Genomic DNA, 72,089 nt, shown 5'->3' with positions numbered 1-72,089 from the left:
TTGCCATTGGCCTATGTGCGGGGGAAAATCAACATGCAAGACAATGCGGGGGTGTTGTCAATGGCAACAAACTGTTGCTACGGCAAGTGAGACGGACTACACTTGTATTCGAGGGCTAAGGTGTGACGGACTACACCAAAGCAAAAGTGGGCTGCGTACAAGCAAGGCCAAGACCTTGACGGAACTAGGCGGGCTGAATGGGAGCTTGACAAGGCTAAACGGGAAAGACCTCGGCGCTAAAGTGAGGCAGCTTAGTGCCAAGGCAGTGGCATTGGCAATGTGGTGTTGTCATGACTTAGGTGAGCGGGCTGGCACCTAAGTTAATTGTGGGCAAACGACTTGGCAAAAGGGAAGGGCATCAAGGCTTGGTGACTTGATGTTAAAATCAACATGGGCAACGGGCAGACTTGATCAAGTAGGGGCGACTTGACAAGGACAAGCAACTGTGACAACAGGCAGTGTGCGGCAAACAAGTTCGTGGAAATGTTAAGGAAATTTATAGCACAACGCAGCTGGATATAATGGCGTTGGGCCGGTCCAAGACTAGACACGAAATTGGGCAGCAGCTGGCCAAGGAAATGTGCACATGGGGTACACATGATGCAGTTGGGCGATTACAACCCATGTCCAGGAGTTGCTGATTAAATAGCTGAGTCTTTGCACGTTTTTGGGGGCATGTTAGAGACATGTTCCCCACGTTTTGATCAGGGGGATCATTTCCTATCAGTTGGGGGATGTCAACTGAACATAGGAGACTTTTGGGCTGACTACATTATATATATGTGTGTTAGCAGCCTTAAAAACGGGCTAAGTACCTAGGGAGGGAAATGTCTGAAAGATAGGCATAGGGTTGTCTATTTTGTGGCTTGAGCATGGAAAAATATGTGTCATTGCCTTGCCAAACGAGTGGCAGCACGAGTAGCCTTAGGCAGGGGCTTTTATAGGGCGGATTCGTGCAAGAGTAGGCCATTTTTGTGAGTTGGTGCCTGCCAAGGGTGGCAGCCTTGCCTAACTCGAGATTTTCCTTTGTAATCGATTTATTATAAAAGGTTGGGAAAGGGTTCCCGTAAATCTGTGTTGCCTTTGTTCATTCTTGTTGCCTTTAAATTATTCTAAGTGTTGAACCTCGGAACCGAACGAAAATTGGGTAAGGCTGAGGTCAAGTGGGGACTTGACTGCCGCACATCGGGCAGCATTTTCGGCGGACAGAAAACGCCCGTGTGACACTAAGCATCTTGTAAGCAAAGGAAAAAAAAAGTTTTGACGCTAAATTTTTCAATTACCAAATCTCGAGTTTTGTTGTACTTTAGTAGCCAGAAACTACCAATCAAACCAATGCAGCATGCATTATTAGTCAGTAGCTTAAAAGCATTAGCACTAAAATTAAACTGTAGAAACTAATTAAACTATCATAAAGCACAGTTTTAATCTATTTAAAATATGCCAAGCAAACAAGTACAATATAAAAGGCATTGCGTAATAAAAATGGCATCACTAAGCAAATAGAAACATCGAGTCCAAAACTGTAAAACATAAGTTTTCCATACTTGAAGAGCAAGGAAATGAAGAAACGAGCAACCAGGGTATTCAGGCAGTGGTAGCTGATTGAGCAGCAAGCCTCTTCCGTGCCTCCTCAATGATGGACAACTTGATACCTTTTCCTTTAGGTAGAGACACCCATGGCTTTGTACCTTTGCCAAGGGTGAAAACATTTCCCAAGCGAGTAGCAAATTCATGGCCTAGGGCATCCTGAATGTGAACGGTCTCAAAGCTACCCTTGTGCTTCTCCCTGTTCTTAATAACACCAACACGTCCCCTGTTTCTACCACCAGTTACCATCACAACATTTCCAACATCAAACTTGATGAAGTCAACAATCTTATTGGATTCCAAGTCCAGCTTGATGGTATCATTGGCCTTGATGAGAGGATCAGGGTAGCGAATTGTTCTACCATCATAAGTATTAAGATAAGGAATCCCCTTACTACCAAACTGAATGGATCGGACCTTGCAAAGCTTAAACTGTCCAAATAAAGATCCTCAAGATAAGTCCAGAGTATGTCACTCAAAAGTAATTACAAAACAGAATGAGACACACACTTACACTATTAATGTCAAACAACAAGATCTTGTATTTCATAGCATAATAGCAGATAACAATATATGGAAACCCACCTTGGCTTCCTCATCCCTGATAGAGTGAAGACGGAATCGCCCCTTTGTGTCATAAAGGAGACGAAAGTTCTCATTAGTCTTTGGAATTGAGACAACATCTGTATTTCAAAACATTATCATTATTACTATGCCAATGATGAAGGGTTTTTAAGTGAAAGCAGTCTTTAACAAGCGACTAACATTTCCGGAATAATACGTAAAAAGACTTAAGAGGAAGTGCACATACCCATGAAACCAGCTGGGTAAGTCTTATCTGTCCTCACTTTTGCATCAACCATAACCTGTCGTTGCATCAGAATTGCAATTACCTCACGGTATGTGAGAGCATACTTCAACCTGTTTCGCAAGATAATGATCAGCGGCAAACACTCCCTTGATTTGTGTGGACCAGAGGAAGGCTTGGGAGCCTGTAGAACAAAAACAGAGAAGTTTCTAAGTCAAAGCAGCAAGAAACTATCAATAATTACATAAATGACTATGAACAAGGACAATTTACTTACAAAGGCTCCACCAAGTTTGTCGAGCATCCAATGTTTAGGCGCATTGAGCCTCTTCAAATGTTTCTTCAACCCTCTAGCCTGTACATAAATATAAAAACCCAGATGTCAGTATAGAATGATTGCCAGCCTCATGTCTCCAACAAGTGAAGGCAATTGACACATAATAAAGTGACGAATGACACAGCGGGCAGGTACTACAACGACATTCTCCAAACTAAAAGAAAGGGCGGCCAAATTTCCAGCAAACAAGTTCAGTAAGCATATAGCAGGTAGAAAATGCAATCTAGGTTGTAAACAAGAAAATGAAATAACATTACATAAAACCGACATTTTTAGCTGTTGCAAAACACATGATTACCTGCTTCAGATCATATATCAGGCTCCAAAGACTAGATGAAAATAAAAAGGTTTTATCTCATTATCTTCTTCTCAGTGAAGCATCAAACAAACAAAACCATATATGTTTAGATCTAGAACGGAATCCTCATCTAACAGAGCTACAACGAAGCAATTAACTAATAAAAGAATCAACCAAATATTCTTAGTCAATTAGAGAAAGACGAACCATTTTGGTCTCTTAGAGTTTGAACCACCTCCCTGAGAGCTCTCGGCCAGCGCCGGCTTAAGTATCTTACCTGATGAAAACGCGAGAAACTTAAACCCTAGTTGGCTGTCTTAAATACTTACGTCAAGCCTACCGCCTCCATTTAACTAAGTTGGGCTGCATTTCCATTTGGGCTCTCAAGCCGTGGGCCATTTTATTTCTATCGAGTATTTTGTAAAAATTGCAAGGGGCGCACTATTTGGTCGCCCCCATTTAACCTATACCTATTTTTTTTAAAACTTTTAACTTGTACTTACTTCTTAAATAATTTTAGGTCCCTTTCTCCTCCTCCTTCTCCGTCACCATCACAACCTCACCCCCAATATAATGAACGTAAAGAGTACAAGGTTTTCACTGGCCCATAAGCCATAGCTACTCAGTAGCATGGATGGAATTATAAAGCCACAAGAAAACTCTAATCTATTCTAGAAGAGATTTGCAGGCACTCCTCATTGCAACAGTCATCTTTTATGATTATGTGTTCCCAACCCTCTATTAATGCCATGCCAACCAACTGTCATCTTTTAGTCTGTTCTGTAGTTCTTAAATTCTCGATCTCAAAGGTAGCTAATATCCAAGTATTTACTGTATGTAATACATATTGCTTAAATGACGTCCATATGATTCTCCAAAGTATGATATTTGATGATCCTAGCACCTCGAATAACTGAAGTCTCCCATTTACAACACAAAAACTTTAGCTCTAGAGCTGAAGTTTTTGTGTTGTAACTGGAAACTTCAGCTCTAGAGCTAAATATTAATATGTGGTAAAAAACTTCAGCTCTAGTATGTAATATTAATAGGTGGTAAAAAAACTTCAGCTCTAGAGTTGAAGTTTCCCATTTACAATACAAAAACTTCAGGCCCGGCTACTAGAATACTGAAGTTTTGCGTGATTGTCTTTGCTACTTCAGCCCTGTATGCTGAAGTTATGCGAAAAAAACGGGTACGCTTGCAATTGTTTTTGCAAAGCGGACACAGGTTAAAATGTGGCACAAAAAACGGGTATAGATGCAAATGCCCCGAGTATTTTCGGTGAAAAATTACCAGTTATGTCCATTTATAAGTAGTTCATTATAAAAAGGAATTTTTACATTCCTATTCCATATATGAAACTATATTACCCTCAATGTTTAACGTTTGATTTAATTACATTTAGTATACCTAATTATCAATTATATACCATAATGTGTTTTAACTGTACAATTAATGTACCGTATATCACTCCTTAATTAACGCTACTGTATATTCCTCTAACCCCCCCCCCCCCCCACGTTTCTCTCTCCCAAACCCACACCCTCACTCACGTATCTCCCTACACCCACGTTTCAAACTCATTATTCCCTCTGCTAAAACCAGAGAAACATATGTAACACTCTTCCATTCACGTCTAATTTCAAGTTTTTTTCTTCTAAAATCAGTCAAAATTGAAGTCAAGTCTTCAAAGTTCATACACACATTTACCTTCAGCTTCAAATTTTCTCAATGAAGAAGAACAAACTTTCAAGGAGACAAGAGAGCAGCAATTCCACCATTGACAACCATTAAAAAGCTTTGAATTTTTGAATTCAAATTTGGGTTTTCAAAAATCATTATTTGTTTTAATTGGGTGTTGTTGTAAATAATTAAGAATATGTTTTGGAGTTTATATCTCAATTTTGAGGGGTTTTGGCGAAGATTTAGACTTGATTTTGGCTGAATTTCAGATTGAAACTCGAAAAAAAAAAGACATGACATACATTATATTGCAGCAATTGTAGATAAATTGTAGAAAAAAATGTAGATAAATTGTAGACTGTTTTTTACAGAAGATTTGTAGAAGTTTTAGTCATTTTTATTTGTGTAAACAGAAAACAAAGCATCTACAATTAGAATACAAATAATCTACAATTTATCTACAAAATATTTACAAACTGGGTACATTGAATTTTAATATCCCAATTCTCATTCGATTGTAGTTTAATTGGGATTTTTGACATAATTGCGTTTTTTCAAAAGATTTGTAGAAGTTTTAGCCGTTTTTATTTGTGAAAACAGAAAATAAAGCATCTACAATCAGAATACAAATAATCTACAATTTATCTACAAAATATCTACAAACTGGGTACATATTTGGAATCGACATGCTTCCCCTGAAATATATGTTTCCCATTTTTTATACATATTTTTGTCCAAAACAATACTAAATCATCCACTTTAATACAATTTTTATACATTGTTGTTCAACTTTTATACAATAGGTAAATGAATAAAAGATAAATAAATAAATAACAGTATACAATTTATCTATAATTTATCTACAATTTTTGCAATATGTCTTCTTCTTCTTCGAGTTTCAATCTGAAATTCAGTCAAAACCAAGTCTAATCTTCACCAAACCCCCTCAAAATTGAGATATAAACTCCAAACCATATTCCCAATTATTTTCAACAACACTTAATCCAAACAAATAATGATTCTTGAAAATTTGAATTTGAATTCAAAGCTTTCAAGCTTTTTAATGGCTGTCAATGGTGGAATTGCTGCTCTCTTCTCATTTGCTTTGTATTACTGAAATTTGCGATTGAGAAATAGAGAGAGATGTAGAGAAAATTTCTGGAAATGGAGTGTATCGCAAAAACAGAGTATGAAAAATCTTGTTCTGCGTTGTGGAAGATCAGAGTGAAGACGGCGATAATTATGGAATGTGCGTGATTTGCGTTGGGGAAGATCTAGAAAATATTTAATTCCCCCTTTTTAGCGCGTAAAATAAGGAATCATAAAGCTGCAGTGATTCCTTATTTAATGTATTGCATATATTAGGTAGAAATACTATTAGCATGAATGGTAATAAGCAAACTATGAACATATTTGGTAATATAGTTTCATATATGGTATATATACGAAAAATCCTCTTATAAAAATTGTCTAATTGATAAAATATTACTAATATTAGCCAAATTAGCCAATTAGCTATTTTTAGCAAAACAAATATCAAATTTTTGCTTTGTTTTGGGTGGGTATTATTAGAATAGATTGGGCACAACTTATGGAGCTTGAATCTCAGTTTTAGGATGATTTGGTGAAGTTTTGAGGTTGTTTGAATTAAAAATTCAAAGTAAAAGCTGAACATGAAAAACAATAATATGTGTATCACACTGTGTATCACGTATGTATCATATTTGCATCAATTATGTATCACATGTATACTTGTGTGTGAGATACATGCGTGATACATGTTTGATACATGTGTTGCAGAAGTTTTTTTTGAACTCGATTTAATTACGAATTTTGATACAAAACCAGTCCAAATCACCTCCAATCTTCCTCAAATTTTGTATATTAACTTATCTATATATTTTTAATGAATTTCAACTATACCCATTGAAAAAATTTCTTTTTTGTTTAGATTTTTGGAATATAGTATAGATTTTTGTATTTTATCATCTTATTTGCTACCCCATCCATGAAATTTCCTTTCCGTCTTGTATCTAATATTGCTAATCATATGGAAGGTGATTTTTGCATGTGATTCTTTGAGAGAAAGAACCCTATTATTTGGTTTTTCAATTTTTGTTGGTTAGTTTTGATAAGTCTATGACTAATGGCTAGAGGTTGGTAAGTTGAGATTTATTTGGGACATTTGTATAAGTTTCCCTATTTTCAGTTATCACCTCAAAGTAAACTCAATCTTTATTGAGGAATTGGCATCGTATAACAATGCTTAATTATAATTGGCATTTTATTGGCTTAAATTTAATTTGACGGTAGTAGCTCAAAAAATTTGGCATTAAATAGCCTAATACCCAACAGTCACGATTTTATAACCCCTCGATATATAGAGGGGAAATTCAAAAATAGCCAGATTTACAAGTGGTTGTTCAAAAATAACACAGTTTCAAAAGTAATCGAAATTTAGCTACTTTTTATGTAAAGATAAATCTGAACGAAAATACTGCTCAAAAGTCAGAAAAATACTCTAGCATAATATACTGGAGTTCTAGTATAATATACCGATCCGGCATAATATACTGGAGTTTTAAGCACCGATGCTCCAGTCTACAATATATTATACTGGAGCCAGCAAAGTATACTGGTCCAGTATAATATGCTGGAAGTTCATACATCGGTGCACCGAACTCCAATATATTATACTGGACCGGTCTTTGTTGCAGCAAAATAATGGCTATTTTTCATTGACTTGGTAAAACGCTGACTATTTTTTATTGACCAATCCAAAAACTGGCTAGACCATGCTATTTATCTGATTTTTAAGATTTTGTCCATGCTTCACGCTTACACGATGTATCCCTTCAGAATCGTAACTACCTAGTCGACCCAAATAAAAAAAATGCAAAAATTATATTTACTTCACAAATCAAAAAGGGTGCGAAGATTTTTCAACAATCATGGCAGTTGAATATCAATTTTCAGAATTCAGATTCAATAATTAGTGCTTTCTTCAATAGCAAGTTTCTGCATTTTTAGTTCAAAGAAATCAGTAGGAGAAGGTTTTCAATCTCTCTGTATAGAAGAACAGATTCAATGACTACTTTGCTGATTTTGATACAGCATGGTGGACACTGGGATAGCAACAATCGATTTGTAGATTACTCAATTGAAGGCGCGGTGATTAGTACAAATATAGAATTTGGTGATTTTGTTTCTACAATTTCAAAACAATTGATGGTTGACACCACAATTAATTTGATTGAAATCAAGTACAAATGCAATGATGATTCACCAACAATGATGATACACAATGATATGGGATTGCGTGTATATATCGAGTTGAAGAAGAAAAATTATGCATTTAATGTATATCCATTGTTTTTAATAGTGAAAGAGGGAGATATGCACGCTTTTAATCGAAACGAGAAAAATTCATCTAGTTGCCTACAAATTGTCGGTACATATGATATACATAACGGTGATACATTGCAGCTGATTGGGTTTGATAAGGTAGATGATCCTGAAGTTGTATATTTTGATGAAACTCCAATAATAGGTGATACTCTAAATAATACTGTTGTGGAAGGCCAACTTTACAAGGACAAAGAGACACTGATGATTTTGTTGAAAAACTACGCTATTCGAAAAAAAATCAGTTTAAGGTTGATCGATCAAGTCCATCAAGGTATGAATGTATATGTAACTTTAATAATTGTATACAATCGTGATGTTTTTATATTAATGATGCACGATAGTTTTTCTAAATTTACTTACTATAGTGTAAATTTGGACGTTATTAGATACTGCCTGGTATGTGCCAATAACCGTTGCGCGTGATTTTTCAAGTCTTCATCTCTAAACAAGTCAAACAATTTTAGGATTAGAAAATTCAGTAAAGACCACACATGTTCGACGATGGATAGATTGTTTTCACAATATGCAACTATTGCTCCTATAATTGGAAGAATTATCTGTAATAAATATGTTGGTCTTAAAATAGTATACACTGTAAAGGACACAATGAAAGATATGAAAAAACATTATGGTATTGACTTAATCTACTGGAAGGCAAATAAATCAAAACAAAAGTCACTTCAGGCTTTTAGAGGAGACCCAAACGGGTTGTATGCAAAGTTGTCGAGCTACTTATATATATTGATGCATTCCAATCCCGTGTCAGTTGTGAGTTTGAGAAAATCGGATGAAGGACACTACGTGTATGCTTTTGTCACATTATATGCATCAATTAAGGGATGAGAGTTTTGCGAACCTATTGTTATGGTTGATGGAAGTTTCCTTAAAGCAACATACAGAGGGACGTTACTCAAAGCTTGCTCGCAAGATGCTGGAGGTTTGTTGTAGAAAAACTCTATTGTATTTTATTATTCATATTCATATGTCCCATTGTATACTAGAGTATCCTTATATGTGTTCATCTTATATGTATATCCATTTATACTTATATCCTTTTTTTATATTTGTGCATAACGATTACGCATCCATATGTATTTCATCTTCCCCCCAATCCATTGCATGTATGTTATTGTAAATATTGTATATTGATGTGTACATATTTAATAAATAGTATATGTTTATAATAAGGACTTTGTTGAATACATATAATTAATATTTTGTAAACAAGCAAGATTCTTCCACTTGCATATGTAATTGTTGATTCGGAGAATGATGCCTCATGGGGGTGGTTCTTCGAAAGGTTCAAAAAAACGTTCAGTGACACAGAGATGTCATGTGCATTGTATTGGACAGGAACGAGAGCATAGCGAAGGCAGCTTCAGTAGTGTATCCACGAGTTTCTCATTGTGTTTGTATATGGCATATACTGAATAACATAAAAGACATATACAAGAGGAAACAAGAAGATCTAAGAGACATATTTTTCTCTATTCAAGAGTCTAATCACCATATGACAGAGGTGGAACAAATAGAAGGAAAAGTGAAGGATTAGTTATTTGATACTAGGTATCACGGGTGGTGTAGAGCGCATGCAAGAGTCAACAGAATAATGACAATGACTTATAATATTGTAGAGTCATTAAATTCAATAACTAAGGATGCGAGAGATCTTCCTGTACAGCAATTACCGGAAGAAATTCGAATATTGATCGAGAGGTGGAGCTACACAAATCGAAACACTGCACAAGCGACATTTACAAAGCTTACCATAAAATACAATGCTATACTAGATGAAAATCTTGATGCATCACAACATATAATAGTATGTTTATATTATATAATATGTTCCTTATTTCATATTCATATTTGTATACAGAAGCACTTAAATAAAATCTATTGGGTTAATCTTTTGTATTAGTTACATAAAGTCTTGAATAATATTACGTTTCTAAAAAATATAGGTGAGGCCATCAAATGAAAACTTACATTCAGTTATTAACAAGGGGGTTGTTCATCGTTTGACTTAGGGAAATGACATGTAGTTGTAAAAGGTTTCATTTAGATTAAATACCAGCGTTGAGGTCAAAAAGCTTGGAGGGTGAAGATTACTGCTCTATGTACTACAATAATAAATACATGTTGAAAGCATACAACATTTCAATTTATCCTCTTCCATATGAAAGTACATGGATAATACCTGCAGAGGTATTAGAACAAGTTGTATTGCCACCAGTCGGGAATAAGGTGTCTGAAAGACCTAAGAAGGTGAGATACAAGAAGGTTTCAGAATCACAAGCTAAGAGGCCAAAGAGCTCATGCGGACAATGTGGATGCGAAGGTCATAATAGGAGAACATGTAGAAATATATCTAATCACCATTGCATGGTATTGTTCCCAATAGATTATAACAATTACTAGTTTAAATAAAGGCGAGCCATAAATATAAATAATTGATGTATATATCAAGTTTTTTAATGATGATATATTGTTTAGTTCAAATGCAACTCAAGTTATTTAAATTTTGCAAGTGTATATTAAATTTTTAATTTATTAGAGGTTGCATTTTCACATGTATATCAAAATGTATCATAGAATTTTGTTGGTCGAGATCAATACTTTGAGTTGTATAGGATATGTATATTATTGCATAGACATGTATAAATTTTTCTACCATATGATTGGAACTATTTAATCATTTTATAAGAAGTTGCTTTACTATATTGTCATATTGAATACTAAATTTTATTGACACAAAAAGATACAACATTACGTAAGGATGTACAAGGTAGGAAATACACCTTCGTTATTGTTATACATACAACAATAAAATATATTTATAAACTACACTGGTGTAGTTAGTTCACGGATATAAATATCAGTATATACAAGTTAGCACACTTAAATATTTACCTGTAGTTGTACAATTAAGTACTGATATACATGTGGATAGCGATATACACAATGCTGGGTTATTAATTTACGGATATACATAACCTATTTTATGATATACATGTTATTGATAGCATGACACAAAATAGTCCAACTTTTAATTATAATAAGTATTAAAAAAAAGATAGTTAATGTATTAGCTATTTGTCAAAATTATACATGGATGTATAAATATTGTATACAGCAACCAAAGTATTTCGTAACTAATGAATGACCTCATTTGTTGATCACTATACTGGACAATAAAAGAATCATTCAAATCAAATTAAAAGGGCGGAGGAGGGGGGTTGCAAAATGGCCAACCTCCATATCTATTAGTTATCAAAATCAGCAAAAGGAAAAAGAAGATAAGCAATCCACACAGTTATGATTATATTTACTCGATATGTACATTCTTATTCTATAGCCTTCCTTTCAAATTCCTAATTTTGGTATCTGCTCGTGCTGTGAAATCGATGTTTGTCTTATGTCTTGCTTAATTTATACACAATCGAGCGTTGACTCGCATGTTAGAAAGACATGAGCATTTTGATTTAGTAAATAGATCTAAATTTTAAAAAAAATAAAATAAACAATAAACAAAAATACAAAAATTGCATAAATATCGAAATACTCGTACTACATACTAGTAATTTCTTAATTTGGCAAAAAAAAGTAAACGATATTTTTATCTAGCAAAAGATAAATAATATATTAAAAATATTGCACCATAGTAAACCACAAATAAAACACAAATGTGTTCACATATCCCAAAATAATCGATAACTAAACTAAAGAATAATACAAATTGTTCTTCAATATTACATGAGCATTTTTCCTGAAACTTCTTTTAAAAAACTTTGGCTCACTTTCAACTTCATTCTCTTGTTTGGTTTTGCCATAATCCCACAACAATATACCAAGTCGTTTGTGATGTTGCTCTGCATTCAACTGGAATTGGTCTTTGATGGATAAAATAATCGGCAAAAGATGCCACATATACACCACAATCACTAAAAAAGTTAAGAAAAGTTAAAAGGATTCAACACCTATAATATTATATTATTATTGTAAGAAATAAAATAGATTGAAACGTAACATACACGTGTTCTTGTTGTTGCAAATCAACCATGTGAATAGCTAACGAATCAACAAGTGATCTGTATATGTAGAGTTCATTGGTTAAATCAATATCATGCCTTTTGCTGTAAAACCCTATACTAGACAAGAAATGAGCAATCAACACTGCATATGGTTCAACAACCTCACGAATTTTAGCATCATATCCCGCTCATCTGATGGAATCATACACGTGTATACACTTATCCTTAAAAGAACACATCCAAAATCCAAGGCCATTCATCATTCAAGCCTATATGAATTAGTACATGATCGATGGTGTGCCACGGAACATTGCAAGGCATGTATGAGACTCACATATGCTCAACTATTTCCTGATCTTTAGGGATGACATCATAGTGTAACGACCCGACCGGACGTTTTGAGAATTTACGTTCAACGGCTTAAGGTCTCGAGCAGCTTCGTATTATGTGTTATGACTCGTGTGTGTTGTTGAGTTCAGTTTCCGGATGGTTCAAGGTCAATTTGGAGAAAGGATTCTTATTTTAGAAGCTTAAGCGGTAAGAGTTGACCCGAGTTTGACTTTTGTATAGACCACTCAGAAATAGCGTTTTGATGATTCCAATAACTTCGTATGGTGATTTTTGAAGTTAGGTGTGCGTCCAAATTTGAATTTGGAGATTCGTAGAGTAATTTGAAGCATTTCGGCAATAAACAAATCGGAAAGTTGAAGTTTTGGAATGTTGATAGGTTTGACCGAGAGTTGACTTTGATGATATCGGGGACGGAATACGATTCCGATAGTTAGATTAGCTCTGTTATGTCATTTGGAACATGCATACAAAATTTGACGTCATTTCGGATTAATTTGATATGTCTCGGCACGAGTCCAAACATACTAATATCACTCAAATGCGACTCTGAATCGATGTTCAAAATCCAATTATTCACTTTGAAAAAGTTTAGACAAAAACCCCCAATTTCTTTTTTAGATTCATCAATCAAATACCAAAATCGAAGATAGAATCATGAAATATAGTCAAATCAGAGTAAAAAGTACTTACCATAATCCATATGATGAAATTCCTCTCCATAATCGCCCAAATCCGAGCTTCATAACTAAAAAATTGATAAAATGACTATAACCTTCAAAATAGAGTACTTTAAAATCACTAAACACGGGTGCCCTTCGCGAACACGGAAGAAATATCGCGTTCGCGATGCACTAACAACATTGCCGCAATTAACGCTACGCGTTTGTGGAATGGACCTCATGAATGCGAGAACACGACTAACAGACCATCGTGAACGCGGAGACGCTAGCGCGAATGCGAACGCGAAGAGGAATCTATCATCACCTGCTCAACCCAGCTCCCACTACGCAAATGCAAAGTCAGAGATGCAAACGTGATGAAGATCACTACTAACACTTCGCGAACACAAAGACAAGGATGAGAACGCAAAGAAGAAAAGAAGCACCAGAAACCAACATAACTAACATGGCCCAAAATGTTCTGAAACCCGTCCGAAACTCATCCGAGCCCCTTGGGACCCCGTACAAACATACCAACAAGTCCCAAAATATAAATCGGCCTACTCAAGTCCTCAAATCACACATAACAATATCAAAATCAGGAATCACACCTCAAATCAAACTTAATGAACTTTTGACTTCCAAACTCATGTCGAACCTCATCAAATCAACTCAGAATGACCATAAAATTTGCACATAAGTTCAAATGATATAATGGACCTATTTCAACTCCCGAAACAATAATCCAAGCCTTATATTATGAAAATCAACTCCCGATCAAACTTATGACTTTCCAAACTTTCAAATTGCCAATCTTTGCCAATTAGAGCCAAAACCTTTTAGGAACATCCAAATGCAAATTCAGACATACGCCCAAGTCCAAAATTACCAGTCGGACCTACCGGAATCATAAAAACTCTTATGCAAGGTCAAATTTGCCAAAAGTCAAACTTGGTCAACTCTTGCAACTTCAAGCTTCTCAAATGAGAATCATCCTTGCTTCTCAAGTGAGAATCATCCTTCCAAATTAATCCCGCACCACTCGAAAAGCAAAGCCATCAGTACACGCAAGTTATAATATACCATATGAAGCTACTCATGATCTCAAACTGTCGAGCCGAATGCAAATTCTCAAAATGACCAGTCGAATCGTTACAACTTTGGTGATGAGCATTTTTATTTGGCACCCGTACATTATTGAGTGATTGTGTGTGTGATGGTGAGGGGAATTTGATCCAGGCACCTTGAGCATGCTGAGAGTTAGTGTACTTGATTATTTCACTGTGATGATATTGAATTGACATGTATATTTGACATATAGGCATAGAGATGTACTTTTCTCATGCTAGCTGATAAATAAATGGTTTTATCTGTGTTGGAATTTCACTGTTATAATTGGAAAGCATGTCTAAATTCCTGTAATGTGAACGAGTTGAACATGATATCATCGAGTTATTTACTTATATTGTTTCCTTTATCTCTTGAGGTGTTACTGACTATTGGTATTGGTTACTAACTTTTTCTTTTGAGCTCATTACTGCTTTCAGCCTAAGGTTAAGTTTGTTACTTATTGAGTAAATGAGATCGGTTGTACTCATACTACACTCTGTACTTCGTGTGCAAATCCATGTACTTTCAAACGTGGTGATTGCTAGAGTTATATTGGTGTTAGCATTTTGAGAGACTACGAGGTAGTTGCTATGTCGTCCCTAGATCTTGAAGTTTTATTTCATTTATTTCTATTTTTATTGTTCTATTGTTCATATAGTTGTATATGAGGATTTGACGTTGTACTTTGATATTCAATGGTGCTCATGTACTTGTTGTCACCAGATCTTTGGTATAGTCGTAGCAATATTGTTGTTGTTTACTTAGTTATTTCATGACATTTCGCTGTTGAGTTTATTAAATTCTGTTTTATTGAATTCGCTGTCATTGTGAAACTATTGGCTTGCCTAGCAAGTAGTGTTAGGCGCTTGTTGATACCCAATTTTTTCCTATATATTTTTAATATGTACAAATATTTTCAAAATAGCATATATATGCATGTATAAGCATGCAAAAGGTTTTTATAATTTTTCTATAATTTTAAAGATTTTAAATTGATTTATTTCCATCCCTTTTTACTCATAAAATCCCCAACAATTATTCCTCAAATTATTGTTGTGGTAATTTAGTCATCTAAATCTTATATTTATGTCAAAATACGGTTAAAATATTTTTGTGCATTTTTATAATTGCATTTTTGTATTTTTAAAGTTAATTTGCATATAATTGCAATATTAGCCTTATTAGGGAACAATTACGTTTTATATGTACAAAACGACCTTCTATATTTTTAAAATATTGAATATCTATTTTAAATCATTTTATTACATGAAATTATTTTGTAGAAATTATTTACCATTTATTATAAATTATATAGTGATAAATTGGCTATTTAAAACATAACCAGATTGCATTTCAATTTTAGCCCCATTTTTAACCCAACCCAACCCAATTTTTAATCAAATTACCCGACCCAAACCCTAAACACGCCTAACTGACTCAGAACTAATTAAATCATGGCCATTGATCTGAGAGATCTACGGCCCGTATTAATTCTTTCCTTTTTTTAACTCCAAACGACCCCTAACCCTAACTCATTCTCCCAAACCCCCCGTCTCTGTATCCTCTCATCTCCTCTCCTCACCCTCAAACCCTAGCCCTTCAACCGTCGATCTCTCTTCTCATGTCTTCTCCGGTGATCTCTCATCGACTCTCAAGCCTCCAATGGCTTCTCTCATGCCATGCTTGCCTTCTCTAAGGTCTTCAACGGCCCAGGGCCACGCCGATTTACATCTAGGGTTCGTCATGTCTGTTCTTGGCTACTCCAGTGTGATTTCGAGCAAAATCATGCTATATTTGTTACGATCCTTGGGATTCTAGACAGATTCTTTCATCTTTATATGGATTTCTTCTAAAACCCTAATTTCTGCCTATATTTCCTAGATCTGTACAGATTTAGAATGATTTGAGTGTGTTTCTTTGATGTTTTACACTATCCTTGGAACTCTTTTACAATAATCATTGATTCCAAGTGCTTTTCACCTTATTCTAAAATTAGGGTTTCGAAACTTCTTTTAAAACTCTGTTTAAACTGATTCTTTATGTTTAAACTTCTATTTCATGCATATTTCGACTGATTCTGTGATTTTACTACCTCTTTATCTCGTCTATGTTGAAAGCCCTAATTTTTCTAGGCTTCTTCATTTGCTTTTGTGACTGGCCTGTTCTTGTTTGAGTTTCTGTGACTATCTTGCCTCGAATATGTTTCTACTGAGTTTTATGCCTAACTTACATCAATTCTATGTGCTGGGGTTCATCTTGACTGGTCAATACTTGCCTCTTTGCTTGCTATATTTGGTTACTCCTATCTTGCTCTATTTATATGCTAAAACATTGACTCATGACTCTCTTTTTCATTGACTCTGAGCTCCCTGTTTCTCGGCTTGATTTGAAAACTTCCATTTAGACCTTCAATCCTCCTATTTAAACTTGGTTTATTTGCTTATTCATGGGAACCCATGTTACTCTCCTTAAATCAGTAATTTTGAGTCCTTGATTCATTAATTTACTATATGTTGATTTTCGATTATTTTCATATTCTGCAACTTTATTTTGTTTTCTTACCTTATTTGGTTAACCGAGTATTTTACTGATTCTTCACTAGTTGTTTTCTTAATTGAACCCTTATGTACTTACCCCTAATTGTCTATTTTGTACCTGATGCCCTACTTGATTTCTTTCTTTAAACATTTTCTGCCTATTACTGTTGGTTGATTACCCCTTAATTAAAGAATTACTTGCATTGGTTTGATTCTGATTAGTACTTGGTTCCATAATTACTATACTACTGTGATTCTTGCCTTATTTTACCTAATTTCGAACTACTATATATACAAACTCTTCATTGACACAAGCACACGAACATTGGTTCAAAAACTCTCTCTTTCACACTAAAAAGCTTTTTGCTCTCTTTTGTGTCACTTACTACTGTCTAAAGTCAATCGGCTGCAAGCCAAGGCTGACTACTGGGTTCTTTTTCACTTTGTGTTTACTATCCCCTTACTGGTATGTTCCAAGTTTAATTCAAGTCCCAAAAATAATATGTTTCTCCTATTACTTCAATTTGCCATGTTTCTAATATGCTTTTATCTATGGTTTTGTTGTTCAAACTGTAATTAGCATGTCTACTTCACTGTCTTCTTTACTGCATGCTATAGACCCACTTAGAATCCTCTTCTAGTATATCCCAATGTGGTTATGTTTCTCTAATCCCTGGCATGCACCTTCTTATATGAAGTAATTGACTATCCTAAGCCTATTGGTTCTATATTAACTCTACAGTTCATGCTATACTTTAAAAGCCTTAACCTTTTTTTAGGCTCCTCTGATTCTTACTATGTGCCCTATGCTTACCCCAAATCCCCATTTACCCCTAAGTGGAGCCTGTTTGATTCTATGTATTGAAGTGCCGATGAACTTCTTCTGGTTCTGTACTTGGTTTGATTGATTGTTAGTCACCTTAATCTTTCTTTTAAATTATCTTATGTGTTTATACAAAACCATCTCAAACAAATCTTTTTTTAATACTATTTTCCTACTGAAACCTTTCAAACTATGTCAAGCACTCTCACTCTACTCCTAAGTCACTAGGTTCTACCCCCTCCTGTGTGTGCACTGCCTTGGGATCCTCTTGAGAATCCTATGAACTCTGGCACACTGAGGCTGGCCCTTCCACACTGCACTTACTCAATTTGGTTACCAAGTCTAGGTGTGAGCACTGCTCGGGATCCTTGAGATCCTCAGGGAACTCTGACGTACCTAGACAATGATATTGTCTATGAAACTGACATTTGAGGCTATTGGAGGTTCTGGGAAATCACTTCGGCCTGCTTCAGGCTCCCTATAGTGTAACTTCTTCTTTTTATTTTATTTATTTATGTAATTCATTCACATGGTCTATAATAATTTGTAAACGAATATTGGGGTAACTAGTGAAAAGGGTGGGTAGTTACATATTTGTGGAGTAATACGGGCAGAAATCATGCCTAGAGGACTTTATATTTTGCTATGTTTGCCTTGCCATGTTAGAAATCATGCCTATAGGTCTCAAGCGGTTCCAATAGAAATTATGTTTATAGGTCTTAAAAACAACTTCACAAATAGAAACCATACCTATATGACTTTATATTTTGCTATGTTAGAAATCATGCCTATATGTCTCATGTGGTTTCAATAATAGAAGTCATGTTTATAGGTCTTAAAATCAACCTCACAAGTAGATACCATGCCTATAGAATATGATCCAATCCAACTTTTGTTATAACAAATATTTATATGTGCTTTCATTTGTTGTCATGCCTACCAGTTTCTAACATCAGTTTTTCTTTAAAAAATTAGATATCATGCCTATAGGGAACAACACTAGAAATTCTGCCTATAGATTTAAACCAGTTTAGTTTAAATAAATCAATCCAGTTCACGATTAGTTCACTTCGAAACTAGTTTAATTAGTGGTTTGTTTTCCCTGAAAGGAATTCTTTCAAAAACTGCCTTAATTGATCATTAGACAGCATGCCTATGGGGATTCAGGAGTCAATTTTAAAATATGCCCTGTTTTTACTATATAAATTATAGTTATCACTATTCCGCGTGTAGGCAAGCATATAAGGCGTTTTCAAAACCCTGCAACTCTGAAACTGTTTCTGTTACTTAATGTTCTGATTTAACATGCTTAAAAAATCAGTAGGCAAACTGATAGGACCATTACTTCTGAGTTTATAAAATGAATAAACCGTTTATCTTCTGTATTCATTTAGACATCATGCCTTTATGATACTATTTTAAAAAATGCCCTTATTTGTGTTTGAGTCGTGCTGCTTATGTGCATTGTTTGTGGAGGTAAACTTGAGCCTCTAATTGCTTATTTCCTGTCTTATGTGCTAAGGTCCTATTTGTTCTTGCGTGCCGCCTTAGTATTTTCTCCTTTAAACCTTAGGGGTCTGTCTAGAACTACCTATAGGTAGAGGGCCTAAATTTCCTCCAAGACCATTAAGAAGGGACGGGTAACAACACACAATAGAGATCACTGACCAACACTCGCTTGAATGACCACTAAGGGGGTGAGAAAGGTAGATATGAGATATGATGACTCCGCGCTAATGTCACGCGTAACCCCTTATTGAGGAGTGTTTACCGGATATTGTGTGGGGTGATCCTATAGGCTAACCAACCTAGGACTCCTCCTTTTCCCAAAATTCCTTTTGTTTAAAACTTTGTTTTATATGCATACAACTTGTTCAAAATCTTTGTCTTATTATTTGAGTTATACAACGTGCTCTATTTGCAAACTATTTGATTAAACTATTTATTTATTAATGAACTAATTCGTAAATATAAGTTCGGTCGGGACCCACAGTTGTGGACCACGAGGGGTGCTTAACACCTTCCCATCGAGGTCATTTCGAGCCCTCACCCTAATCTCTGGTAACGCAAACCAATCCAAGAGTTAATTGCTCTAGATGCCCTAATGCACCATAACCCGTTAGGTGGTGACTCTTCAAATACTCAATTCCCAAAAAGGAAACGAGTTATTACACCTCATGAATGTCGAAACCCGGGCTTTTCTCTGCGGAAGGAAAAAAGGTGGCGCGACAGCGCTGTCGTGGGAGTTGGATCGTGACAAAATGTAGAAGGATAAGACTTACTCAAATTTGAGGTAAAATATGAAGTGGTAGTAAGAATTTTGTTAAAACAATATAATCTAATGTTCTTTGTATTCTTTAATATTGACTAGGGAATAAAATGCAAGTACTAAAATTAGGGGGTTGGATTATTATAGATATAAAAAATGATAGATGTTATTCACTACGAGATATGAGAAATAATTTTATGTCATACTTCTTAATTGATATCTAATGATTATATGTAAATTCTATTTGAAAGGTTTAAATTTTAAGGTAATTTGTATATATAATTCAAATAATCCAAAGCATATTTTGATATTTGTATTCGTGCCGCGCAACTACTAATAGCATCTTTTATGTTGGAAGAAAGCTGCAATAATCAATAAGATATCTTTTCCCTTATTTTCTCAATTTTGCTTTCTATTATTTTTAATTCTTTTATATACGAAAAAGTAAAGTAAAATTTCATCATCTCACTTTCCCTTCCCTGAATCCAAACAATGCAGTGCGTGTATTGCCAGGTGTCCAAGTTATAGCCATACCTAGGCACAAAACTCAAAATGAATGTCTTCTCATTGGATAATGAATCCATATGCTTATTTCGCATTTTCTTTTCGTCTTGTAACTGATAAGTAATTCAAGTTGTGGCATTTTCCGCATTAGAAATTGTGAATTCATGAAATGGCAAACAGAGCAGGTGAAGTAGTGTGTGTTACTGGAGGCAGCGGCTATATTGGTTCATGGCTGGTCCGTTTCCTTCTCGAGCGTGGCTACACTGTTCACGCCACCGTCAAAGATCTCAGTCAGTCAACTCCCACCCTTTGTCTTCCTTTTTTTTTCTGGTTCAAGTAATTCGTAATTTCTCGACTTTTTGTAATCTTATCTTTTAGATGATGAGAAAGAGACGAAGCATTTACTTGCCTTAGAAGGGGCTGAATCTCGTCTCCTTCTTTTCCAAATTGATCTAATTAATTACGACTCAATTGTCCCCGCCATTACTGGTGCTGTCGGCGTTTTCCACCTTGCTTCCCCCTGCATTGTGGATGAAGTTAAAGATCCCGAGGTAAGGTCTTGAGTCCCTCTAATTTTGCTGTATCTCCAATGTTAACCTGTGTAATTCGGCCACCATAGGCTTAGACAGATTGGAAGAAATGAATTTAGTACCCCTGTATGTATTGCCTACTGTTACTGTTCATTTACTTGTTGTTGATATTGATTTAAATGAGTTTTGGTACTAATTTGCTACTCTGTTCTCTACTTGGGGTTGTGTGGTGTTACAGAATCAACTTCTGTCGCCAGCAATCAAAGGCACTATGAATGTACTTACAGCGTCAAAGGAGCTGGGGGTTAAGCGTGTGGTGGTGACCTCATCTATATCGGCCATCATTCCAAGTCCTAATTGGCCGGCTGATCGCGTGAAAAATGAGGATTGCTGGACGGATATTGAATACTGCAAACAGAAAGGGGTACGCTCCTTTCTCTATCTTCTTTATCAAAATTATACCTTTCCCGTATCATACTTCCATTTTTTCTTTTCTGCTTGGGTTGTCTTTGCCTTTCCTTTGCTTCTTAACATTGCTTATGCGGTATATGTGTTTTGGTTTCTTTGGCATTTGGATTAGAAAACAGTATGATTTTGAGATTGATTTGGTTTCCTTTTGGTTCTCGGGAAACAGGATGTGATTTTGAAAGATTATGTTTTGTAATTGTTCTACAACACAAATCTAACCACAATGAAAACTAAAGTTCAGCTGCCTCATGTACTTTACCTTTATCGCAAATTTTCCAACGCAACCAACAGTTGGTCATTAGTTGGAAACGTCAAATTTTTTGTGATACGTCCCTTAATCCCTTAATCATACTGTAGTTGAGAATTTTTGGCTTGAAAAGAGCAATACAAGTTTAAGTGACAAGAGTATCCCCGGTAAATTACAAATGCATATTACAAGAGCATCTTTACTTATAGGCATAGCTACAGGTCATATTACACTAATATTATAAATAAACATATACATAGCATATGCCTGGTCACAAGTGAATACCCTTTGGAAGAGTCCTAAAGCATGACATGAATGGTACTTGGTGAGAATATCAGCAAATTGACACTCCGTCAGAAAATAATGGACAAGAATAGACCCCTAAGCCACATGTTTTGTAAATTCAACTACAAGATGCTTTCTATATAATTGATATATAAGTTTCTATATAAGATACATGTTCTTACATTATCACAAAAGACAAGAAGTGGGCCGAAGAGGACTCCCCCCGCGTTTCCCCTTTCCTTCCCCCCTCTCTTTCTGCCCTCTTCTTAACCCTAGCAGGGACTAGGCCGGCGAGCAACGCTACACCGGCGCCGCTCTTGTTTCCGGCGTCAACACCAACCCCTTCTCTGTGCTTACCCTTCTCCTTTATACTTTATTTTTGTCGCCCTTCTTCTTTTCCCGGCGTCGCTCCACTGTTACAGGTTGCACTTTGTTGGACGTCGGGGTTCGTGTGTTTTACAGGGTCCGCCATTGTTTTTCGGCGAGTCGGGCCAGCAACAGATCTGGTGTACGAGCAAACCAGCAGATCGGTTACGTTGGGAGGTGTACGAACAAACGCAACAGAGCAGGCAGGTTGGTTCGTAGTCCCAAGGGCTGGACGTCGGGTCCCACAGCATCAGGAGTATAGCAAGTCGAAAGTTCAGGTTCTATCCGCGGGAATTGGTACCTCCCTCACCTATTTGTTTAAGTTAATTTGTTGCTGTAGTAGTTTAGGATATTTGTCACATTCTAGTTTATAGCTTTGCTTGTTTGTAGTTGCATTTTTGTCTAGACCAACGTAGGAATAACGGTTGTGGTTCGTAATGGCAGAGTAGGGTCATGTCCTCGAGGTGGCCGGGTGGTGGGGCAGGGGGTAGGGCACGCGTCATGGGGTGGGACGGGGCCCAAAGGGGGTAAAGGCAACAAGGGAGCCTGTAGGTTGAGGATTGGATCATGGAATATAGGGACGTTAACAGGTAAGTCCATAGAGTTAGCGAAGATTCTCCGGAAGAGAAAGGTCAATATAGCTTGTGTTCAGGAGACCATGTGGGTAGGATCAAAGGCGAGAAATGTGGACGGGTTTAAATTGTGGTACTCCAGACGCGTGAAGGGCAAGAACGGAGTGGGTATTTTGGTGGACAGGGAGCTTAGGGAGTCAGTGGTTGAGGTTAGGCGGGTGAATGACAGATTGATGGCGATTAAGTTAGTAGTTGGAGGGAGCACTCTGAATGTCGTTAGCGCGTACGCGTTGGCGGAGGAGGTTAAGAGGCGCTTCTGGGAGGGGTTTGATGAGGTGGTGCGGGGTATTCCATCAACGGAGAAGTTATTTATAAGAGGGGATTTCAATGGTCATATTGGGTCGTCGGCTGGGGGCTATGGCGACGTGCACAGTGGCTTCGGCTTGGGGATAGGAATGTAGGTGGTGCTTCTCTATTGGATTTCGCTAGGGCTTTTGAGTTGGTGATTGCGAACTCTAGTTTCCCGAAGAGGGAGGAGCTTTTGGTTACCTTCCGGAGTATGGTGACTAAGACCCAGATTGATTATATCCTCCTCAGGAGGTGTGATAGGGGGGTATGCCAGGATTGCAAGGTGATCCCGAGTGAGACCCTCGCGACTCAACATAGGCTCCTGGTGATGGATGTTGGTATCGTGATAAAGAAGAAGAAGAGGTTTGTACGGGGTCAACCGAAGATCAGGTGGGGTGCTTTGGGTAAGGATAATGCGCATGAGTTGGAGGGGCGGCTGTTGGCTATGGGTGCCTGGAAGAGTAGTAGGGATGCTAGCGCTATGTGGACGGCGACGACGAACTGTATTAGGGAGGCAGCAAGAGAGGTGTTAGGGGTATCGAAGGGCTACTATGGCGGGCACCGAGGCGACTGGTGGTGGAATGGTGTGGTCCAAGGTAAAGTGGAAGCAAAGAAACTGGCGTACCTTGCGTTAGTGGAGAGTACCGATGAGGAGCAGAGGAGAACAAACAGAGTGAGGTACAAGGAAGCCAGGAAAGAGGCAAAATTAGCGGTCACAGATGCTAAGACTGTTGCGTTTGATCGTTTGTATGAGGAACTGGGGGGCAAAAGTAGGGACAAAAAGCTATTTCGGTTGGCTAAAGCGAGAGAGAGAATGACTCGTGACCTGGATCAAGTGAGGTGTATCAAAGACGATGAAGGCAGAGTATTGACGAAAGACTCCCAGATTAAGCATAGATGGCAGACGTACTTTCATGAACTTTTGAATGAAGAGGGGAGCAGTAGCATCGTGCTAGGGGAGTTGGGACACTCCGAGAGTCATCGTGACTTTGGGTACTGTAGGCGTATCAAGGTTGAGGAGGTAGTGAAAGCTGTGGGTAAGATGAGTCGGGGCAAAGCGACAGGACCAGACGAGATTCCAGTAGAATTTTGGAGGTACGTAGGTAGAGCGGGCTTAGAATGGCTGACTGGGTTGTTTAATGTTATTTTCAAGACGAAGAGGATGCCAGATGAGTGGAGGTGTAGCTTGTTGATTCCACTGTTTAAGAACAAAGGCAATATCCAGAATTGTAACAATTATAGGGGCATTAAGTTGTTAAGCCATACCATGAAAGTTTGGGAGAGGGTGGTGGAAGGGAAGGTGAGGAGGGCGGTATCTATTTCTGAAAATCAGTTCGGATTCATGCCGGGACGTTCTACTACGGAAGCTATCCACCTGATAAGGAGGTTGGTGGAAAAATACAGGGAGAGAAAGAGGGATTTGCACATGGTGTTTATTGACCTAGAAAAGGCGTATGACAGGTCCCTAGGGACGTTCTTTGGCGGTGCCTGGAAGTGAAAGGGGTGCCGGTAGCATACATTGAATCGATAAAGGATATGTATGATGGAGCTAAGACTCAGGTCAGGACTGCGGGAGGTGACACCGAGCTTTTTTTGGTGATTATGGGGTTACACCAAGGATCTGCGCTTAGCCCTTTCTTATTTGCTCTGACGATGGATGCCTTGACACACCATATTCAAGGGTAGGTGCCATGGTGAATGTTGTTCGCTGATGATATAGTTTTGATCGATGAGTCGCGTAGCGGTGTTAATGAGAGATTGGAGGTGTGGAGGCAGGCTCTGGAGTCCAAAGGTTTCAAGTTGAGTAGGACCAAGACGGAATATCTGGAGTGTAAGTTCAGCGGTGTGTCGGGGGAAGCGGACGGGGCAGTGAGGCTCGACTCACAAGTCATCCCAAGAGAGAAAGTTTTAAGTACCAAGGGTCTATTATCAAGGGTGATGGGGAGATCGACGGGGATGTCATGCACCGCATTAGGGTGGGGTGGATGAAATGGCGGTTAGCATCTGGAGTCCTGTGTGACAAGAGGGTACCATTGAAACTCAAAGGTAAGTTCTACAGAGCGGTGGTTAGGCCGACTATGTTATATGGGGCTGAGTGTTGGCCAGTTAAGAATTCACATATCCAGAAGATGAATGTAGCCGAAATGAGGATGTTGAGATGGATGTGCGGGCATACTAAACTGGATAAGATAAGGAATGAAGTTATTAGGGAGAAGGTGGGCGTTGCTCCTGTGGACGACAAGATGCGGGAAGCGAGGCTTAGGTGGTTTGGACACGTGCGGAGAACCATAGATTCCCCGGTTAGGAGGTGCGAGCGGTTGGCTTTGGCAGGTACGAGAAGAGGTAGAGGGCGTCCTAAGAAGAATTGGGGAGAGGTGATCAAGCAAGACATGACGCGACTCGAGATTTCCGAGGACATGGCGATTAATTTGAAAGCGTGGAGGTCGAGCATTAGGGTTGTAGGCTAGGGGTAGTTCATAGTTTTTTCCTCTTTGTACAGGGTAGTCTGATAGAGTTATGCCTAGGTCTGCTAGCGGTATATGTTATGTTCACACTATTTTGTTATTTTGCATATGATTTTATTATTGCACTCCCTTTCACCTATTTGGTCTATTTTAAGATATTATTATCATTTCTCTTGCTTTTTTGTTGTTACCTATCTCTCCTTTCGTGTCTTTTTGAAATTATTATACTCCTGTTGAGCCGAGGGTCTCCCGGAAACAGCCTCTCTACCCTTCCGGGGTAGGGGTAAGGTTTGCGTACATCCTACGATGCTTTCTATATAATTGATATATAAGTTTCTATATAAGATACATGTTCTTACATTATCACAAAAGACAAGAAGTGGGCCGAAGAGGACTGTATACAAGCAAAGAAGCAACTTTCCCCTTGGTGTGGTGCGAGACACAGTATTTTGCTCCTTAGAAGAGGAAGAAATAAGATTCTTATCAAAGAGAGCCACTCCAGTTATAGACCTACAAGTATCAGGAAAGCCATACGAAGTAGCGTCTAAATAAGCAGTGAGGAAAAACTAGAGAACTACTTCAAATCTAGTCCAAAGTTAAGATTTCTTGCAATATAAAGCAAGATGTTCATTTATAGCAATAAAATGAGAAGAATTAGGAGTGTGCACGAGTTGACTAGTTGTATTCACTGCAACAGTAGTGGCTGGCAAAGAAGGGTCAACTATTGTAAGGCACCCACTATACTACAGTATAAATTGCAATCGTCCAAATTCACATCCTCAATAGTGAACAAAATGGAAAGAACGCTGACTTGGACTAGAGCATACCAATGATTATTTGAAGGTTTTACTATGAGATTAGTCAAGTCCGTGATATATTCAAGTTGTTTATAGTTGATTTTATGATCTTTGGCAAGCAAAGGAACAATTAGAGCCTTCATAATGAGTTGAAGATATATGAAAATATTTGAAATATGGACGCCCACATCGCAGTGTTGTGGCCAATGCAACAATGAAGCAAAGAAGATGAACATCGTGAAACACAAGTGTAGTGCCATGTCATCATATTTATGCACCATGGCATTAGTCCAAAGTGTATTCTTCGTCTCCTTTGTGGACATTGCAGCGCCAGATAGTAATTCTAAAGTTGCTAGCGTGTATGAGCGCTATTGCACCGACTTTTGAAATCATAAACCCTCTCCAATTCAAAAATGGTTTTGGATCGTAAATTTTTAGAAGGAGAAGGACAGTTCAACATGAAGGGATAAAGAAGAAAAGATAGAAGATGAACTCGATTAGCCACCTATCTTCAATGCAAGTTCTTCTTTCTCTTATTCTTTTTAAGTTTGTGTTGACATGAAATGTCTGAAATACCTTTCTAGGTTGCGATGAGGTGTAGTTGATTGATTAATTGATTTGTCATGAAGAAAGTAGTTTTCCTTGGTTTTCTTCACTTGTGTTATGGAGTAAATTATGTAGTTGGAGTGAAATTGAGCCCATGCTTCATCGATCGTACTTGAGATTTGAACACTTCTCGGTTTGGTTCAGTAGTAAGGATGCGCAACTGAGTATCTGTGGTGGGACACATGTCACTAGCTCAAATCTTGCCGATCACAAGAAGCCTGATAATTAAGCGAGGTGGAGAAGAGCGATAGGGCCATACCTTATGGAGTTTCAACTTGTGGGTCAACTAGGGTTGCCGGCTAACTCACAGGAAATTTCTCGGTTATAAATATGTAAAATTTGTACCTTGAGATGTGAGTTTCATATTTGCTTCGTTGAATGGCCACATTATCATACTTAGTTTCTTCATCCATGTATTGTGAAATTGCACAAAATTTAACCAGGTTATGTTTAGTTATACTTGAGTGAATAAAATCTAACGTGAGGTCAAATTAGAGGAGTTAGGTTGATTCAAGAATACTCAAGTTATTATTGTTAAAGTATGCAATAATTTTGATTAAGCTACCCGATAGGAACAATACGAAGATTTGTGTGCTAAAAATAGGAGAACTTCTTAAACCTTACAACATCTTGGAGTAACTAAATGAAAGTCTACTCTTGAGAATAATCATGGTTAGGTATCTCAGAGGTGGTTACTTCTATGTTAAATGATGATTAGAAAATAAGGGATTTTACCAATTCTCGAAAAATAGTTCCACAGTCGTCATGCGTCCCGAGTGAAATTAACCAAGAGTCTACCCGGGAGCAACATAAAAGGACCTTCGAAACAGGAAGTCTCACCTGAAAATGATAATTTTATACTTCAGAATGGTATTGTTTAAAACTTGTGTTAAAAAAAAAACTGGAACAAACATGTAGGTAAAGTTAAATCCTAACTATTAGCAACTCTGGTATTTCTTTTGAAACTTTTTTCTCATGTATTTCATGTATCTTTTGACCATTTGTTTTGTTAGATATTGGAAGGAATTAATTGAATCTCAACATTTGACTTCTCAAGCCACGAGAATAAGAATCACGTGTTGTCGACTATATACTAGTCTTTTTGGGATCGACAATCTTTTTCACCTCTGTACTATTCACTTGATAGTGATGAGTAGACTGCTTTAATCTACACGATCAAGATTGCTAGCGTACTTCTTTGAGAAAGATGCAAGCAGTTGGCCAGGCGAGTGATGCAGACACTCGGAAAATAAGTGAGAGCATCCAAATCCTTGGTAGAAAACTCAGTCCCTGATGAGAGTCTATAAAACAACTTCTTATGTATAATAACAAAAAGAGAGATAATGATTACCAAAAGAATCATGAAACCAATTAGACAATAACTCATGGCAAAAGCAATTGAGAAAAGTTTTTTGACATCAAACTGAATAGACCAACCACGAGAGAGAAAGAGATAGTCAAATGACAAACATCTCACTGTAATGCCTGAGCATGGCCCTATGAGGGGGTTCTCAGATGTCATTCAAGATCTTTGCTTATTAGACTTACCTTTACAGGGAGCTCAATTCACCTGGTCCAGAGGAGAGGAGAATATCCAAGTATCAAGAATAGATAGATTCCTTGTGTCATCAAAATGGAATGATACTTTTCAAAAAATTAGTCAAGTTGCGCTTCCCAAAGTCATCTCAGATCATTCTCCTATCATGTTGGAAAGTGGGGATTGGGATTCAAATCCATCCTGCTTTAAATTTGAAAATATGTGGTTAAACACGGAAGGCTTTCAAGATAGGATCAAGTCATGGTGGCAGAGTTATGAAGTCAATGGCACTCCTGACTTTGTATTGGTGAATAAATTGAAGCTACTAAAAAAAGATCTCACAACTTTGAACAGAGAGGAATATGGCATAACTGCAGCTAGGAGGGGAAGAGCCCTACAAGAGCTTTTCTTTTTGCAACAACAAACTAAAGGCAGAACTCTTTCTCAAGAAGAAAAATCCAGCATGATGAGACTTCAAATGGAAATTGAGCAGCTGGCCAAAGCAGAAGTAGTTTCCTGGAGGCAAAAATCAAGATGTTCGTGGTTCAAAGAAGGGGATAAAAACACCAAGTTCTTCCAGAAAGTTGTGCCAATTCCAACCGGAGAAATAATCGCATTGACAAACTCAAAATTGAAGATGATTTCATTGAGGACAAGGCTTTAGTCAGAGGGGAGATTTTAGACTTCTATTAGAAGTTGTACACTGAAAATGAAAGATGGAGACCTTCAGCAAGGCTAGAAGATGTAGCAACTTTATCTTCAGAAGAGAAAGAGTTGCTGTAAAGACCATTTGAAGAGGCAGAAGTTCTGGACATTATCAAAGCTTGTGCACCTGATAAAGCTCCACGTCCAGATGGTTACACCATGGCATTTTACTAGAAATCATGGGCGGTATTAAAGAATGATATCATGGGTGCACTTCATTATTTTCACCAGAATGGCAACTTAGTCAGGTCTTGTAATGCCTCGTTTATAGTCTAATCCCTAAGAAGAAAGGAGCCACTGAATTGAGGGACTACAGGCGAATCAGCTTGATTAGCATTGTTTATAAAATAGCCTCCAAGATCATAGCAGAGAGGTTGAAATGGGTGATAGGGAAGCTAGTTTCAGGACATCAAAATGCATTCATCAAATCAAGGCAGATAACTGATGCAGCTTTAATAGCCAATGAAATATTAGATTGGAAGATGAAGTCTGGGCAACCTGGTCTGCTTTTCAAACTTGACATTGAAAAGGCATTTGACCAACTCAATTGGGCGTACTTGATTAATATACTCAGGAAGATGGGATTTGGAGAACACTAGATTAGATGGATTAAATTTTGTATTACCACAGTGAAGTACTCAATTTTAATCAATGGTGGACATGTTGGGTTTTCTCTCCCCAAAAGGCCTCAGGGAGATCCCCTCTCACCTTTTTTGTTCATCCTTGCTATGGAAGGCCTAAGCAAAATGTTAGACAACGCTAACCAGCTCCATTGGCTAGAGGGTTTTAAGGTGTGCAATGAAGAGGGCAATTCTGTGATAGTGTCGCATCTGCTATATGCAGACGACACTCAGATTTTTTGCGGAGCTGAAAAATCGCAAGTTCTATATCTTAATCTCACGCTGATGATCTTTGAAGCTATTTCAGGCCTACACATGAACATGCTGAAAAGCATCATCTATCCGGTTAACACAGTCCCAAATCTGGATGAGCTTGCAGAGGTTATGTGCTGTAAAGTGGGATCTTTCCCTACATCATATTTGGGGCTCCCATTGGGAGCTAGATACAAGTCTCAAGGCATCTGGAATGGAGTGATTGAAAAATTTGAAAGGAAACTGGCTTCCTGGAAAATGCAATACCTATCCTTTGGAGGCAGACTTACACTCATCAATAGTGTGCTAGATAGCATACCAACATATTTCATGACCTTATTCCCAATCCCAGCTAAGGTACAAAGGAGACTTGATCAATTAAGAAGAGATTTTTTATGGGAAGGCAACAGTGACACTCGCAAGTTCCATCTGGTTAAATGGCCAAGAGTTATTCTTCCTAAGAACCATGGAGGGCTAGGGATAAAAGATCTTGCCTTGCATAACAAGAGTTTATTGATGAAATGGTACTGGAGGTAGAACCTGGAAAGTTCAGGGCTATGGAAAACAGTAATTCAAGCAAAGTATGGGGTGGCAAACACCTGGTGCACTAGGCAGAGGAGAGCTCTACATGGTTCAGTCCCCTGAAAACACATTTCAAAGCTTTGGGGAGAATTCAAGCTCAAGTCATCACTCAAGCTAGGGTACAGGGCTCATATATCTTTCTGGAAAGATAAATGGCTAGGAACAGAGACCCTGAAAGATGAATTTCCAGCTTTATTTTTACTTGCTAGTAATAAAGATGCAACTATCTCACATGTTTGGCAAAATCGTGCTTGGGCTCCACATTTCAGAAGGGACATCCAAGATTGGGAGTTGAGTGATTTGTTGGGTTTGTTCAATAAATTATCAGGTGCTAATGTCAATTCCCAGGTGCAGGATAGGTTGGAATGGGGTGAATCAAAAGAGAGAACCTATACTGTAAAAAGAGGATATGATAATCTATGCTCCAACAAGGAATTGATCGACAAATGGCCTTGGAAGCTTATTTGGAAAATCAAACAACGTATAAAAGTAGCTGGCTTTATGTGGACAACATTGTATGAAGCTTGTCTTACTCAAGACAATCTTAGCAGAAGGAGTATACCGACTGTGAATAGATGTTATACGTGCTAGATGGAATTTGAGAGTGTGAAGCATCTTTTTTTGCACTGTTCAGTAGCAACTGATATTTGGAGTATGTTTTTATCAGTTTTTGGATTTGTCTGGGTTATGCCAAACAGTATCAAAGAAGCTTATGAGAGTTGGTGTTCTTGGAGAGTTGGGAAATCCATCAAAAAGACTTGGTCAATGGTACCTGGTGCTATTTTTTGGAGTATTTGGAATGAAAGGAACCGTAGATGTTTTGATGGGATTTCAACTCCCAAACACTCTTAAAGCCACTTGTTTAATTAACTTATTTAGTTGGTTCAATCAGGCCCCTGTAACTAGTGTTGAACTATTTCTGGATTTTGTCTGCTCTTTAGTTGTCCTGTAAGTTTTTGTGTATGAGCAGACAATACCTTTATGTTGTAATTTTTGCTATGCATCTTCTTGATGCCATTTAATGAAATTCCCTTACTTCATAAAAAAAAAAATGCCTGAGCTTGGCCCTCGAAAATCATCAATGTGTTATAATAATCTAGAGTGACAATACTTTTGATTTACAAGTAGACACGCCTACAACTATCAATGGCCATATATGACGTACATGTAACAAAAGATCTCATACCATTTGCAACTAGTATAGTAGACTCCTCTACAAAAACACTTCATCACCACTTAACTACACATTTGAAAGAAATAGGTTCTATAGGCAAATTAGTCAACAACAACATCAACTACGCCTCAGTCCCAAACAAAGTTGGGGTCGGCGATATGAATCCTCACTTCTTTCTTTAAGCTCAGCTTCTATCATCATTATGCCATTATATATATCTATATTATTATAAAAGCATGAATAAAATGTTGGATTACAAAAATAACCTTTTAATATTAAACATAATAACTCATAATAAAAAGACATAATCGGAATTCTAGACATTAACCTTGTAATCCTATTACTTTTAGGATATACTTCTTAAAAAATTCATATATATATATAAAATACCATCTATATAGAAGTATTCGATAAGATACCACCAAATTAGATATCTTTAAACTACAATACATAATTATCTACATAATATGACTAAAATTGATCATTTATGTAAGTTATCCTTTAATTTTGAATTAATAATATTTTTCGGCATTTAGATGATTGTTGTAGTATTATATATAAAATTTCTCTCATTAATTAAATTTATTATTCCTTCATATAAATAAATATTTTAACCATCATGTGTCATTATTAACGTGCAACACATGTTTATAGATACTAGTATATATGTATGTATGTGTGTGTGTGTGTGAGGCTTCAATGTATGTATATATATATATATATCTTAGTAGAATGTATGTTTTACATTTTACTTGTTAGTTTGATAATTAAATAGTAGTAAATAACCCTAATCCCATATGTATTAGGAGTAGGACATGTATTATATATATAGGGCTTATTGTATCATTGTTAATATTAATCAATAATAGATTTTTCTCCCGTGCATTCTCACATGGTATTAGAGCATCGGTGAGAAGAGATCGTTGTGCATCATTCCAACGACATCCGGGAAGAAAGAACTCAGTCACCGTGCAATTTTCCGGTGACCTAAGTGACTGATTGCGTCAAAGTCACTAATTATCAGTGTTGTGCAAAATCCAACACCACCACAAGGTTCCTAAGAGAGATCCGGCCAAACCCCAGAAAAATTCACCGAAAAATACCCATCCACGCGCTGTCACGCGCCTGTCGGAGTTCTGCTTCCGCCGGCGCGTCTGTCACACACGCCGACGCGTGTGACCTCTTCCGGTCAGATTTTGAAAACAATTCTTCAGGAAAACTTGCTCTCCTCATTTTTCCGAGCCTACCCATCAAGTTTACATCAGATCCCGACAACTTTTTTTATTTTCCGGCGAGCTATAGTATTTCCGGTGAACAGTAACAGTGAAACAGTGATTTCCAAACAATTTTCTGACCTTTTCCGGCGTGAATATTATAATGTCATTCTTAGACTCACAATTCGTTGGATCGAATGCATTAAATCCAATCCAGATGGTTTCTTTACCGGATTATATTGAGTTCTTTCAGTATAAGGCACGTAAACAGACATGTTTAGGATTAGCCTCCGTTGTTCCAACAAATAGTAGCATGAATTGCGTCTCCCAATCTTCACCTTTTGAGTCTTGGGTCATTGATTCAGGTGCATCTAATCATATTTCTGGTAACAAATCTCTTTTCACTAGTATCTCGTATTCTCAATCGCTTCCAACAGTCACAATGGCCAATGGGTCTCAAGCCATGGCAACTGCAATAGGTCAAGCAAGTCCACTTCCTTCCTTACCTTTAGACTCAGTTCTTTATGTTCCTGGTAGTCCTTTTAATCTCATAGCCGTTAGTCGCTTAGTCAAATCACTTAAATCTGCTGTTTTATTTCTTGATGACCTTGTTTTTGTACAGGAACGCAGTACATGACGGATCATTGGTACCGGACGTGAATCAGATGAACTTTATTACCTTATCCTTGCAAAATCACATGGACTCGCATCTTATCTTCCTCCAAGAACTTCTCTCGTTACTGATTCACCAGATTTATTACATAAACGGTTAGGACATCCCAGTTTGTCAAAACTTCAGAAAATGGTACCTGGCTTATCTCACTTGTCCACTCTAGAGTGTGAGTCGTGTCAGCTCGATAAGCATACCCGCTCCCATTTCCCGCGGCGTTTTGATAATCGAGCAGAGTCACCTTTTACTTTAGGCCATTCAGATGTTTGAGGTCCTAGTCGGGTTAGTTCTACCTTAGGATTCCGCTACTTTGTCAGTTTCATTGATGATTATTCCAGGTGCACTTGGATATTTTTGATGAAAAATCGATCTGAGTTGTTTTCTATTTTCCAGACCTTCCACGCTGAAATTCAAAATCAATTTGGGGTTTCTATCCGTACTTTTCGTAGTGATAATGCCCTAGAGTATTTGTTTTCCCTATTTCAGCACTTTATGAACTACCATGGGATTATTCATCAAACATCTTATCCGTACACATCCCAACAAAATGGGGTAGCTGAAAGAAAGAATAGACATCTTATTGAAACTGCTCGTACCCTACTCATACAATCTCATGTTCCGCTGCGTTTTTGGGAGATGCAGTTCTTACATCTTGTTATCTTATTAATCGTATGCCATCTTCAGCTATCCAAAATCAAGTTCCATTCTCTGTCCTGTTTTCCCACTTACCTTTGTTCTCTCTTCCATCCCGTGTCTTTGGGAGTACGTGCTTTGTTCATGACCTTACTTCAGGAAAAGATAAGTTAGCTCCTCGTGCTCTTAAGTGCATATTTCTGGGTTACTCACGAATGCAAAAAGGATATCGATGTTATTCTCCTGACCTTCAGCGATTTCTTATGTCTGTTGATGTTACCTTCTTTGAAACCCAATCATACTTCACAGGTCCAGTTAATCACTTAGATATTTCTGAGGTGCTACCTGTTCCTTCTTTTGGAGATTCAGTCCCTATCTCCCATTCATCTTCCTCCATAGCTCCACCGCCTACCGTTCTAGTTGCAGCTCCACCACCTATAGCTCCAGTGTCACCACCGAGCCCAGTGCCACCACCTAGTCCAGTTCCACCAACTATAGCTCTAGTGCCATCACCTAGTCCAGTTTAACCTTCTACAGCTCCACCACTCCTGACTTATCATCGTCATCCGCCCCCACCATCAGGCCCAGCTGATTCACGTCCTGCACCTGACCCTGCTAATACTGCGGACTAGTCTCCTCTTAATCAACCGATTGCACTACGAAAGGGTATACAGTCCACACTTAATCCTAATCCTCATTATGTCAGTTTAAGTTACCATCGTCTCTCATCATCCCATTATGCATTTGTGTCATCTTTGTCCTCTGTTTCCATTCCTAAGTCTACAGGTGAAGCATTGTCTCATCCCGGATGGCGACAGGCTATGATTGACGAGATGTCTGCTTTACATACGAGTGGTACTTGGGAGCTTGTTCCTCTTCCTTCGGGTAAATCGACTGTTGGTTGTCGTTGGGTGTATGCAGTCAAAGTTGGTCCAGATGGCCAGGTTGATCGACTTAAGGCTCGTCTTGTTGCCAAAGGATATACTCAGATATTTGGACTCGATTACAGTGATACTTTCTCTCCCGTGGCTAAAATTGCATCAGTCCGCCTTTTTTCTATCCATGGCTGCTGTTCGCCATTGGCCTTTCTGATAGTTGGACATTAAGAATGATTTTCTTCACGGTGACCTTGAAGATGAGGTTTATATGGAGCAACCACTTGGTTTTGTTGCTTAGGAGGAGTCTAGTGGCCTTGTATGTCGGTTGCGCCGGTCCCTCTATGGTTTAAAGCAGTCTCCTCGAGCCTGGTTTGGTATGTTCAGCATAGTTATTCAGGAGTTTGGCATGACTCGTAGTGAAGCTGATCACTCTGTATTTTATCGACATTCTGCTTCAAATCTCTACATTTATCTGGTCGTTTATGTTGACGATATTGTTATTACCGGCAATGATCTGGATGGTATTAGTAAGTTAAAGCAACATCTCTTTCAACACTTTCAGACTAAGGATCTGGGCAGATTAAAGTATTTTCTGGGTATTGAGGTCGCTCAGTCTAGCTCAGGTATTGTGATCTCACAACGGAAGTATGCCTTAGATATTCTTGAGGAGACAGGAATGACAGGTTGTAGACCTGTTGATACTCCGATGGATCCGAATTCTAAACTTCTGCCAGAACAGGGGGAACCTCTTAGCGATCCTGCAAGATATAGGTAGTTGGTTGGTAAATTAAATTACCTCACAGTGACTAGACCTGACATTTCCTTTCCTGTGAGTGTTGTGAGTCAGTTTATGGATTCTCCCTGTGATAGTCATTGGGATGCAGTTATCCGCATTCTTCGGAATATAAAATCAGCTTCAAGAAAAGGCTTATTGTTTGAGGATCGAGGCCATGAGCAGAACGTTGGATACTCGGATGCTGATTGGGCAGGATCACCTTCTGATAGACGTTCTACGTTTGGATATTGTGTCTTAGTAGGAGGAAATTTGGTGTCTTGGAAGAGCAAGAAACAGAATGTGGTTGCCCGGTCTAGTGCAGAAGCAGAATATCGAGCAATGGCTATGGCCACATGTGAGCTAATTTGGATAAAACAGTTGCTCAAGGAGTTGAAATTTGGTGAGATTAGTCAGATGAGACTTGTGTGTGATAATCAAGCTGCTCTTCATATTGCGTCAAAATCCAGTGTTCCATTAGAGAACTAAACACATCGAGATTGACTGTCACTTTGTTAGAGAAAAGATACTCTCGGGAGATATTGCTACAAAATTTGTGAAGTCGAATGATCAGCTTGCTGATATTTTCACCATGTCCCTCATTGATCCTCGTATTAGTTATATATGTAACAAGTTCGGTACATATGATTTATATGCACCAACTTGAGGGGGAGTATTAGTTTGATAATTAAATAGTAGTAAATAACCCTAATCCCATATGTATTAGGAGTAGGACATGTATTATATATATAGGGTTCATTGTATCATTGTTAATATTAATCAATAATAGATTTTTCTCCCGTGCATTCTCACACTACTGATACATGCTTTTATACGAAAGTCCTACTATTCTAGGAAAGAAAATAAACGAAAATAATGAGAGAATTACAATACAATCTTCCTACAATCAAGCTATTAATTAAATATTTGATTTTCTGATTCTTCTCCTATGATTAAGCTGGTCAACACTCCCCCTCAAGTTGGTGCAAAGATGTCACACATGCCCAACTTGCAACCTAGTGTATGGAAAGTCCATTTGTTGAGACCTTTGCTAAACATATACCACTTGTAACTTTTTCTTTGATGAAGTGTTGATCAATTTCAACATGCTTTGTCGGTCATGTTGGACTGGATTATGAGCTATATTAATGGCAGCCTTGTTATCACAATACAAAGACACTTTTTTTTTATCGAAAATCTCAATTCCTCTAGTAGCTTTTGTAACCACAAAAGTTCACAGACACACTGGGCCATAGATCTGTATTCTCCCTCTGCACTTGGTCTAGCAACTACACTTTGCTTCTTGCTTCTCCAAGTAACTAAGTTTCCTCTTACGAGTGTACAATAAGTGGATGTGGATCTTCTGTCATCTAGAGATCCAGCCTAATCCGCATCTGTAAAGACTTCTATATCTGGAGGTGACCATGTTTGGAGAACAATAGACCTTTTCCGGGAGCATATTCAAATACCGCAAAATGTGAAAGACAACTTGCATATGAGGATCTAGGGGATCATGCATGAACTGACTCACCAGGCTGACTGAATAGGCTATGAGGGTGTTTGGATTGGCTTATTTTAAGTGCTTATTGGCTTTTAAGCACTTTTTTCGTTTTGTTGGTGTTTGACAATGATAAAAAATGCTTAAAACTACTTCTTAAAATTCAATCCAAACACCAATGTCTGGTCTAGTGTGGGAGAGATAAATGGGTCTTCCAACCAATCTTTGATATCTTTCCTTATCAACTGATTTTGCAGTTCCGCTTTGTAACTTGTGATTACTTTCAATGGGCGATTCTGTCGGTTTGCAACCTGCCAAATTATACTTCCTTTGAGAAATAAAGATTCCTCTTTTTGATGTAGCAACCTCAATTCCCAAAAGTACCGCAACTTCCCTAGATCATTGATTTCAAATTCTTGTGCCAACAACTTCTTCAATCGAGTAATCTCTGGTCATTACTATGTCATCAACATAAACTATGAGAAGAGTGCGTTTACCCTTTTGATGTCTTATGAAGAGGGTGTGATCAACATTGCTTTCTTGGTAGCCGAAGGAGATCATTGCTTTGCATAATCTGTCAAACGAAGCTTTAGGGGATTGCTTCAGTCTATTCAAGGCCTTCTTGAATCTGCACACTTTCCTTGACTTTATTCAGTATCAAATCCAGGAGGAATCTCCATATACACCTCTTCTTCTATGTCTCCATGAAGAAATGCATTCTTTACATCAAACTGTTGCAAGTCCTAATCAAGATTAGTTGCACAAGACAAAATTATTGTGATAGTGTACTTTTTAGCAACAGGGGCAAATGTCTCTTGATAATCTACTCCATAAGTCTGAGTGAATACCTTAGACACCAATTTTGCTTTGAATCTTTCAATTGAGCCATCGGCTTTGTGCTTCACAGTGAAGACCCATTTGCAGCCAACCAACTTTTTGTCGGGTGGTGAAGTGACAAGTTCCCAAGTTTCATTTTTTGACAAGACCTTCAGTTCTTCAATCATAGCTTGCTTTCATTTAGGATCTGCAAAAGCTTCTCTCCAATTCTAGGGAATAGACACAAAAGAAATAGACAAGGCAAATGCTCTATAGGAGGGAGAAAGAATTATAAGAGACAAAATTAGATAAAGGATGTGTGGTGGTGCAAAATCTGACTCCTTTTCTGTGAGCAATAGGTACATCACATCTAACTCATTAGGAAAGGTAGGTAACTTACCTAAAGGTGGGGGTTCAGTCAGTTCACTTCAGTTTGAAGAAATTCGGTTCGGTTATTTGGTTTTCGGTTTTGTAAAAGTAGTAACAGAAACCGAACTGAAATAAGTTCGGTTCAGTTCAGTTTTCTAATTTCGGTTCGGTTTATTTCGAATCGATTTTCGGTTTGAACATTATCTTATTGGGATCCTCTATGTAATATGGGACTTGCGAATTTGTTGTATTTTTTCCAAAACTTCGGACTTCTTGGAAATACTGTGTTTATAAAAAAAAACCAGACTAAGCTTTGCACACTATTATGGATCATAGAATTCAAACAGAGGCAAATTACATCTCTGTGCGAAATCCTCCAGGTATACTACTCTCATATATGCTATGGATGTTTTAGTAGAGTGAAATTCTTTAAGAGTGGGAGGCTGCTGGACTTACTTATTTGGGTTGGGTCTTTGATGGATTTGTGCCTAATAGTATTAATTTATTACCTATGGGCTTAGCCTATATATAACTTAAAGAATCTATATGCTAATAATTCGGTATTTCGGTTAACAGAACCAAATAAGTTAATAACTGAAAATCGAACCAAAAAACTGAAATTCTAAAATTTTAAATTAAAACCGACCAAAAAAACCGAATAACCGAAACCGAAATAAAAATATTTTCTGTTCGGTCGGTTTCTTCGATTCTGACCGAAATATGCCCACCCCTAAACTAACCAGTAGAAGAAGACTCAGCTTTGGCGGATTGCATGATGATTTCTTCTGCTCTATTTCTCCTCGAGTAAGTTTTCAAATCAGGTTTATCCAAACGCCCAATAGTCTTCCCCTGTTTTCTGTCTTCAATTTTACTTTCCCTTGTAGTACTGGCAATGGTTTCAACAATAGAACTCGGGAGAATCATCTCTTCTCTTTTATAGTTCTCCGCATGAAGAGGTGATGATGTAATACTGAAATAGGGCTCAGATTCTCGAAAGGTAACATCCATGCTGACAAAGATTCTCCTAGAGGAAGGATGATAGCATTTGTACCGTTTATGTGTTGGAGAATACCCAATAGAGACACTTAAAGTCTCTATGATCAAGTTTCCCAAAGTTCATAGTGTGAACAAAGCAAACACACCCAAATATCTTCGGAGGAATAGTATAATCATTCTTACCCTTTAATGCTTCCAGAGGAGTCCGAAAATTGAGGGATTTTAGTGGTATTCTATTGATGAGATATGCAACTACTAAAATGGCATCCCCCGTAAGGTTTTGGTAGATTCGTTCTTGCCACTTCTGACAAATGCCTATTTTTCCTTTCTGCAACCCATTTTGTGCACTAGTATAAAGACAACTAGTTTGATGGAATATCCCATAAGACTCCAAATAAGCACCAAAATTTGTGTCCATGTATTTTGTGCCATTGTCAGTATGCACGAGTTTTATCTTAGCCTCAAACTGAGTGCAAGTCATCTTATGAAATGACTGAAAGCAGGAGAAAACTTCACTTTTGACCTTTAGCAAATACACCCAAATCGTTCTATTGCAAAAATCAATAAAAGTAACAAACCATCTATTACCAGATAAAGACACAGTTTGAGTAGGACTCCACACATCAGAATGAATAGTCGAAAAAAGAGTTGTACTTTTATTATCACTAAGAGGATAAGAGTTTCAAGTATACTTGACAAATTCACAAGCATTACAAAATAAAGATTCAAACTCAATTCTTGAAAACAAACTAGGACATAACTTCTTTTAGGCAAAAAATGATGGGTGGTCTATGCCACTATATTATTTCTTGGTTGACATCCTTATTTACTCCAAAACATGGCCTGACCAGAGTCTCGAGTTTCATCAATCCAATATAAGTCATCATGCAACCCACCACTGCCAATCCTCTTCCTTATTTGAAGATTCTGAAAAATACAATGATAAGGAAAGAACTCGACACTACAGTTTATTTTTTTGGTGATGACACTAACAGATAACGGCTTAACAGGAAACTCAAGTACATGGAGAACAAATGATAATGTAATATCAGGTGTATAAACAACTGACAACAGAACATGTTCCAGAGATGAAGGACAAGAGTTAGGGAGCCATTGACTATTTTGACATAATCCCCTGTGAAACTGGGAGAGTAGTTTTGAAAGCCTTTAGAGGAGCCTGTCATGTGTTTATTCACACCAAAATCAATACTCCAAGTTTAAAGGCAATACCTAACTGCATGTAATTGGAAGTTGCAATATTAGAAGAGTCAAGTTTATTGAGGAGATAGCGAAGATGTTGAACTTAATCCGAAGACAATGCTTCTCCAGAAGCAGTTTCTATGGTTGTCTCTATATTTTCTGCAATATTAGCTTGAACCCTTGATGGACCTACACGTTTTCCTTCACAACCTCTCGTTGGTCTACCATGTAGTTTCCAACATGTCTTCTTTGTATGCCTGGGCTTTCCACAATAATCACAGTGCATGTAATCTTGATCAGAAGTGAACGCTTTTGGTTGTTCATGAGACACAGCTAACACGTACTTCTCCATTGGTGCTAAATGAAGCATGACCCCTCGTCGGCTCTCTTCCTCTTGAACATAAGAGTATGCATCCTCAAGAGAAGGAAAAGGAACTTTACCGAGAACTTGAACCCTGATCTGATCATATTCTTGATTCAAATCGGCTAGAAAATCATAGACCTTTCCTTTTCAATCGATCATTGAAAGAGAACTGCATTATCAATGCACTTTGCTTGGAGATCATGATAGTAGTCAATCTTCTGCCATAACCTACTTAACTCGGAATAATAATCAGTGATAGTCAATTCACCTTGCTTAGTCGTATGAATTTTGTTTCGAATTTCAAAAATCTTGGCATCATTTCCCTTGCGAGAATAAGTGCTTGGTTGAATTCCAGATTTTTTCGGTAGTGTCAAGCAACAAATATTGTTTAGAAATTCGAGGGTGCATGGTATTCAAAAGCCAAGTTATAAGGGAGTTATCAGATAGTATCAGTCACAACAGGTTGTTTCTTTTCTCCCATAATATAACCAATCATTTTCCTGGATTTAATAAACCACAAACAAGCCCTTGACCAGGCAAGATACGAACCATCACCATCCAATTTTACCATACTAATACCATGTGAAACAGAATTATTGTTATCTATTGTTTTTGAGTCCCCCATATTTTTCAACAATCCGAAGCACCAGAAAATTTGCAGAATATAAATGCTAAACAGAAGAACCTGGTTACTCAAAACAACCTTCAGAATCTGAAAAAAGGCTATTGTAGCTAACGGGTTACGCCAAACTTGTCTTCTGTGTTCGAAAAAATCTGAAACTAGTTTGGATAGGTTGTATAGTAGATATAATCCTTCCAGTGGTACCAATTTTTGTACAGAACTGGCAGAAGGTGAGAAAAAAGCTTCGGACAGAATTGTTAGCAAGAAAACTATAACAAAGAGAGAGAAAACTCAACCTATTGAACTCTAGTATTGCAGAGAGAGAAAACTCGCCTCAAAAGGGCATCAATGGTTCTGATACCATGATAAAATTGAAAAGAATAGAAGACTCATTGTATTTCAATATATGTTTTACATCCTACTGATACATGCTTTTATACAAAAGTCCTACAACTATTCTAGGAAAGAAAATAAATGAAAATAATGAGAGAATATTCAGTTACAATACAATCTTTCCTATAATCAAGCTATTAATTAAAGATTTTATTCTCTTATTCTTCTCCTATAATTAAGCTGGTCAACAATATATATATACACATACACTCACACACGCACGCACACACACACACATATATATATATATATAGTATATTCATATAATAGTAAATAATAATAAGAAAAATAGTAATAATATTAAAAATTCTCTAACAAATTTAAAGCCTATTCCTAATTAGTAAGTATTACCTATATAGATCTTTTTCTTTCATTGTGCCCTATTTTTAAGTCTGTATTTATTCCAAGAATTTATAGGTCGTTCGAGGTAACTTTTTCCGTGTGATTTTCGGTCTATCTCGTCTCAAGGGGCCTGCTCTCATTTTATCCCTAATGCGTACTACTTGCACCTTCTAACGAATGTTGTCAATTTTAATCTTATCTAATCTTGTATGACCATGCATTCGTCTTAGCATTCACATCTATACAACATTCATCTTGTGGATATGTTGGAGTTTAGCAACCCAATATTCACTACGATATAACATTGTTGGTCTTGTACCCGTTCTATAGAACTTACCTTTCACTTTGGTAGGCATCCTTCTATCACATAACACTCCATTAGCACTTATCTATTTTAACCATCTAGTTTTAATCTTATGAGTAACATTGTAACGACTTGATCAGTCATTTTGAGCATTCGCATTTTCATTCTGTATTTGAGGTCGTGAGTAGCTTCATATGATGTATTATGACTTGCGTGTATTGTCAGTTTTGGTTTTCGAGTGGTTCAGGATTGATTTGAAAGAATGATCTTTAATTTGGATGCTTTGAGTTAGAAGAGGACCAAGTTTTACTTTTTGTGTATTTGACCTCGAATCGGAGTTGATGATCTCGTTAGGTCCGGATGGTGATATTTGACTTTGGCGTATGCCCGAATTCGTATTTGGATGTTTCTAGAATGTTTTGGCTTGAATTGGCGAAAGTTGACAATTTGAAAGTTTGGAAAATTCATAGGTTTGACCGGGAGTTGATTTAGATGTCGTCGGGTTCAGATTATTGTTTCCGGAGTAGGAATCGGTTTGTATGTCATTTGGAACTTGTGTGCAAAATTTGAGATGATTTTGAGTTGTTTAGACGTGTTCGACCTTAGTTTGGAATTTGGAAATTTGAAATAGTTCATTATGCTTGATTTGAGGTGCGATTCGTGGTATTGATGTTATTTCGCGTGATTTGGCCTAGAGTAGATTCGTGTTGTATTTTGGGACTTATTGGTATATTCGAACGGGGCCTTGAAGGGCTCGGGTGAGTTTCAGACGGGGTTTTGAGGGGCTCGGGTGAGTATCGAACGGGTTTCGGACCATTTTGGGGCATGTTGGTTATTGCTGGTTGGCAGTGATCTGGTGTGGTCGCACCTGCGGAACTATGGGTGTAGGTGCGGCGTCTGTAGATGCGGACAAGAGGCGCAAAAACGAGCTGGGTGTTGCACATCTGCGATGTGTTTTCCGCGGCTGCGGCTTCGTAAGCGCGAGGTGGGCTCCGCAGGTGCGGGTGGTAGGGCAGAGAGTGGAACTCGCAGATGTGACACTGCAAATGCGGCAGTTTTGTCCGCCGATGCGGAGATGCTTGGCAGATCTCATATATTCGAGGGTTGAGTTACTTTATCGCATTTTGAGATTGGGAGCTCGGTTTTGAGCGATTTTTGAGGTGATTTTCTCCACTTGGATTGGGGTAAGTATTCTTGACTCGGTTTTGATTATTATTGATGATTCCATCTTTGATTTTGGCATTTGAGTGATGAATCTAAAAGAGAAATTGGGGATTTTTGTCAAAACTTTTCTAATGCTAATAATTGGGTTTTGAACATCGATTTGGAGTCGGATTTGGATGAAACTAGTATGGTTGGACTCGTATTCGAATGGGTTGCCGGAATTTATGGGTTTTGTCGGGTTTCAAGGTGCGGGTCCGGGTTGACCTTTTGGTTAACTTTGAGTATTTGATTAAAGATTCGCCCTTAATCGTTTGGGTTTGATTACTATGACATTATTTGATGTTTTTGAGTTGCTTTGGGCTGTTTCGAGCCGTTCGGAGCTCGATTCGTGCGGGATGGCGCTTCTAGAGTATTGATTTGGCTTGCTTGAGCTTAGTATCTTACCTAAACTTGGTTCAGGCAACTAGAGTTATTTGTGATAGCTACATGCTATGGGTTGCGCACGTGTGTGGGGTGAGTCGTGTGCGTGCTAGGTATTATTCATGTCGGGGCAGTGCTTAGGCTACGATAGGCCTTGAATGGATTGCTAAGCTTCATGCTGTGATATTTCTTATATTTGTACCTCTTTTGTGAGATATTTGAACCATGTTTGAGGTTAAATAGAGGTTAATCTCCTGATTGAACTTGATAATTGCTAGTTTCGTGATGCAATTACCTAATTGAGTTGTGGTAGCACACTACGCAAATGCATACACCTTAGCATGTCACTTATACCAGTCCATGAGTATGCAATTTGATATTCATTGTTCATGTACATGTAATCTTGTATATTTGCCTTCTGTGTGATATGAATTCGACTGGTAGCACGTGAACACGCCGTGCGGATTGTGATTATTGGCACGTGAATACATCGTGCAGTTTATGATTATTGGGATGTGAACACGCCGTGCGAATTGTGATTATTGGCACGTGAACACGCCGTACGAGTTGTGATTATTAGCACGTGAATACATTGTGCGGCTGATATTATGGCACGTGACTACGTCGTGCAGCGTGTGGATAAGGATTCACCCTCCTAGGGTCACTCATATTTTTCTCTTGATAGTGTACACGCGGTATGAGGAAAACTGATCAGTGGTTTGGTTCGGTTATTGTGTTTCTAAGGAAAACTAGCCAGTGTTGATTTGGTTATTGCAGTTTTCTCTACTTGCAATTTCCTTGGATGTATACATGGTTTTTGCTGCATCTCTTCTCTATTTGCTAGCTCCGGAATATATACGTGTCTTTATGGGATGATTTGAACATAAGGGGAGAGTGACATGCGAGAAGAACGGAAGGAAAAAACCACGATGTATGTCTTGCTAAAGGCAAGGAAAAGGAATTCAGGAACCAAGAAGAAGAGGAAACTTGGGAGACGGAGAAGAAAAGGACAAAGTTCAGAGGATGCTTTGAGCATATGACAGGACAATGCTGCAGGTACATAAAAGATGGCATAATAAGAATCTTTATCACCAATATCACTTTGTGTGATCTGCTGTGGATCTCCATTGCCACTCTCTATGACATTTTTTGTGCCACTTACTACATCTCTCAAATGTCTGTACCAGTGGCCATGACAAAAATATTAAGTGATTGCAATGAACTATTTTGTGGGACTAGAATAAGAAAGTTAAGAAGTACTACCTAATTGATTGGGGAAGAATTAATTCTCCAATAGATAGGGGGTTAGGGATTAGAGACTTGAGTGTTCAACTAAGTTTTACTAGGGAAGTGTTTTTGGAAGTTTCAAATGGAGGATCAAACTTTATGGAGAAAAGTTATTGGTGAGAAATATGGAGTCCAAATGGTGGGTTGGAGGACTAAGCAGATCATTTTGCTGTGTAAAGCAGCTCTGTGGAAGAGTATAATGGAAGTATAAGAGAATTTTTACAGGAATATCAGTTTTAAAATTGGCAATGGAGCTAAAATCACTTTTGGAAATAAAGATGATATGGTGATGTCTCTTCATGTAAAGCTATCTGATCCATTTTCAATATGTTTAGCCGGCAAACAGCAGCAATCACACAAATTGGTAAAAAACAGGGCGGAGGAATCTTATCGACCTGAACCTTATAGAATTGGGAAATTGATGAGCTGAATTTCTTGATTGGATTGTTATAGAAGCAAAAAATATCACTCAGAGAGAGAAAGCAGGGAGATGGAAGGGCAGGAGGATGGTATTTCTCTACAAAGTCAATTTATAATATACTCTCTGTTCCAGTTTATGTGAACCTATTTCCTTTTTGGTCCGTTCCAAAAAGAATGACCCCTTTCTAAATTTGATAACTATTTTGCTTAAACTTACAATTCTACCCTTAATGAGAAGCTTTTATAACCACACAAATACCCTGAGCCTCTTTTTGACTTGTTTAGGACTACAAATTCCAACGGTCTTCATTTTTTCTTAAACTTCGTGCCTAGTCAAACAGGTTAATATAAATTAGAACTAGAACGGAGGGAGTATTGCTCTTCTCGCTCCTCAATTTGGATCCCAGAGCATTGAGAAAATTGGACTTTTTCTAAACAGTAGCCAGCGCGGGAAGCCGCGGGAAGCCACTCTGATAAAAGAGGATTTAGGAAGGGGAGGACAGACTATCAGTTGGTAATTCATGTGACAGGAAGCAGAAGAAGGGGTAAACCATTTGTTGCTGAATCGTCCGACTGCATACATATATGGTGTAGAATATGGAATATTTTGTGAGTTGAATGGATGATGTCATGAATCATTAGAGGTGGAAGCTTAGAAAGAAGAGACAGAGAAAAAGAGTATGATGAGAACAGGCTCCTTTGGCACTCATATGGACCATTCGGAGGAACTGAATTGCTTTTGGAGAGTGGAAATAACCTTGTAGAAGTTAGTGGAACCTCATAGTTCTTTTACACATTTGGAGCATATGTTTAAAAAAGTGTCTATACAGTATGTTCTTAGTGGAGAATACGATTTTTTTTATACTGTTTTCTTTAATAAAATCTTTACCTTATCCCAAAAAAAAAAAGAATACTTTTTTCATGTATAACTCTCTATTCTGATTTATATCTTGCATGTGGGATTTCCTCATCGAATCAGTGAATTTTAGCTTCATAAAGAGAAAATATTGCTATGTATACTGTTGTTTAACCTTCTTAAACCCCTTATTCTATCAACTCAACTATTAAACTAATAAAGCATACACAACAGCAGCCATGAAAGACGAGAAAAAAATGATCGTTATATGCCTTTAGTTTGTATCCCTACAAGCACCTTTCTTGTACATTTACAATTTACGATTTAAATGTGACAATGCACTGGTTCCTCAGGTATGGTATCCCTTATCAAAAACACTTGCTGAAAAAGCTTCTTGGGAATTTGCCAAGGAAAAAGATTTGGATATTGTTGTGGTGAATCCAGGAACTGTAATGGGTCCCATGCTCCCACCAACTCTTAATGCCAGCATGCTCATGATGCTTCGTCTTCTTCAAGGTAACATTGAGTAATGATCTCTACTGCTAGGTTTAACATGTCTCTCTGTACCTAGAATGGGGTAGATTGTCCTTCCCATTTTTATCCTCTTCAATTAAAAGAATCAGTTCATTATTATATTGCCACCTACTGGTCTATTTCTTAAAGCTTTTGATGGGTATTTAGTTATGAAACTTTGTTGGTGGTGTCCTCAACATGACATGCCTTGTCATTTTATTTATGCTTAGGCTGCACCGCTACATATGAAGATTTCTTTATGGGATTAGTCCATGTCAAGGATGTGGCATTAGCTCATATTCTTGTTTATGAAAACAATTCAGCAAAAGGAAGGCACATGTGTGTTGAAGCCATAACTCACTATGGTGACTTTGCCGCTAAGGTTGCAGAGCTTTACCCTGAATATAACGTTCCTCGGTAATACTTTTTAATCTAACCTTGTTTGCCTAGTAAACTTGAATTTTGTGTGATCCTAGAGCTGCAGGCATTCGCTATCCCTTTTCCTTATCCACCCTCCACAAAAGAAATTTTCAAAAGTCCTTCATTAATCTATCTAATCTGCTTTAATAACTGAGACTTTTCTGAATATTAATTTGTTCTTCATTCCTGCTTCACATGTTGTTTCTGAAGTAAATGTACAAACTATACATAATTTCACTTGTTAATTGTGGATTTCCCTTCAAATGAGCTTCCATCTTCGATTTTCTTCGAGGTTGAATACCGTCTGCCATGACTTGCTCTTACTGCTTATTAGTAGTTTTTCCTTCGTTTCTTTTTCAAAAAATACAAACTTTGGGCTATAAAATTAAAAAACACTGGAAAAATCCTCTTTGAGTTTGTGGTAAAAAATTAGTTATTTTGCTCGTCTTGATCAGGTTGCCAAAAGATACTCAACCTGGACTATTAAGGGCCAAGGATGGAGGTAAGAAGTTGATGGATTTGGGACTACAATTTATAGACATGGAGCAAATAATTAGGGACTCTGTTGAGAGTTTGAAGATCAAGGGCTTTATTTCTTAAATGTCCATAGCTGTCCCTGTTCTGTACATGTTCATCAACTCGTACTAGCTGTAATTTGACCTATTTCCTACTGCTGGAACGGATGACGTGATTTGTCATTTCAAGTCATGATCTTGAAATAAAACAACAAAGTCACAAGTTGCAACACCTGTTATGTTCTTAGATATAACAACATTCTAATGACAGTGGCTTCGTGGCTACCTTTTAATTAGTTAGAGGGGCAACGAACTACAAATGATAGTTTTTAAGTGTTAAGTTTCCACTATCCAAACAAAAGTAGTTTACGAGGGTTTTGGTGCACTTTAGGGACATACTCCTGATCCATATTATATTTGTCTTTCAAGGTTCTTGTATATCCTTCAATGAAGACTTTAGATAATCATAAGACAAAAAAGTGATTAATGACTTTTTGTTTTTCAAAATGTCAAATATTTTGAATCTAAGCTTTCTAAATAAATAATAAGGGACATTACCAGTTATGTCATCCCTAAGTAAGTTAATACAAAATTAGCCAATTTGTAAAATATTATCAATATTAGCCAATTAGCCTTTTGTAGTCAAAAAGATATTAAATTTTTTCTTTCTTTTGAGTGGTGTTGTTGGGAAAGATTGAATACAACTTAAGGAGTTTAAATTTTAATTTTGAGATGATTTCGGTAGAGTTTTGAAGTTGTTTGAATTGAAAATACGAAGTAGAAGATGAACATGAAAAAAGATAATATGTGTATTACAATATGTATCATATATGTATCATTTTTGTATCAAACGTATATCACATGTATATCCATGTATACCTGTTGTGAGCACCTAATTTTTGATCATATTTAGATTTTTCACAACTTTTTAGTATGTAAATAATTTTAAGTTTAATTTACATGTTTTAGCTTTTGTTTTACCTTTTTATAGATTTTATTTAAGAAAATTGAAAATGATAAAAAGAGTCACATTTTAGTTATAGGTTTTATTTTCATTTACAAAGAAAGAAAAGTTTCCAAAAAATAATTTATATAGCTTAGTGTAATTTGTAAGTTAGAGGTTTTAATAAATGAACATTGATTAATTAGTATTTGATCTTGCTATTTTAATTTAATAGTATTATATCTTATTTTTTTTAAAAAAAAGGATAAAAAAGAAAATGGTATTTCATGTGTTCCTGTTTCCTTGTAATCACGTGCCCTTCCTCTCATTTTATTTTATTCACATATTCTTTATCCTTTGAACCAATATACTTTGGCCACCTCACATTCTGCATTATTTCCTTCCAATGGACTCGCAGATTCCATTTTGGAGATATATATTTTATCTTTCAGTTTTATTAGGATTTTCTCCATATTTATCATTTCCCCCCACGTACTAATACCCATAATTCACAATTTCACATACACCTGCACTAGTTTGGGTAGGGACCACACGTTTCTCCTTATTCCATATGTAGCTCTATGAGCAAACTAGTGCAGAGCTAATTTATACCCATAATAACTCACACCTTTTTTTTCCTTTCTTGCTCTCCAAAGCTCATAGAGCTACATATATGTAGCTCCTTATTCCTTTCGTCTCCGGTGATCCGGTCGGATTTCATTTGAGGTCTTGTTCGCAGTTTTGTCGGTGTCTAAGTTTCAAAGTCATCGATGAATCAAAGTCCAAATTCACTTTTAAGGTCCATTTCCTCCCCTGTTATTAATATATGACTTTGGTTTGATGAATGTTTGAACAGTAATGTGAGTTCCTCTTGCTTGTGATATTGAGTTTAATCATTTATTTCTCTTACCGGTTTAATTCTGTTTGTAATAGTAAGTTTCTTTTTCCGATTAGAAATCACGTTTCCATTACGTATGAGGTAAAATTGGTTTATAATAAATGATCGAATAATAGCATGACATGTGGAATCAAAGACAGGTAAAAGGTGAGTAATGTAACAATAAATACCGGGAACAACAACTGCAATCGACATTGGGTAAATCCGAAGGGAGCATGTTCAACGAGAACAAATCGAGTATTTGACATCGTATAGCATTCAATGAGAGAATATTCTCTAACATTAATGAGCAACCATTACAGAGAATTTTGTATTCATGACCTGTCGTTACATATTTATTAATGACTTCTTTAATATCATTTAAGTGGGGCTTGATCATAGGATCTTGTTTCCCTAGGTATAACTATAAATAGCAGACTCAACAGCCATTGTAACACACGAAATTCTGGGAGAAACACATGCTATATTTTACTTTCGCTCTCAATTAAACAACTTTATTTTCTCTTTGTCATTGCTTTTATTTTTTTCATGGAGATATTGCGCTCGGAGCTAGGCTTGTCATCTTCTTTAATTTCTATTGCTAAGTCTTATTTTTATCTTATTTCTTTATCGTTTTTGGATCAAATCAGTTCTCTTGTCTATAAACTACGTAACAAATTTAATTGTACCGTTTTGCGGGTAAATAGTTTGGCGCTTACTGTGGGGCTTAGACAATTGTGTAATTGCTTTGATCCTTACGTTTGTTACTAACATGTTTGATTTTTCCCTAGCAAGAAATTAGAAATGGCAGCTAATGATGTCAAAATCACACACAACGTTGAGGGTCACAGAGATTTGCCTCAACATGAAGATTCAATCAGTGACACCTGTAACGAAGGGGATGAAACAACCCCGATTCGTCAAGGGAAATACCTCCGACATGTGCGAGAGCTCAACTCCCGATGACGCAATAGAAGAACATGTCGTGGAAACAGATAAAATCTTAAGAGAACAGCAGAAGGCAATAATGAGTCATCTCTCAAGGCAGGACCAGGTAATGACGAAGTTAAAACAAACGTTATCAGGTACTTCCAATATTACAAACGGAAGGGGCTCGGTTCCTCCTAGTGCTCCTGCAAATCAAACGACTCAAAGAGTCGATAATAACACCCCAAGGAGGGAGGGAGGTTTCGATGGTGCCGGAGGGACCAGTAGTGGATCTGGGAATGACAACGAAAATGACCCCTTCAAAACCGAGCTCATGAGGTCCATAAGGGAAATGAACAAACGGATGGATGAAAATGCGAAGGAGTTTTATGCCCAAATGGATAATATTTCGGGCGCACCACCAGTTCTGAAAGGCCCAGATTCGAAAAATACATGCAATTGCCATTTATGCCGAGTGCAATGCCAGAGTTAATTCTGAATAGCTTCAAGATGCTGGACATACCAAAATACGATGGGACTTCGGATTCACAGGAGCACATCACAACCTACACCATGGCTATGAAAGGGAACAATTTGGCTCAATATGAGATCGAATCGGTCTTATTGAAGAAGTTTGATGAAACCCTTGCAAAGGGGGCTTTGACATGGTAATCATTCTTACTCGAACATTCAATTGACTCTTTTGAAATGCTTGCAGATTCATTTATTAAGGACCATGTCGGGGCAAAAAAGGTCCAAGCCAGAAAGGCAAACATATTCAGGATTGTGCAAGGTGAGTCCAAAATTTGCGAGAATTCATGATCCAATTCTAGAAAGAGAGGATGCTACTACCAACTGTACCAAATGAGTGGGCAGTGGAGGCGTTCATAAAGGGTTTGAATCCGCGAAGCTCTGACGCCTCCCAAAATTTGAAGGAAAGACTGCTCGAATTCCCAACAACCACATGGGCGGATGTCTATAACTGTTATGAGTCAAAAATAAGAATAAAAGACGATCAAATCGGGTTCTCGATGTTAACCAAGGGACGAGACCGAGACAAAAACCAAGACAAGTTTAAAAGTGACTTCGATGCGGATCGACGGTCTTCTAAATGTCATTTATTGCCGCATGAAAGAACCGATGGACGCAACAACAAAGGGTTTTGGTCCTAGGACAGGTTCATTCCCGATATAAGAATCAGCCATGGCCGGACCAACAGGTAATTACAAGGAAAAGAGGTATTGGGGACCCGGGATTCCACATATCCCAGGTTACCACATTATAACTTCAACATCAGCACAATGGAGTTGGTGTCGATGATGAGGAATATCAAAGAAGCGCGATTCCCGAAGCCAATCAGATCCGATCCTAGCTAAAGGGATCCCAACTTGGGGTGTGAATATCATGGGACTCACACCCAAACAATGGGGACTACCGGCATTTACGAGAAGAGGTGGTGACATTGTTTAAGAATGGCCATCTCAGGGAATTTTAAGCGATCAATCCAAAAATAACTACGGCTGAGCCGGGACAATTTGGAGCCTTCAAAAGTGGTAGAAGACTCTCCTCAGCTAACTATCAAAATGATTTTTGGAGGGAAAGAAATCAATGGTGTAACCTTCTTGGCGGCCAAGAAAACGAAGATATCGACGACTCACAAAAGATGATATCACCTTCATGGAGGAAGACGCTGATGGACTCTTTACACATAATGACGCTCTGGTAATCTCTCTTAATGTTTTAGATTTCAAAATTAAGCGTGTTTTGGTTGACCTAGGAAGTCAGCCAACATCATCCAATGAAGAGTGTTGGAGCAAGCAAAGTTGACCGGAAGCATCATACCGGCGACAAAACTCTTAGTTGTGTTCAACTTGACAAGTGTGACAGCCTGAGGTGAGATCCTGCTGTCCATGAACGCTGAGGGGGTAAAACTACCTTATTCGAAGTGGTAGATATGACGTGGGCTACAACGTAACCCTCGAGAGGCCGTGGATACACAAGATGAAGGCTGTGCCCTCAATATATCATCAACTACTGAAATTCCCAATCCCGGAAGGAATCAAAAAGATAAGAGGAGACCAAACAGATAAGGCGTGCCCTAAAGACTCGTTCACCAAACATTGATCAATTGATTGATGCTACGGCCGGGCACGAGTTGATGAGTTTTCTTGATGCTTACTCCGGGTACAATCAAATCAAAATGAACTCGGGGGATCAGGAAAAAACTTCTTTCATAATGAATTTTGGCACATACTATTATAATGTGATACTATTTGGGCTTAAGAACGCCGGAGCCACTTATCAAAGGCTCGTTAACAAAATGTTTCAAGAAACAAATAGGCAAAACAATGGAAGTATATATCTATGACATTTTAGTGAAGTCTTTAGATGCACGAGATCACTTGAAACACCTCCAAGATACCATTAACATTCTAAGAAAATACAACATGAAGCTTAACCCAGAAAAATGTGCGTTCGTGGTTGGTTCCGGTAAGTTCTTGGGGTCGCAAAGAGGGATCGAGGTGATTCCTGATAAAATCAAAACAATCGAAGACATTCAGATCAGCTAAAGAGCGTAAAAAGGTACAATGGTTAACCGGAAGGTTGGCCGCTTTAAGCAAGTTCATCTCAAGATCCTCGGAAAAATATCATCACTTCTTCTCACTTCTGAAAAAGAAGAATAATTTCAAGTGGACTCCCGAATGCTAGCAGGAACTGAAGGATTTTAAAAAGGTACATGTCCAGCCCCCCGTTAATATCAAAATTGGGGCAAGGCGAACAACTACTTATATATCTAGCGGTATCGGAAGTAGTTAAGTGTTGTTTTGGTTCGAGAAGAAGAATGATTTGAACTGGCCCGAGGACTTGGCTCCAAGGTCATCGACATCAAATGTGATTCCCAGTTGGTAATAAACCAAGTGTACGGGATTTTTGACACAAAAGAAGAACACATGCAACAATATGTGTATACGGTTCAAGCATTGCTAGCACGATTCAGGGAATGGTCGATCATACACATTCCGAGAGAAGAAAATGTGGAAGCAGACGCATTGGCTAATTTGGGGTCATCAACGCAGATGAAAAGATCTAACTCCAGTATAATAGTCTAACTTCTGCACTTGGTATTGCACGTGGACAATTACTGTGAGTTCAACTCAACTAACTTAGTCCGGGACTGGAGGAATAAGTTCGTCGAATATATTTGCCATGGAAAATTACTTGAAGACCTGAAGGCATCCCGGGTACTACGAACCAAAGCTGCCCGCTACTGCCTCGTGTATGGGCAATTATATAGAAGATGATACCAAGGACCATTGGCTCGATGCTTGGGAGCCTCAAAGGAGGACTACATGATGAGAGAAGTCCATGAAGGTATTTGCGGGAACCATTCCAATGCAGATTCATTAGGTGTAAAGCTGGTTAAGATAGGTTACTATTGGCCCCGAATGGAGCAGGAAGCAAAGGCATTCGTATAGAAATGCAACAGATGTCAACGCCATGCACAACTGGTGCATCAACCAGCAGAACTCTTGCACTCGATGTTGTTCCCGTGGCCATTCATGAAATGGGGAATGGAAATAGTTGGTTCTCTACCACCGGGACTACTTCTCTAAATGGGTTGAAGCAGGTCCTTACCAAAAGATCGGTGAACGCGAAGTGATGGACTTCATATGGGACCATATAATCAGCTGATTCAGAATACCAAAGGAAATTGCTTGTGACAACGGGCTTTGTAGGCTCAAAAGTCATAAAAGTTTTGGAAGGTTTGAAAATCAAGAGAATTACATCTTCTCTATACCATCCAAGTGCTAATGTACATGAAGAATCAACAAATAAGGTGATTATCCAGAACCTTAAAAAGAAGCTAGAAGCTGCTAAAGGCAAATGGCCTGAAGAGCTACTGGGTGTACTATGGGCATACCGGACAACAATGAAGTCAAGCACGGGAGAAACACCTTTCTCTCTCGTATATGGTGCGGAAGCTCTGGATCCTATCAATACTGACGAAAGATTATTTAACCATTCACAAGTGTTTCAACCAACGAAGCAAGACTTCAAGTGTTCCAATTCACATATTTCACATTAGGAATACAAGGGGGGATAGTATAAGATACGACAACAATGAATGCCACGAAAATCGGGGACTGCTAGAACCGGGAATAATAATGTCTCATCAGAGCCAGGGACTGCATAACCAGCCCCGTAAAAATAAGTTATACAAGTTAGCCACATGTATTGACAGTTTTTTCCTTTAGGAGATGAATGCTCGTGTACTTTTAAAGTTAGAAGGAATAAAATAAAGTCCTTTTTTTAATTTTATTTCTTGTTTAAATGATGAGCTGATTTTATCATTTGAAAGTTAACAAAAACTTCAAATGCTTGTGTCAGAACGAACATGAGACATCCTATTTAAGAGCACCATAAATATAAGATGGACCTCTCTTATGAAACCTTCAAAGTAAAGGGTTGAATCCTGAAGAATTTTTGCCCGGAATTAAAAGCTATCAGATGAAAGCATACCTAAAGCTTTAACTAATTCGACACTGAAGAAATGCATTTTGCACAACACTTAAGCAAAAATATTCTTTATTCATCAAAATGTCAAACTTGGTAAAAAGTTTGACATGATTACAAAGTAAAAAAAGAAGAGAAAAAAGAAACTAAGCATCATTGCCGCTGGAGCTCGAAGAAAGGGAGGGATCTGCATCTCTCCTAATGGAGGAAGGTGGATCAGCCTCCGGTTCTTGGACTTCATCCTCATATTTTTCAATCTCCCCTTCAGTTCTCGAGTACTCAGAATGGTACTCATGGAGTCAGTTGCAGTGGGATGAGGGGCAAGGTGTTCTCGAGCAGACAGCTCCAGTTCTCGGACCTAGGCAATGCAATCATCTATATTAGCAATGCCCACTTTTTCCTCTTCAAGGTCTTCCTCCTTATATGGTATATTGAATAGTCTTCTCAAATACAAGGGAATCCTCTTAGTCCTGGAGCTGTTCCTGAAACTTTTCAATTTTGTCCTGGAGGTCGTCTCTCTTGGATCTCAGGGCACCGAGGTGAGCATCGAGCTCAACATTCGTCGACGAATGGAGCTGGTTTTGGTCCATCGACCTCTTTAGCCTCTCCTCCAGTCGATCCCTCTTCTCCTCGGCAACATTGGCTTCCTCGGTTTTGGAGGTCAGCTCTGCCTTCAAGTTATTTATTTGATCCTCCGAGGCTGACTCACGCTTGGGAGTAGTAATCATAACATCATGTAACCTGACCTACTTAGCCTTCACCTCTTGAAGCTTTTAGTGCAATTGAGCAGCTTCTTGACCATGGGCCATTTTATTTTGCTCACTTTGCTGCAACCGAACATATGTCACAATATCACAAAACCAACAATACCTAAAGTTTTATCAAGATATAATCTCACAACTTAATAACAAAGTGCACAAGGACATATGACAATAACATAAAAGTGCGGACGAGTGTTCAACAATAAAACATGACTATGGCAAAATCAAATTTAGTGATCATGATCTTGTAGTCACAAAGGGATTAAGCATGTTTCATATAGAGAACAACCCCAAATGCGTATAAATAGCCTAAGGCCTAATTCGGTCATAAACCACACATACGCCCGTGTACATACTCGTCAGCTCGTGTATGCGTCGCCTTTCACATAACACAACTAGGAAATTAAGGCCAAATCTTAGGGGTGTATCCCCACACAAGGTTAGGCAAGATACATATCTCAACAAGCTAATTCAATATTGCAAAATTCTTTTCCTTTAAAATTCACCTCCGTCCGACTCAAATCTAGCAAGAAATGACTCAATAACATCAAACAATGCTAAAGAAATCAATTCCAAACAACAAAGGCCCAATCTTTACCTAATTGTCGAAAAGTCAACCCCTGGCTCGTCCGGTCAAAAACTGAGTCGAGGGGTAGATCTATACTATCTATAACCCCACGAATCCAAAAACCAAGTCGAGGGGTAGATCTAGACTATCAATATATAGTAAAAAATTCCCAAATATTCTTTTCAAATTCCATGATTTTTATGTTAAAATCTATATGGAATCAAGTTATAATATCAAAACTAAGTGAAAATCACTTACCCAATAGCTATGTGTGAAAATCCACTTCAAAAACTGACTCCCACCAAGTCTAAGGCTTAAAATGTCATAAAATGAGACTAAATCCCGAAATAACCAGCTATAAACGAGCTGGAGATGTCGCATTTGTGACCTAAGGTTCGAAAATGCGACCAATGGATCACAAATACGAAGACTGCCCAACCCAAAGAATGTCGCAATTGCGATCAAGAACTTCACAAATGCGAAGTTCCACTGCTCCCATCCCCCATCGCAAATGCGATGAAGACTTCGCAAAAGTGAAGTCCCAACTTCCTAGTCAACTATCACAAATGCGACCAACTCCTCACATTTGTGAGGTCCCCCAGGAAGCCCCTGCTTCGCAAATGAGATAAGGCCACCGCAAGTGCGAGCAGACCTTTGCAAATACGAGTTTGACAGTACCAGAAAACTAAGGCAAGCCCGTAACACTCTGAAACACGTCCGAAACTCACCCGAGCCCTCGGGGATCCACACCAAATATCCACACAAGTCTAGAAACCTCATATGAATTTGCCCGCGAGCTCAAAACACCAAAATAATGTATAAACCCATGAATCAAACATCGAAATGCATCATGCAAAATATAAAATTCAAGAACAACTAAAATCACTACCAAGCGTCCAATTTCTACTAAATCAACTCGGAATGACACCAAACTTTACACACAAGTTCCAAGTAACAAAACGAACTTATTTCAAGTCCCGAAGACCAAAGTCTATATTTGATATCCACAAAGTCAACCCGTATTCAAACTTGTGAAATTTCTAAACCTTTAAATTATCAACCTTCGATAAGAAGAGCCAAATTGTCCTAGGAACCTCAGAATTCAAATCCGAGGAGACGCTTAAGTCTAAGATCACCATACGAACCTATTGGAACCATCAAAATACCATTCTAGGATCATTTTCATAAAAGTCAAACCTTGGTCAATCCTCACAACTTAAGCTTCCATACTAGGAACTAGGTGTTCCAATTCAATCCAAAACCTCCCCGAACAAAACCAACCAACCCACAAGTTAAATAATAACAAATACACATACGAGAATTTCAAAAGGAAAAACGGGACTTAAATACACAAAACGACCGGCCGAATTATTACACTCTGGCCAAAAGATTAATGATGAAAAGAGCTATTTTCTATTGTCTATTTTTTTTGCATCTTAGATCATAAAAACTAAAGCAATTACTAGTTACAAATGCGATAAATTTCATATTAAATACTTAGGATGTCCACTATATATAAGGAGGAAGAAGATCTCTACTTTCAATGATCTGGTCACCAAAATCATTAGAAGGATAACATGTTGGTATGGTAAGTTATTATATGTGGGAGAGAGCCATATTGATCATGCGTGTCTTGTAGTCTCAATCTTTGAATTTTCTAGCTGCAACAGAACCTCCTAAGACTACTTTCAAGCAAATTGAGAGACAACTTGCTAGATTTTTGTGGATTAAAAATATCATTGGAGTTCATGGGCTTATATGTGCTTCCTAACATTGTAAGTTGGGCCATGCTTGAGATAAATGGAGGATATTAGAAATGATTTGGCTATTAAAAAGTGGCAGAGATTTAGTGATTGTCATAGATTGTGGGCTGATTTTCTTAAAGCTAAGTATTGCAGATTAGCTCACCATATTGATAAGAAATGAAGGACTAGACAGTCACATGGCTGGAAAATTTTTGTTCCAGCTAAAGAAAAAGTAAATGAGGTGAGGTTCTTTCTATTTAGAAATAAAGTGGACCTATTTGGATATATAGAGATAAGAGTTAAGAGAAACATATCTAAGAGAACTATTCAAAATATAGCAAAGGAATGGAATGTATGCTGCAACTACCCTAATGCTGGTAGGATTCAGGTCTTATGGAAAGGCCACCCAAATGTGTAGGTTCTAAATATCAAAGAGCAATTTATTTATTGCCTAGTAGAGGATAACCCATTCTATGTTTGTCCTAGAATGGTGTATGCAAATAATGAACTCCAGCTAAGGCACATACTGTGGAGAGAACTTATTCAACAAAAAATCTCAAGTGCAGACTCCTTGGTTGTTGTGTGGAGACTTCAACAATGTCTTAACATCTAAGGATAAAATTTGTTTACCTATGACTCAACAAGAAATTCAAGGGTTCCAATGACTGCTTGATACCCTCTAGTTAACTTCTCTATGATGTAGGGAATGATACTTCACTTGGTATAATAAGTAGGACACCGACAATAGAGTGTATAATAAGATAGATTGAGCCTTGAGAAATTTTCAATGGATACAACAATATGGGCATATTGAGGCAAATTTCCTCAACCCACAAATCATTCTCCTTTTTTCCTATAATGCTGCCAGAAAATTCAGTTGTATCCAAGGCCTTTCAAATTCTTTACCAATATTACAGAGCATCCTAGGTTTAATGACCTTATAAGAACAGTGTGACAATAAAGACACACGGGAGATTTGTAATAAAGCAACCGATCGTTTTGAGTTCTTGAATTCCATTTTCCTATTTGAGACTTCTCGTAAATTTATTTAGGGTTTTATGACTTGTCAAGTATAGTTGGTTTAGATCCTGAGAAGTACGAGAGTAATTTGGAACACTTAGATCCTAAACTAGGGGCTTAAAGTTTAAGAGAGTTGACCAAGTTAATATTTTGGATTAACAAGCTTGAATTGGTGATTTGAAGGCTCCGATAGGTTTGTATGATATTTTGGACTTGTATGTATGTTCGATTGAGCACCCAAGGGGTTCGAGCGTGATTGAGACATATTTTGTGAACATTGAAATTTAAAGAACTTAGGATAATTCATGATTTGTTTTGGACCTTAATTCTTAGATGTGATATTTTCATATATGATTTGAGCCCTTGGGAAAGTTTGTGTAAGGTATATGAACTAGTCGGGGTGGTTTGAAGGGATGTTAAGGGGCTCGGGTGAGTTCTTAGGGTGTTCTAGGGAGTTTGAAACGAGATTGTAGAAAAATTGTAGCAGAGAATAACAAGTGTGGCGCACCTACTCTCGCACATAGGCCAAGCACGGTAGTAGGCATACTACACCTACTGTCGCAAATGATGGTGGTGCACTCATTGTGGCACCAGATCAATTTTGTAGTTTTGCATAAATAGTCCAATTTCGTGCATAGACTTTGTTTTATCATTTTGTGAGCTACACATTACGAATTTGGGAGAATTTATGAAGGAAATTTCATCTAAATAGCTGGGGTAAGAAATCCTAATCTAAATCTATAGTTATTACTTGGATCTATTATTGATTTTGTCTTTTAAATCAAGGAATCTAAAAGTGCAAAAGAGGATTTTCACTTAAAAATTAAGAAAGTATATTTTGAGGGTTTGAACATCAATTAGGACTCGAATTTAAAAATTAATTATATATTTGGACTCGTGAGGTTATGGATCACGAAATTCGACTTTGCTCTTGGGTTTTGACCATGTGGGCATGAGATTGAATTTTATTTACTTTTGAGATTTTATTAAAGATCAAATCTTTATCATTTGGAGTTTATTTTTATAGCTTTATTTGACGTCGTTGAGTATTTTTCACCTAGATTTTGATCATTTGGAGGTCGAGGATAGAGGAAAAGGCATTTGAAAGGTTGAAGCCTAATCTAGAGAAGGTAAGTATCCTAACTACCTTGACTAAGGAAATCATTCCTAAAATGGACTTATGTGCTACATGCTACGTGTTTAGGGGTAACGTATATGCGAGGTGACGAGCATATATACGGATACCAAAGTTATACCATATTTGAGGTAGATTTTAGGCTTCTATATGTCTTATTTTGATATATGTTCTACTTGTAACATGCCATATCTTTTTGTATGACTACTCGAGTATCCTTATTCATGCTATAAATAATGTCTAGGGTTTTGACTTGTTTATAATTATGATGAAATATTTTGTATGTTGGATAACGTATTATAGCGGTAGTTGTAACGATCCGACTGGTCGTTTTGCTTTATAGATTCTCGTTTCCCTATTTAAGACTTTGTGGTTTTACTATTTTATGACTTACAGGAATAGTTGATTTGTCTTTGAAAGGGTTTGGGTTGAATTCGGAATATTTAGTTCCATAATAGTGGCCTAAGATGGCCAAGTTAGACTTGAGACAATACTTTTAGTACATGACATCGGAATCAAGTTTTGAAGGTACTGATAGGTTCATATGTTGATTTTTGGACTTGGACATATATTCGGATTGAGTTTTGAGTGGGCCGGGAGCATTTCGACGCTTATTGTTGAAAATTGGCATTTTGATGGTTTTAGAATTTCTTAAGTTTGGCTTGATGTGGATTTTGGTGTTATCGATGTCCATTTGGGATTCCAAACCTTGGAATAGGTTCATATTGTGATTATGACTTGTGCATAAAATTTGCCATCATTTTGAGTTGTCTAAGTATGTTTCGACGCATTCGAAGTTGGATGAAATTAATTTGAATCTTAGAAGTTGATTAATGAGGTTTTGAGGCGTGATCTTGATTTAAGTGTTGTTTTATGTATTCTAAGGCTTCGAGTAAATCCGCTATATGTTTATGGACTTATTGGTGCATTTGGAATGGGTCCCAGGTGGCTCAGGTGTGTTTTGGACCACCCAGAGCATATTTGAACTAGGCTAAAAACTGCTAGTGTGCTTCGCGATCGCGAAGAAGGTGATTTGGAGAGGAATCTAATTGCCCTTTGCGAACGCGAAGAAGGGTCCGCGATCGCGAAGGTGGAACTGGCAGTACTTCACGAACGTAGAAGCCCATCCACGATCGTGTGGGGGAAATGGAGTAGCTAGGCAAGGAGGCCTTTGGTCTACGTGAACGCGACCTGGGGATCACGAACGGGGAAGGTTGGGAAGTGATTCATCATGAACACGACCTCCAGGTCACAAACGTGAAGAGGATTTTTGGCAGTGGCAGGAATTGGACTTCATGATCGCAAGACATTTTTCGAGATCGCGGAGAAGGAATCACTTGGCAGAATTGAATTTATTACGGGACTTAGTATCATTTCTCTCATTTTTCACTTGTTCTTGGGTGAATTTGAGAGAATTTTATGGGGGATTTTATCAACATCACGAGTTTCGGTTTACTCGGCATCATTTGAAAAGTTCTAGTGAGGTTATAGAGCCGGATTGAGGACTTGGGAGCGAGGTAGGTCTCTTGACTAACCTTGTAAAAGGGAAATCCCTTTAGGTGTATTAACTATTGTTTGCTACTTGTTGTGGGGAGCTATGTACGCACGAGGTGATGAGAGTCCGTATATAGCTATATTCATGTTATGATCGAGTAGACTTAGATTCACATTGCCTTAGTTGTGCTATTTGGATTTATCATATGTATTGATTTCCTTGATTATGACTGAGATTGAGGATTAGAATAAAGATACTGAATTAGCCTAGTACTTTCGAAAATTGGGAAATATTTGATGAACTATGGATCCGTGTCTTCTCGACTCGCATGTAATTTCATGAGCGAGGTAAATTTCTCTACTCATGGGATTAAGCCATTCACCTCGACAGTGTTTTAAATTGCTCATATGGGATCAGGTCATTCGCCTCGGCAGTACGGTAACACTATTCTTATGGGATCGGACCGTTAACATCGGCAGTATTGAGTATCACTATTCCTATGGGATCGGGCCGTTCGCCTCAATATATTCGTGTCATAATACTTGAGACTGAATTTGGTTCGATAGTAGTTGAGTTAGTGCCTTCAAGTCAAGTTATGACATGTTTAGTAATTTAATATAGACTCATGTAGGGAATTACTATAAATGTTTTTATCTATTTTTTGCTACTTATTGTACATCCTCCATGTCTACTTTATGTATTTCTATTATTGTTTGACCACTAGTAAGTGTCAAGTCGACTCTTCGTCACCACTTCTTTGAGGTTAGACTAGATACTTACTAGGTACACGTTGTTTTACATACTCACACTACACTTCTGCATTTAATGTGGAGGTACTGAGACAGTTACTACCACTGGTCACATGGGCGCATAGCCGCACTTCCACAGAGACTTGGGGGTGAGCTGCTTGCCTTGCTTCGATCTGCAGCACCAGAGTCTCCCTCTACCTTGTTTACTATTTTTGTCTATTATACTTTATATAGTAGTTGTATTAGTTTTGTATAAATCTTTAGATTGCTCATGCACTTGTGGCACTAGGTTTTGTAGGCTTCTAGCATTTATGTTCCGTGGTAGTTATTATTACCATGAATATGGTTTATGTATTTTTCTTGCTTGATATTTTTGAGAAAGAAGTTTGTATGGTTGCATGAGATCTTACCTAATTCGGTGCTGTAAAAGGTAACTTCTGTTTTGTTAAAGTTAAAAAGGGATAATTAAATTGGAGGTTCACGTGTGGGCTTGCCTAATGGTGGCGTGAGGCGCCATCGCGACCTATTATAGGTTTTGGGTCTTTACAGCTTGGTATCAGAGCTTTAGGTTCACATAGGTTTCACGAGTCATGATGATGCCTAGTAGAGTCTTACGGATTGGTGCAGAAACGTCCGTACTTATATTTGAGAGGCTATAAGGTGTTAGGAAATCTCTCTTTCTTCATATCCTATCATGCATTTGATATTGTGGTGAGTATCTTTGTATTTGTGAGAACGCTCATAGTAGATGTACTAGGCGGTAGAGGAGATGCTTCCCCCATTGCTAGAGGTCGAGGTCAGGGAGGGCTCTAACTCCTGTTAGAGGACGAGGGCATCCCAGAGTTGATTTTGTTGTACCTCTAGTGGATCCAGTGGAGGATCCTATTATTGAGGAACATGATGAGGTTCCTACAACTGAGTCAGCCCTAGTAGATTTCATGACTGCGGGATTTCAGGAGGTCATGGGCCGTATATTGCGGTTCATGGACTCTATGACACAGACTGATTTATTTCCAACGGACCCAGCCACATCCTAGGCGGGAGAGGGGAGCATAGACCCCTACCTCTCAGGTTCCAGGGCACGTTGCTGCCATTTATTAGACCCCATGTGCACTACCTATGGATAGGGTCCAGCCAGTTGAAGTGGCTATGCCAGAGCCTGTGCCAGTCGCGACTGTTGAGAAGTAGAAGTGGTTGGACAGATGGACTAGGCTACGCCCCCTAACGTTAGGGGGTGAGTGGTCAGAGAACATACAGTATTTCATTGATCGGTGGAAGGATAAGCTACATAACATGGGGATATTGGAGTCCAACGGGGTGGGCTTCACCACCTTTCATCTTGAGGGCAAGGGCCGCAGATGGCGGGAGGCTTACCTTCTTAGCAAGCCAACAGGTTCACCTCCCTTGACTTGGGATCAATTCACACATCTGTTCTTGGAGAAGTACATACCACCTTTAGAGAGAGAGGAGATATGGGGTCAGTTTGAGTGACTCTGTCAGGGTCATATGTTTGTGACTGACTACGAGGCGAGATTCATTGACTTGTCCCAACATGCAACTATCATACTCCCCATAGACACAAAGAGGGTGCGGAGGTTCATTGCTGATCTGTACCCTAAGAACTAGGTTTCTATGGCTCGTGAGGCAAAGATGGGGACTCCCTTTCATCAGGTTGTGGATATAGCTCGGAGGATTGAGCATATCTGCAACTGCAATAGAGAGTTTGCGCCGAGGGATAACTGACCCCGACAGTTTGGTGGGTTCAGTTGTACCCCACCTGGGGCCAGAGGTCAGTTTGTTAGGGGCCAGCCTAGCAGGCCCATGCATTCAGCACCATCACCTATTTAGAGTGCTCTAGCACAACCCTACTTCAGTGGTTTTCCAGAGAGTACTTACCATCTGCTGACTATTCAGGGCTCCTCCAGTGGGTATTAGGACCATCAGGGTCAGACTTCAGGTCAGCAGTCCACTACTCCCAAGGGTTGTTTTGAGTGCGGGGAGTTTGGCCACGTGAAGAGGTTTTATGTTCGGGGAAAATCCATGCAGCTGGATCATCTGCCCATGATTACTGCACCAACTACCACACCGGCCGGCCGGCTAGAGGCAGAGGGCAGGTGGGTAAGGGTTTCCCTAGAGGTGGATGCTGGTCAAGTGGTGCTTTGGCTAGATTTAATACTTTCCCAAGCCAGGCCAGAGGCATCTGGCTCTGATGCAGTGATCATAGGTACTATTTCTGTCTGCGATAGGGATGCCTCCGTATTATTTGATCCATGGTCTACTTATTCCTATGTTTATTCTCTATTTTCTCCATATCTAGATGTATCTCGCGAGTCCTTGGGTGTTCTTATATATGTGTCCATGCTAGTGGGTGATTCTGTTATTGTGGATCGCGTCTACCAGTCCTATGTGGTGACTTTCTGTGGTTTTGAGACTAGAGTGGATCTTCTATTACTCGAGATAGTTGATTTTGAGGTGCCATTTTTTATTCCCATGCCAAGACTGTTACCTTGGCGATGCCTGAGTTGCCTTGATTAATGTAGAGGGGTTCGTCTGTGTTGATTTGGTGCCAGCCACCCAGCCTATCTCTACTTCAACTTACCGCATGGCTAAAAAGGGTTGAGGGAGTTAAAGGAGTAGCTTCAATAGTTGCTTGAGAAGGGGTTATCAGGCAAGTGTTTCGAACACACCACTGTTATTTGTGAAGAAGAAGGATAAGAGTATGCAGATGTGCATTGATTACCACCCGTTGAACAAAGTCACCATAAAAAAATAAGTACCTACTTCCACGTATTGATAATGTTTGACCAGTTCCAATGTGTCAGGGTGTTCTCTAAGATCTCCTTGAGATCTGGGTATCATCAGCTGAAGATTCGTGCTTCAAATGTTTTGAAGACGGCTTTTTGGACTAGGTATGGGCACTACGAGTTTTAACTGATGTCCTTCGACTTGACTAACGCCTTGATGGCATTTATGGATTTGATGAATCAGGTGTTCAGGACATATCTTGACTCATTTGTCATTGTCTTCATTGATGACATATTGATCTACTCGCATAGTATAAAGGAGCACGAGTAACATTCAAGGTTAGTGCTTCAGACATTGCGGGAACAGAAGCTACATACTAAATTCTCCACGTGCGAGTTCTGGTTAGACTCCGTTGCTTTCTTGGGGCATGGTGTATCAGGTGAGGGTATTAAGGTGGATCCTAGGAAGGTCGAGGCAGTTCAGAGTTGGCCTTGTCCTACCACAGTGATCGAGATCAAGAGTTCCTTGGGGTTAGCAAGTTATTATCATCGGTTTATGGAGGGCTTATCGTCTATTGCAACACTTTTGAATAGATTAACCCATAAGGGTGCTCCGTTCAGATTGTCCGATGATTGCAAGGAAATTTTTCAGAAGCTCAAGACCGCTTTGACTATAACGCTGGTGTTAGTGTTGCCTTCCGATTCAGGGATGTATACTATGTATTGTGATGCTTCACACGTTGGCCTGGGTTGTGTATTGATGTAGGAGGGGCGAGTTATTGAATATGCTTCACGTCAGCTGAAGCCCCATAAGAAGAATTACCCGATACATGATTTGAAGTTTGCCGCGATAGTTCATGCTCTCAAGATCTGGAAACATTCTCTTTATGGGGTGTTCTGTGAGGTTTACAATGATTATCGCAATTTGTAGCATTTGTTTAGGCATATGGATTTTAATTTGAGATAGCGCAAATGGCTTGAGTTATTGAAGGATTACGATATCATTATCCTTTATCATCCGGGCAAGATGAATGTGGTTGCGGATGCCCTGAGGAGAAAGGCTGAGAGTATGGTTAGTTTGGCATTCATTTCAGTAGAGGAGAGGCCATTGGCCTTGGACATTCAGTCCTTAGCTAATAGACTTGTGAGGTTGGATATTTTAGAGCCCAACCGAGTTCTTGCATGTGTTGTGGCTCAGTCTTCTTTATTCAAGCGGATTAAGGATCACCAGTATGATGATCCACACTTGCTGGTCCTTAGGAAGACGATGCTACGGGGTGATGCCAAGAAGGTTACTATCAGTGATGATGGTGTTTTGCGACTCTAGGGTTGCTTATATGTTCCTAATATTGATGGTCTAGGGGAGACAAATTTAGAAGAGGCACATAGTTCGCAGTATTCTATTCATTCAGGTGCTACAAAGATGTAATGTGACCTGAGGGAGCATTACTGGTGGCATCGGATGAAGAAGGACATCGTATGCGGCGAGATGTCTAAATTGCCTACAGGTCAAGTATGAGCACCAGAGGCCAGACGGCCTACTTCAGCAGATGGTTATACCGGAGTGGAAGTGAGAGCACATCACAATGGATTTTATAGTTGGGTTGTCGTGGACGTTGAGGAAGTTCGATTCTATTTGGGTCATTGTCGACACACTGAGCAGGTCCGCAAACTTTATTCTGGTGGTGACTACGTACTCTTCGGAGAGGTTGGCCCAGATTTATATTCGGGAGATTGTCCGACTGCATGGTGTACCTATTTCTATCATTTTAGATAGAGTCCCTTAGTTTACTTCACACTTCTGGAGAGCAGTACAGAGTTAGTTAGGTAAGCGGTTAGAGCTCAGCACAACTTTTCATTCACAGGCCAACAGGCAGTCAGAGTGGACGGTTCAGATTCTAGAGGATATGATTAGAGAATGTTTTATTGACTTCGGAGGGTAGGGGGATAGATTCTTACCCTTGGCTGAGTTTGCTTATAACAACAGTAATCATTCTAACATTTAGATGGCTCTATTAGAGGCTTTATATGGTCCGTGATGTCGTCCCCCCATCGGTTGGTTTGAGCCCAACGAGGCTAGGTTATATGGTACTTACTTGGTAAAGGATGCCTTGGATAAGGTAAAGTTTATTTAGGAGTGACTTCACATAGCACAGTCCGGACAGAAGAGCTACACATATCAGAAAGCGTGTGATTTATCATTTATGGTGGGCGAGAAAGTTCTCTTGAAGGTCTCGCCAATGAAGGGTATCATGAGGTTCGGAAAGAAAGGCAAGTTGAGTATGAGGTTTATTGGCCCATTTGAGGTGTTAAAGCGAGTTGGGGAGGTTGCTTATGAGCTTGCTTGCCTCCCAGTCTATCGGGAGTTCAACGGATCTTCAATGTGTCTATGCTCCGGAAGTACCATGCCGACAGGCCGCATGTGTTAGATTATGACACATTTCAGCAGGATGAGAGCTTGGGCTACGAGGAGGAGCTAGTTGCCATTGTTTACAAGCAGGTTTGCCAGTTGAGGTCTAAGAAGATTTCTGCAGTGAACGTCCAGTAAAGGGTTCATCCAATCAAGGAGACGAATTGGGAGGCCGAGGAGGACATATAGAGCAAATATCCACACTTATTCAGCACTCCAAGTATGATTCTAGACCCGTATGAAGATGAACATTTGTTTAAGAGGTGGAGGATGTAACGATTCGACATGTCCTTTTTTGCTTTATAAATCCCCATTTCCCTTTTTAAGACTTCCCATATGTGTTTTTTACTATTTTATAACTTGCGGGGATGGTTGGTTTGGCTTTGGAAGTGTTCGGGTTGAATTCGGAACACTTAGTTCCATAATAGTGGCCTAAGGTGGCTAAGTTTACCCTGAGTCAACACTTTTAGTAGATAACCTCGGTATTGATATTTGAAGGCTCCATTAGGTTTGTATGATGATTTTGTACTTGGGAATATGTTCAAATTGAGTTTCGGGTAGGCCGGGAGAATTTCGGCGCTTATTATTGAAAGTTAGCATTTTGAAGGTTTTAGAATTTTTTAAGTTTTACTTGATGTGGATTTTGATGTTATCAATGTCTGTTTGGAATTCTGAATATTAGAATAGGTTCGTATTATGATTTATGACTTATGCGTAAAATTTGGCATCATTCCGAGTTGTCTAAGTATGTTTTGACGCGTTCGAAGTTGGATGAAATTAGTTTGAAACTTAGAAGTTGATTAATGAGGTTTTGAGGCGCGATTCTTGATTTTGGTGTTGTTTTATGTGTTCCGAGGTTTCTATTAAGTCCGTAATATGTTTATGGACTTGTTGGTGCATTTGGATAGGGTCCTGGGTGGCTCAGGTGTGTTTCAGACCACCCGGAACATGTTTGAACTAGGCTGAAAACTGCTGGTGTGCTTCGCGATCGCGAAGATAATCCCGCGATGCAAAGAAGGGTATTTGGAGGGGCAGATGATTGCTCTTTGTTAACGCGAAGAAGGGTCCGCGATCACAAAGGTGGACCTGGCAGTGTTTCACAAATGCGGAGTCCCATCCACGATCGCGTATGGGAAATAAAGCAGCTGGGCAAGGAGGCTTTTGGCCTACGTGAATGTGACCTAGGGATCAGGAACGTGGAAGGTTGGATAGTGATTCATCCCCAACGCGACTCCAGCTCGCGAACACGAAAAGGATTTTTGGCAGTGGCGAGAATTGGCCTTCGCGATCACGAAGAAGGAATCACTGAGAAGACTTGAATTTATTATGGGACTTAGTCTCTTTTATCTCATTTTCACTTGGTCTTGGGTAAATTTGAGAGCATTTTATGGGGGATTTTCATCAACATCACTGGTGTCAAGTTGCTTGGCGTTATTTGAGGAGTTTTAGTGAGGTTAAAGAGCCGGATTGAGGGCTTGGGTGCGAGGTAAGTCTCTTGCCTAACCTTGTAAGAAGAAATTTATCCCCTTAGGTGTATTAAATGTTGTGTGATACTCATTGTGTGGAGCTATGTACGCATAAGGTGACGAGAGTCCGTACATAGCTATATTCATATTATATCCGGGTAGACTTAGATTCACATCATGCCTTAGCTGTGCTATTTGTATTTATCATGTGTATTGATTTCCTTAATTATGACTGAGATTGAGGATTTGAATAAAGATACTGATTTAGCCTCTTACTTTGGAAAATTGGGAAATATTTTATGAATTATGGATTCGTGTCTTCTCGACTCACATGTATTTTCGCGAGCGAGGTAATTTTCTCTACTCTTATGGGATTGGGTCATTCGCCTCTGCAATGTTTTAAATTACGGATCAGGCCTTTTTGCCTTGGTAGTAATGAGTATCACTATTAATATGGGATCGGGCTGTTCGGCTCTGCAGATTCATGCTTAATACTTGAGACTGGATTTGGTTCGGTAATAGTTGAGTTAGCACCTTCAAGGCCGGTTATGACATGTTTAGTGATTTGGTATAAACTCATGTTGTGAATTACTATAAATGTATGTTTCGTTGCTACTTGTTGTACATCCTCCATGCCTATTTTATGTATTTCTATTACTCTTTGACCACTAGTAAGTGTCAAGTCGACCCCTCGTCACTACTTCTTCGAGGTTAGACTAGATACTTACTGGGTACGAATTATTTTACGTACTCACACTATACTTTTGTACTGAATGTTCAGGTACTGAGACATGTACTATCAATGGTCATACGGGCGCGTAGCTGCATTTCCACAGAGACTTAGTGGTGAGCTGCTTGCCTTGCTTCGATCTGCAGCAGCGGAGCCTCCCTCTACTTTGTTTATTATTTCTGTCTATTATACTTCAGACAATAGTTGTATTAGTTTTGTATAAATCTCTAGATTGCTCATACACTTGTGGCACCGAGTTTTGGGGGCTTCTAGCATTTATGTACTGTGGTACTTATTATTACTATCACTATGTTTTATATATTTATCATGCTTGATACTTTTGAGAAATAAGTTTCGGTGTTTTAAAAGAAAACTTCTATTTTTTTTAAAGTTAAAAAGGGATAATTAAATTGGAGGTTCACGTGTGGGCTCGCCAAACGATGGCGTTGGACGCCATCGCGACCTATTATAGTTTTTGGTCGTGGCAGTAGTCATACTTTGTTTACATGCATACATCTCTACATGTTTATCTCTATATTTATATTCATCATACATGCTTATCTCTTGTTTATATGCATACAACCCTACATTATGGTTCTCTGATATGGACTGAGGTGGGCACGACGGAACATTTTGTAGTTATGATTATGATACGATGGTTCATTCATGAGATTGATGATTAATTACGGAGCTATAATGCTCGGGCGCATGAATTTGGATCCATCCCTCCAGTGTATGTGATCACCCATTTTACCTTGAACCGTGTGTGCGTAGTGTTATTGGACATTGAGGAGGTGTGGGTTACTAGGGAGGCATCAAATTAAGGTAAAGTTTGACTTTTTATCATGCATTAATATTCTAGACTCATGTAGAAATATTTATTCACATACATACCGTTGCATATCATCTTTACGTATAGATTCGATGTTTTGATTATGATTTTGATCATTTTATCTAAAAGGCACATTTAGTATCTGCTTCCTTGACTGTACACCTTATTATTTATATTAGTTATTGCTAAGTTGTTTCTCTATTTCCTGTACATGCTTATGAATTGAGCAGGTTATAAAAAGTGAGTATCTTATGTCAAAACCTCGCCATTATTTCGTTGGAGTTAGACTTGATAATTACTAAGTATACATTATCTTTTGTTCTTTTTTTAAAGCAATCCACTAGGCAGTGCCTAATTCTGTTGTTTATATATATATATATATATATATATATATATATATATATATATATATAAATTAAAAAACAAAGTGTCATTAAATCCTAAGAGATGAAGGAAATAAAATTTGCAACCTACATATAATCTATTATCAAAGTTGAGTGAGATACTCAACAATGATAGCACATGAAGTCTAATGTAGTATTTA

The 72,089-nt window shown here is 38.3% G+C and overlaps 2 protein-coding genes and 1 long non-coding RNA gene across 3 annotated transcripts; 2 read left to right on the top strand and 1 right to left on the bottom strand.

Annotated features, from left to right (window-relative positions):
* Positions 1–1,407: 1,407 nt before the first annotated feature.
* Positions 1,408–3,380, bottom strand: LOC107786652 (small ribosomal subunit protein eS4). The gene is made up of 5 exons (XM_016608168.2): positions 3,241–3,380; positions 2,676–2,753; positions 2,402–2,582; positions 2,176–2,273; positions 1,408–2,022 (listed from the first exon to the last, which is right to left on the bottom strand). Exons 1-5 carry the CDS (start codon positions 3,241–3,243, stop codon positions 1,588–1,590), a joined length of 795 nt encoding a protein of 264 aa, XP_016463654.1. The 5' UTR covers positions 3,244–3,380; the 3' UTR covers positions 1,408–1,587.
* A 16,942-nt stretch (positions 3,381–20,322) lies between these two features.
* On the top strand, positions 20,323–48,860 carry LOC142161590 (cinnamoyl-CoA reductase 1-like). Its single transcript, XM_075222891.1, has 6 exons — positions 20,323–20,698; positions 20,787–20,959; positions 21,177–21,362; positions 47,534–47,696; positions 47,924–48,110; positions 48,569–48,860. Exons 1-6 carry the CDS (start codon positions 20,578–20,580, stop codon positions 48,711–48,713), a joined length of 975 nt encoding a protein of 324 aa, XP_075078992.1. The 5' UTR covers positions 20,323–20,577; the 3' UTR covers positions 48,714–48,860.
* Positions 48,861–50,093: 1,233 nt separating this feature from the next.
* Positions 50,094–71,032, top strand: LOC107797440 (uncharacterized). Its single transcript, XR_001650692.2, has 3 exons — positions 50,094–50,370; positions 61,046–61,114; positions 70,765–71,032. It is a non-coding gene; the product is annotated as an uncharacterized LOC107797440 (long non-coding RNA).
* Positions 71,033–72,089: the final 1,057 nt, after the last annotated feature.

The sequence above is a fragment of the Nicotiana tabacum genome, chromosome 10 (genome assembly GCF_000715075.1).
Source record: "Nicotiana tabacum cultivar K326 chromosome 10, ASM71507v2, whole genome shotgun sequence".
In the NCBI taxonomy this organism is placed as follows: Eukaryota; Viridiplantae; Streptophyta; class Magnoliopsida; order Solanales; family Solanaceae; genus Nicotiana; species Nicotiana tabacum.
This window is presented reverse-complemented; position numbering and strand designations above follow the sequence as displayed.

Excerpts from the sequence above, each read along its gene's own strand:
- LOC107786652 (XM_016608168.2), bottom strand. Across the intron at positions 2,274-2,401 it reads TTACCCAGCTGGTTTCATGG|ATGTTGTCTCAATTCCAAAG; the intron begins GTATGTGCACTT and ends TTTGAAATACAG. Across the intron at positions 2,023-2,175 it reads TCAGGGATGAGGAAGCCAAG|TTTAAGCTTTGCAAGGTCCG; the intron begins GTGGGTTTCCAT and ends TTATTTGGACAG.
- LOC142161590 (XM_075222891.1), top strand. The coding sequence starts at position 20,578 with ATGGCAAACAGAGCAGGTGAAGTAGTGTGTGTTACTGGAGGCAGCGGC. Across the intron at positions 20,960-21,176 it reads ATGAAGTTAAAGATCCCGAG|AATCAACTTCTGTCGCCAGC; the intron begins GTAAGGTCTTGA and ends GTGGTGTTACAG. Across the intron at positions 21,363-47,533 it reads AATACTGCAAACAGAAAGGG|GTATGGTATCCCTTATCAAA; the intron begins GTACGCTCCTTT and ends CTGGTTCCTCAG.